This window comes from Berghia stephanieae, chromosome 6, assembly GCF_034508935.2.
Source record: "Berghia stephanieae isolate SIO BIC M18660-M18661 chromosome 6, UCSD_Bste_1.3, whole genome shotgun sequence".
NCBI lineage: Eukaryota > Metazoa > Mollusca > Gastropoda > Nudibranchia > Aeolidiidae > Berghia > Berghia stephanieae.
In genome coordinates this window covers 31910930-31983018 of record NC_088365.1, presented here as the reverse complement: position 1 = coordinate 31983018, position 72089 = coordinate 31910930, and the positions used below count along the sequence as shown (strand labels likewise).

The 72089-nt window shown below is 35.8% G+C and overlaps 3 protein-coding genes across 8 annotated transcripts in view; 2 read left to right on the top strand and 1 right to left on the bottom strand.

Annotated features, from left to right (window-relative positions):
• Positions 1 to 8277, top strand: part of LOC144974864 (cysteine-rich with EGF-like domain protein 2) — a 24006-nt gene extending 15729 nt beyond the window's left edge. For 2 of the 3 annotated variants that reach the window (XM_078918239.1, XM_078918241.1), the window contains exon 11: positions 7059 to 8277. In XM_078918239.1, coding sequence (XP_078774365.1) covers positions 7059 to 7126 — 68 coding nt within the window. In that variant the 3' untranslated portion in view covers positions 7127 to 8277. Of the gene's footprint in view, positions 1811 to 7058 lie in introns of those variants that run through there. The other variant, XM_078918238.1, reaches the window with a different exon arrangement.
• A 12232-nt stretch (positions 8278 to 20509) lies between these two features.
• Positions 20510 to 35728, bottom strand: LOC144974863 (uncharacterized). Of its 4 annotated transcripts, none has more exons than XR_013645825.1 (10): positions 35607 to 35716; positions 35429 to 35513; positions 30703 to 30873; positions 30365 to 30458; positions 28069 to 28106; positions 27329 to 27536; positions 26997 to 27119; positions 25258 to 25420; positions 21046 to 24214; positions 20510 to 21005 (listed from the first exon to the last, which is right to left on the bottom strand). XR_013645825.1 is itself a non-coding variant. In XM_078918237.1 (9 exons), exons 1-9 carry the CDS (start codon positions 35641 to 35643, stop codon positions 22677 to 22679), a joined length of 2457 nt encoding a protein of 818 aa, XP_078774363.1. In that variant the 5' UTR covers positions 35644 to 35728; the 3' UTR covers positions 20510 to 22676. The 4 variants fall into 4 exon arrangements, 2 of the variants coding, with proteins under 2 accessions (XP_078774363.1, XP_078774362.1); XR_013645824.1 differs by having other exon boundaries at positions 26997 to 27155; positions 35607 to 35706; XM_078918237.1 differs by having other exon boundaries at positions 20510 to 24214; positions 35607 to 35728.
• A 4829-nt stretch (positions 35729 to 40557) lies between these two features.
• On the top strand, positions 40558 to 71321 carry LOC144974862 (MAP kinase-activated protein kinase 2-like). Its single transcript, XM_078918235.1, has 9 exons — positions 40558 to 40826; positions 55004 to 55146; positions 56842 to 56906; positions 58026 to 58105; positions 58428 to 58554; positions 59891 to 59966; positions 60620 to 60744; positions 66302 to 66468; positions 68696 to 71321. The coding sequence occupies exons 1-9, from the start codon at positions 40674 to 40676 to the stop codon at positions 68831 to 68833; spliced, it is 1074 nt and encodes a 357-aa protein (XP_078774361.1). The 5' UTR covers positions 40558 to 40673; the 3' UTR covers positions 68834 to 71321.
• The last annotated feature ends 768 nt before the right edge of the window (positions 71322 to 72089 follow it).

Genomic DNA, 72089 nt, shown 5'->3' with positions numbered 1-72089 from the left:
TGTCAGTGGCATGCTTTTGATTCCAATATTGGTTCTTTAAAATATTTATAAAGTTTTTTTCTTTATCTAGCCAGAATGTGAACCATTTACCTTTATATAAGAATATTTCGAGAGAAAAAAGGCAATGATTAACAAATAGAAATTTTGATTTTTAAAAATGCAGTACTGTCAAGAGTAATATTAGATTAAAGAGTAGACAGTCAGGAGGAAAGACTGTCTCCGGTGTATCATATTCAATGGAATATTTTTATCATGAACCATTCTCTGCTTATTGTATTGTTTTGTTGTTTGAAGTAGTCCCTCAGAGCCATTAGGCTGATGGAGCTGGAGTTTATCCTGGAATCAAAAGTGTGAAATGGACAATAGCAATTGTTTGAACTTGCTACCCTTTGGATAGGATACTAATGTATATCAAAGTACTTTCCAGCAGATCTAACACACCTAGCTTCCCAAATTACTCCTGGGTGGGCAGGAGGTCAGAAAAAATCTGGACTTCGCCCGGGATTGATCTGAGTCCCTTTATGTGTGAAGCAAGTGGTCTACCAACTGAACTGTCAGGACCCCCTTTGTTGTATGATGAGTATGTTATTGTCATATTCATCGGTAACCAATCAGAAGTCTACTGTTGTTCATTTTCTGGAACATGTTTTGTTCTTTCTATTCCTATTTCATTCAATAAATTTTCCAAGCTATCAATATTGACTAAAATGTTTGTGCATTAAGCGCCTTGAGGTTTCAACAAAAGGCGCTATAGAAATATGCTTATTATTATTATGTGCATAAGCACGATATGCGTGTATGGATGGATGTGTGTGAGTGTGAGTGTGTGTGTGCATGTGTGCTTGAATGATTATGTATTTATTGTGTGATAGCCTTACTCAAATTCATGCCAAATTTTTGATTTGTATCATTATTCCTGATGTTTAAAACATAGTCACTATAACTCATACTCATTGGTTTCAAAATGGAGTGAAAATACAGAGAGAAATGATTGAAAGGAATTGAAAGCAATAGCAATAGGAAGAGTGCATGATGCTATTCTCATTATTCTAATTATCTTGTTCACTTTTTTTTCTAACGACTCTACAGCTTTATCATCTTATTGTGATAAATTAGGGAGCAGGCTGTGTAAGATAAAGATCTGAATCAGTGCCAGACAAAGCAGAGAAAAATACAAGTAAAAAACTATCCTAAAAAAATATGTCTGCCTCGACCTGGGGGTTAAATCTCAGACCTCCTGATTGTCCCAACCGTCGTCGTGTAACCTTTATTGTGTAATGTGGTAGCATGTCTGACCTGTAAACAGGACATCTGAGGTTCGATCCCCAATCCAGGCAGGCTGATTTTTTTTTCTTGTATTTTCATTTTGCCTTGTTTGGTACTGTTTCATGCACACTTTTTTCAGATCTTTATCCATTAGTGGTGTGACACCTAGCTTGTGACCCGTAGGTCACACTGTGGGTGAGACGAATATGAGTCCATTAGAAGAAAAGTCTCTTTACTGACATTTCCTCACCAGAAACTGGTGTAAAATAAGTATCTAGCCAGTAAGAAAAAAAATTGTTATAACACCTTATATGCAATCATGTTTTCTGTCGAAGATGTAAAGTGTTACTGTTGGCTTAGAACCCCTTGTTAACTGCTCAGAGCACATTTAGTGGATGTTGTGCTATAATGGCCTCACATATTTTTTTGAACCTCAGCTTACACTGCCATTTTACCTTTATTTACATGGGTATTGATGTTATCTTTAGTATTACTAGTTTATTCTCATGTTCAGCAATAAGTTTCCTACTATGTTGATATTAAATGTCTTTATGACTTGAATTTATTTGAAAATTGTCGTTTATGACAATGGCTCTCCCGCTCTCTATCTCTCTCTCTCTCTCTCTCTCTCTCTCTCTCTCTCTCTCTCTCTCTCTCTCTCTCTTTCTCTCTCTTCCCCCCACTCTCTCTCTCTCTCTCTTCCCCCCACTCTCTCTCTCTCTCTCTCTCTTTCTCTCTCTCTCTCTCTCTCTTTCTTTCTCTCTCTCTCTCTCTCTCTCTCTCTCTCTCTCTCTCTCTCTCTCTCTCTCTCTCTCTCTGGGTGGGGTCTTTGGGCAGGAGGTCACTTGCTATGCCTTCTATCCCCTTTTTCAGTTTTTGGTGTTGCTCTCTTTCTTTGTCTTAGAATGGGATAACTTTTGTCATGGCCCTTGCCGGAGTCCTTGACTGAGAGGGAAACAGTCAAATGTATAGTGTTAGTTTTGTGAGATGATATATTTTTCCTTGTAAATCATCTCTCTGTTATGTACTTTTATATTTGTTGGTTTAAATATGATTTGTATGCACTTGAGTGTATGCCTTTCATTGGGATCATGTGCTTGTGTCTTGATGAGAGTCATAGGTGATCTCAAAATAATAATACTGATAATTTGCTCTTGGAATCTACATCTGTTCCCTATTTGAACCAATCCCCTTTGTCTTATTTTTCCTCATGTGATTTCAATTTCAAATCTATAATCTCATTTTCTTCCCTTTTACCGGTGCTGAAATTATCTAAAAGTGTCAAAAGAGCTATAAAACCCTTAAAACAAACGAATATCCCTCACTTTCTCTACTAATAAATGATTTTGAATTGATAAAATGTTCCCAAAGTATTTTTTTATAATTTTTTTTTTGTATTTCTTTTTTTTTTTTAATCTATAAAATATTCTCTAAAGTACTGGGGTTTTTTTTTTGTTTTGTTTTTTCTCTTTTATTATAAGCATTATCGCCATTCTAATTACCGACTTTGGTGGGTGGAATTCCTTAGGGTGGGAAAGTGTTGGTGAATTCTTCGATTACCCGCCCACAGCCTTGCTATCTCTTCTATCCCCGTATATCATTTGTCCTTCTTGTGTGGCTTTGTGTCCTTGTTCTGGAATGAGACCATTTTGGTTTTCCAGGATCTGTCTAGTCTTTCTTTTTTTTGAGAGGGAGACAGTCAAGATGGATTTTGTGTGTGTGTGTGTGTTTGTGTAAAAAATCTCTGCATAATATATTTTGTCACTCTTCGGGTCTTTGATATACTTTGTCATAGTGTAACCATTAGAGTGTATTCCTTTTGGTGGAGATCTTGTGGCAATGTCAGTGTTTCACTTCATGGTGGATTCAGACTAGCTACAAGGATATATTGCTCCCTGTTGAACTCAACCCCTTTGTCTAAATCTTTTGGCTATTCTATATCTTCCATTTTCATGATCCTTACACTTACATGATCTAATAGTTTTGCAAGCACTGTAAAACCCCTTAAATCAAACAAATAACCAATTGTGACTCGTTATTACCGTCACAATCCTCCTCTATCATCTTCATTAATTTGTAATTATTATGATAAATCATATTTCATTTTTCTTCTTCCGGCATTGCAATACTAAAAAATATATATTCATTATTCCGAAACTTTAAAAAACGTTTACAGTTTTGGTTTTACAATTTTTTCAATTCATCTCCTAAATTATTTAAAAGAGGATCAATAGCCATATGTTCTTAGTTAGGAAGCTGATTGTTGCAGATATCTATCAATTAGGGATACTCATAGCAGTAATTTGGTATTTTCATCGCTCTAAAATTAATAAAGTTTGGATTAGCGTTCGTTTTATTTTTCTGATATTTAGAAAAGCGAACATTATTGGTTACTGTTATGGTGGTGGTGGTGAATACTATATTAAGTCCATATATCCAAGTAATGTATGTGTCGAAAAGTTTGTTATCATTCATTGACTGAATAATGCTGTTTTTTAATGTTTGTTTGTTTTTATAAATTAATAAATGTTTCTACAATGTTTGACATGGAGTAATTTTAAACCAGACGTAACAGGAGTTTTTTTTTTAGAGCAATAAGGCCCATGTTAAGTTAGATACATCATAACCTGAGTGGGGTCATTTGACCTCCCATGGTGGGCAGAAGGTCACTTGCTGTGTTTTCTAACCCCCTATATCTGAGTTGCTTTCTGTCTTTGTCTTGGAATGGGATTTCTAGGTTTTGTTCTGGCCTGGGCTGGAGTCCTTGTCTGGAAGGGAAACAGTCAAATGTAGCAATGACTATGAAAATGTTTGTTTACTATTTTTGTAGGAAATACTACTCTTAAATCAAAGCCATATCTCCACTGAGTAAAAATCTTTTTGAATTTTGAAAATCCATTAATATATAACAAAGTTATGCAGTTTCAAAGGTGTCATTTATTTGGATGACTCACAAAGAGAAAAATATACGGAAAATATGGGACGCTTTTTCTGCGTTTTATTCTGGTTTGTGGCTTTATCTCGTTTAATACGTGGAATTAGATATCAAAACTTGGCAATTTTATGACAAAATTATCAGAAAATATGATGAAGACATCAGAAGAGTTCTAACTTGTATAGTTTTAGAGCTGTATGGCTTGGGTCAACTATAATTTTGTTTTAAAATATACATAATATTGATCATTTGGAACTTTTCCGAAGTGTAATTTTGTATCTACAACCCATACAAATGACACGAAAAATGCCTGCTAAATTATTATCAATCAGTCCCGCGAGACCATGGCTTATGTTATTTCTAGTATTTATTTGAGAGAGAGAGAGAGAGAGAGAGTGTGTGTGTGTGTGTGTGTGTGTGTGTGTGTGTGTGTGTGTGTGTTAATCTACTATCCCTATGACATAACAATGAAACAATAGGCTACCTTCATTTTTAAAAAGCGCGCGAGGATTTGTGTCATCCGTCGTCGCGAACAAGGTTGCCAGATGGCCACGTGTGTGGCCAAATATATAATTTTGTTTCTTTTATTAAATTTTATTCATCCCTTTTTGTCCGTGACATTTATCCTAGTCTATTCACTTTTCTGTTTGTTAAAATTTAGTTCATTTTAAGTGGGCCAGTCTTAATAGTGAAAGCCATGTGATTTTCTATTTAGTCACTTTTGAAGTCGAATTTGGTCAGGTTAAAGTCTAGCCATCTGGCAGCCTTGCCTCGCTCACGTCATTTTCGTGCCACGCGATGAGGGAGCATAATGGCCGTCTCCATATTTTCACTCATTGAAATGCAAATTGGGTTGATCTTTTGTGAGAATACGGGAAAAGTGCTTATCATAATCGAATGAAATTTGAAATATAAATAGAAGAAATGTGCATATATAACCTTGTGAGCGACAAAATCTCTCCTCTTTGTAGTTTTAGAAATATTGTACTCCAAAGACTAAAAATCTATTTTTAACGGTCTTCTGGTAATCGCACAAGTTTTGTCGCTTGACATAATCTAAAATGACCTCTTTTCGAACTGTGTGCCCACTTTCAGTCATATTCATCGATAAACAGCGTCGTAATTAATTTTTTTAAAATAGCATGTACCGAACGGCTTCGTCCCATATTTTGTCGCGAATTTGGGCGCTTTGTGAGCGAAAAAGAGGCCCAAAGATTTGTGCGGGTTAGTCATTGCTAGTCAAATGTCTAGCTCTTGTTTTGGGGAGGTGTTTTTTTTTTTCTTATACTTATAGATCATCTCTCTGTTATGTAGGTTTTGTTTTTGTAAACATTTTAGTGTATTCCTCGTAGTGGGGTCCTGTGCTGGGTCCAATTTTATGTAAGCGGACTAGATTTAGTTATTTACTAGTCTTAAGCCTAAGCGAAGTAAGAAACTAAAAAAAATCGAATTTTATGAACGTTTTCTAGTCTCTGACAAGCTTGGCTCTTGCCTAAAGTGGGCGTTGTGAGGAGGGTAACTAATTCTGATATATTTTGCTGGTAACATCAAGCTCTCTACTACACGATGACAGGTAAGATACCAGCCTTCATACTTCCAACGCAAAAGATTTCCAAAGAGGAAATTAGCAACACATCCTGTATAGATGATTTTTCATTCCGTTTCATATTTGAACTTACTTTTGCCATGATGAATCAAATCACGTGATATTGACTGTCGACTGATCAGACTACAATCATGTCCATGGTCAACTGTCAAATCTATATTTAGACCAATGAAAATGTCATTACAAATTGAAGAAAAAAACAAACAAACAATCAAAACAGAAAGTGTGTTCTGATGAATCACAGTATTTCAGTCAGTTACAATGCCAGCAGAATAACTTTTATCTCCACTATACTTTTTAATTGTTTTTTGTTTGTTTTTTTGTTGTTGTTATTTATTGAAGAAACCCTTAGTTATGGAGTCTCTGTTCACTCGCAGCTCGCGAGCCCGTAGAATCGGGTTTGTTTTTAGTTTTTACTCACAAAAATGTGTATTTTCGACGATCTTTACTTATCTTACATTTTTTAAAAGCCAGTGTCAATAGCAATAGGACACTTTTTGCCTCTGTTATTCATAACCGACGTATTTTCCTTCCAAATCGAAGCGCTGTCAACGTAAAAATAGCTGTTATCTTGTCAGTACTATGATGTATCCAAGTAACTAGGCTCAGACTGAGCTTGAAGTCCGGTCTCAGCAAATGACTAAAATTTAGCCAAACTTAGTCCGAAGGTGCCGTGATTTTAATCTTGGACTTGCTTGGTCAGCTCACATAAAATACAATTTTTCAAGTCCTTCAAACACTAGTCCCCGGTCCCCGTTCATAAAATGGGCCCTAATGTTTTAATGAGACATTAAGGTAATCTCAAACTAAGTATATTGATTATATGTTCTTGGAATCTACTTCTTTTCACTATTTGAACCAAGTCCTCTTTGTCTTACTTTTTCTTTGGTGCTTAATTTGTAATTCTAGAACTTTTTGACTATCCCATTTTCCCCCTTTTTTACTGGCGCTGATATGACCTAAATGTGTTGCAAGTGCTATAAAACTTAAAAACAAAGATCATAACAATTGTTTGCTACTCTTTAGATATAATGCTGGTCTTTTTCTAAGTACTTTCTACCAGATCTGTCAGACCCAGTTAACCATTCACTTTTTAGTGGACAATAAATGGTTCAGAATTAAAAAATAACCGAACCTGAGGTTTGTTTGCTTTGGAGATGAGACGATATAAGACAAGTTATGGGGACTGCCAAGCAGTGGAAAATGTAAATTGATTTGTTCATGATATCTTATATATATTTTCCTCTACAGAAGGAGAGGATTCTTTACAAGGTGACAAAAAGGATGACCCATTACCAAAAGACAAAGAGGAACTTTGACGTTTGATGCCACGTCAATCATTTTCTTGTTTTTGTTGATTAAAATTATGTTGTCAAGTGTTCCAATGTTTTATGATAATTTTTGTCAATTATATGAGTCAAAGAAAATAATTTTATTTTGATTTATTATTATTTTTATTATTGTGGTATTATTATTCATTTAGATGAGATGATAAGGAACAATTTTTGTTATAAGTTGAAAGTTGTAAGTTTGTTTTGGTCCGATGTATATTTTTTGATTTGATGTAAACTCATAAACCAGGAGACAACAACAACTGAAATAAAATAAAATTGGTAGATCCAAAAACGATTCTATTTTATTTTTTTTTTAATCTCGTCTTTATAAACAAACTCTTAATATCTGGAAAGTAAATGAGTAATTATCTCCATACCACTACTAACCTGAAAAAAATGTCTCTCATTTATTGTAAATGGCGAAAAGCAGTTTTTATGTCTTATGGTCAAGCTGTGTGGCTTTGTTTTAAGAAATGCTATATTTTGAGTTTATGACATTGCAAAGGCAACTTGAAATGTACGACTATCACACAAAATGTGAGTAACATCCCTTGATTTCATAATGATTTTCAAAAGCGATTGCTTTGGTTTAATTGGTACATCATTTCTGGTTCGTTTGGTTTTTTTTATTTAGGGAGGGGGTGTACCCGAATTGTGTTACCATGTGCATGTTTGAATCCTTCAATAGTTACGGGACGGTATGTTTGTTGATTAAATCGAGTAATTGGTAGTGTATGTGTGTGTTTGAAAGTGTTTGAAAGGTACCAGCAATGGTAAGCCAGTGACTTTCAAATCATGACATTTGTAAGAATTTTATTTTTGCAGATTGAATTAAGAATACGTTCTTTTCAATCGTGTTAACCTCCATTTATGGAACTAGTCTATCGTACAATATAATGAAGCCCACACAGGTTGAGTATGTAAATCACAAAAGTATTTTTCATTAACATAATTCAGCGTCTCAGTTGTGAAAATTGAAAAGAAATATCTTTTTTTAAAATGGAAATTGAATTGGAGGATGATTTGGCAAAATATTTAAGTCAATAATTTTATTCTTGTAATGACAAATATTTATTTATTCTTAAAATTATTGATGCCCTCTTAAAATTGAAATAAAATAAAAACTTCACATTAAATGACAATATTACATGAAGTTTTATTTTTCATGTCATTGTTGTTCTTTTTTTTTTCCAATTATTTGTTGTGTTTTTTTGTTTTTTTTTTTATGGGGATCTATGATCACATTCTGGATGGGGTTCCTGACCTCCATAGTGGACGGGGTTCTTACTTTGTCTTCTATCCCCCAAAATCTGTTTTCCAACTTGCTTTCTGTCTTTGTCTTGGAAGATTACTTGGGTTTGTCCTGGCCCCGGCCAGATACTTGGGCGGAGTTCCTGGCCTCCCATAGTGGGCAGGGTGGCACTTACTGTATCTTCTATCCCCCTATATCTGTTTTCCAATTTGCTTCCTGTCTTTGTCTTGGAATGAGATTACTTGGTTTTGCCCTGGCCCTGGCCGTAGTACTTGGCTGGGAGGGAAACGGTCAAATGCATAGTTATTGTTTTGGGAGATGATGTTTTTTTCATTGTAAATCATCTCTCTGTATATGTATTTTAATATTTGTTATTTTGAATGTATAATGTAAACATTTGAGTGTATTCCTCTTTGTGGGATCTTGTGCTGGTGTCTGGGTGAGACATTGAAGTGATCTCAAACTAAGTACACACTGTACATTGATAGTGTGCTCTTGGAATCTGCATCTGTTCCCTATTTGAACCAATTCCCCTTTGTCTTACCTTTTCTGGGGTGCACTTAAATTGAAATCCTAGAACTTTTTACTATCCCATATTCTTCCTTTTGACCGGCGCTGATATGACCTAAATGTGATGCAAGCGCTATAAACCCTTAAAATTAAAAACAAAAAACAACATATGATCACATTAATTTGGCAAGAGGTTAGGGTCATGTCTTGTGTGAGGGTGTTTTTTTTTTTTACCTGTAGATAGTATGCGCTTGGCTGAGAAGCTCACAACATTGCCGTCCGGAAGTATAACGGACCAACACACAATACGATGTGTAACCGTGAACGTTTATATTCCGGTCAATACAGTTTTGTGAGAATTATAAACGCGGATGACAAAAAGCAATAACAAAGACCCGAGTGACGTCAACTTCATTCTATCTATGGTGGGCAGGATGTCACTTGCTGTGTCTTCTGTCCCCCTTTATCTGTTTTCTGACTTCGCTTTCTGCGTTTGTCTTGGAATGGGCTTACTTGGTTTTGTCCTGGCCCTAGCCAGAATCCTTTGCAGACAGATGCGAGAGAAACAGTCAAATGGATACGTAGTTATGATTTTGGGAGATGAAATTATTGTCCCTGTAAATCATCTCTCTACATTTTTTGTTTTAAATATTATAATGGTTTGTAAACACTAGAGTGTATTCCTCTTAGTGGGATCCTTAGCTTATGTCAGGATGAGACTTTTAGGTCTTCAATGACTTGTATTTGCATAAGGCCCCACAGGCCCATTGCTGCAAATGTTCAGTTACAGTAAGGTCCAATCAAAACAGGGAACAGTCACAGATTACTTTGACGAGCTAGTGCATTCAAATTCAAAGCTGTTTTGAAAGTTTCCAAGCACTCAGCGTCCGTCATGTCCGATGGCAGGGCATTCCAGTCATTTATTATTGGTGGGAAAAAGCTGTGTATGTTCTTGTAAATGGTTATATGTATTTGTCTACGTGTAGTCTATCTATCTGATTTGCTGTTTATGTAGTTTGGGGTGATGATTGGTGTGTTTGGGTCGTTGATGGTTTTGTATAAGGTATAAGGTTTTGTATACAGGATACCTTGCGTCAGTTATTCAATGGTTTCCATTCAAGTGACTGGAGGTAGGGCGTGACACAACCCGGGTCTCTGGATTTGCATCTGTTTGCAAATCTTGCAGCTGCTCTTTGCACTTTTTCAATGTTGTCTATGTCCTTTTTTGTGTAGGTCCCACACTCTCTTCTCTCTCTTAATCCTCTTCGGGCCTTGAAGCACATAGGGCATCCACCTGACATCTCCATTTTTTGCGATCGGCTGATTTTGCGGTGGCTGTATTCCAGGGCAGGCCTGCCTCCTTTAATTCTTTCTCCATGGTCCTTCGCCAGGTCTTCCCGCTTTCTCTTCCCATCTGCTGTCCAGTACAAGGCTGTCTTGGGAAGTGACCCTTTTTCCATTCTGGCCACATGACCCAGCCAACGCCATCTTCTTCTTTTTATTTGGCTTTCAATGCTAGTGCAGTCAGCTTTCTTTAATAGATCCACTGTTTTTATTTTTGTAGGCAAAAATAAATAAAAAATTCTTTTTAAACACTTGTTCTGAAAGGCTTCTAGTTTCTGTATTAAGGAGGATGTCATTTTCCAGCTTTCACTTCCATAAAGCAGTACACTTAAAACATTGCTCTTGTATATTTTCAGCTTTGTCTTTCTCATAATTTGCTTTGATTTCCAAAAGTTTTTCAGCATGGTTTGCCATTTGAATTCTGTGCTTGATATCGTGTTCTGCATTTCCGTCGTCTGTTATTTTGGATCCGAGGTAGGAGAACTCTGTTACCTCTTCAATTATATGTTCATCTATTCTAATTTCACTGTCATGTTTTGGATTCACCCTAATGTACACAGTCTTATCGAAATTTATTTTCAGCCCAATTTTCGAGGCGTTCTTGTGTAGTACGTTTAGTTTCTCTGAGGCATCTGTGTGTACTGGAAACTAACGCGATATCATCTGCCAGGTCTATATCTTCCAGAAAGGATGTCAGTGTCCAGCGAATGCCTCGCTTCTTACCATCAATTGTATTTTTCATGAGCCAGTCTAGAGTCAGGATGAACAGAAGCGGGGAGAGTATGCAGCCTTGTTTTACACCAATTGTTACATTAAAGCTGTCTGTTAAATTGTTACCACAGTCACTTGGCATTGGTAGTTGCTGTACATTGCTTTTATTAAGTTGACTATCTTCATCGGTATACCATAATGGCGGAGTATTTTCCACAGGGACTCTCTGTGTAAGCTGTCAAAGGCTTTTTCAAAATCGACAAAAATGGTGTAGAGGGGGCTGTTCCATTCAATGCTTTGCTCCAGGATTTGTCTCAGGGTAAATACGAGTATGTCGTCACTACATGACTTCCCTTTTCTTTTTTTTTATTTCTTTTTTTCCCTTTTCTGAACCCTGCCTGCTCTTTTCTAAGTAGGTCCCCCACACAGCGCTGGCATATTCTAGTATTGGCCTGATAAGCAATGTGTATGCCTAGGCTTTAATTGGTGATCTCAAATTAAGAACACCGATAGTGCACTCGTGGAATCTACATCTGTTCCTATTTAAACCATTCCCCCTTGTATTACTTTTCAATATGTGCTGTCAATAGCAGATAATTCTATAATTTTTTGACTACCCTTTCTTCCTTTTTACTGGCTCTGAAATGACCTTAATGAGTCAACAGCAACATAAAACCCAACAGCATGTCTCTCGCCTTGCCGACAATCAGTTGGCTACTGACTAACTACCAGGAAATAAAGTGTGATCCACTAACCAAACTTGATCATCACCCGTTGTACTCGACTTAAAATAGCATTGTATCTGTTGACAGTGTTAATAATCAATGGAGTAACAGTGCTTGCTGGATTATATATCAATATGGCACACTCATGCTGGGCGACTGTTTAAAAAAAATAATAATAATCAATTGTACACTTTGTCAACGCGTCGCGTCGTGTCATAAAAACCCAAATTGGTTCTATTAAATACATGGTAATATATTTTTTTAAAGTCAAGCTACTCAGTCACAAGATATCAAGACATTGTGTCCTTATCTGCAAAGGGGGGGGGGGGGGGGGGGGGTTGAGTGGATCATGACGTTAACACTAGTGACATTACAAATGATTTATTATGGCAAAACATTGGGTTGTCTTTACCAACAGCGCCATTCACTGGCTTAGAAGCGTCAACATTTGATTTATGTGCAGGTTTTCTTCGTTTTTTGTTTTGTTTTTAAGGTTTTACGGCGCTTGCAATACATTAAGGTCATATCAGCGCCAGTAAAAAAGAAGAAAATGAGATAGTAAAAAGTTCTAGAATTACAATAAAGCATCCAAGAAAAGGGAAGACAAAGGGGAATTGGTTCAAATAATAAACAGGTGTAGATTCCAAAAGCACTCTATCAAAGTACTTAGTTTGAGATCGCTAAAAGTCTCATCCCGACACAAGCACAGGTCCCCGCTAAGAGAAACACACTCAAATGTTTTACAAATCATATATACTAGTGATCAAAAGAAAGTATACACTGGTTTTACCTACAGAATTGGTATGAAATATTGTTCTGGTTTTTCAAAAACCTATGTGTAATCATAGTACTATCATTTATCTTTCATTTTGTTAGAATTTGTAACGTTTATGGTTGATCTTGTATGCAACATAGACTTTTTAAAACATGACCTTCAAAAAGGGAAGTAACAAGTCAAAACACACAATATGATTTTGACAAACAATGGCATCTTAATAAAATTAGTTGCGTTCATTTCATCTGAAGTGAAGGTGAATCTATTCAATCAGTAACGAGTATGTACCCCGTTCGCTCCAATCACAGCATTGCATTTCCTACGCATGGAATTGGTAATGTGGTCAGCTGGTGTTGAGGAATGTTATCCCAAACTGTTCTTATGGCGTGGAACAGTTGTTGTTCATTTGGCGGGTCTAATGAACGAACTTGGTGGCCGATTATGTTCCAAATATGTTCTATCGGAGTTAGATCGGGGGATATTGCAGGCCACAGGCTGATAATGTTCACATTGTTTGCTGCTATAAAATCCCTTGTTACAATAGCTCGGTGGGATGGTGCATTGTCGTGTTGAAGTGAAAATTTAGGATGTTCATGTAAAAATGGAATAACATGGGGTTGTAAAGTGTGCTGGATGTACCTTGCACAGGTTAGGGATACATTTACTTGAACTAGAGGTGTCGTACAGTCTCTGCTTATTCCATCCCACACAATCACTTGTCCATATCCTGTTTGGGGATTCCAAGACACAAGAATCGTGAAATCACTCGTGTGATCTTCGGTAACAATGCAATCTACCGTCATTTCTTCCAATCACAAAGCGTGATTCATCTGAGAAGAGAACAAATGACCACGCATGCATTGTCCAGCGCAGATTGAGCAAGGGCTTATTGTGTTATTTCAAATCGATCCACTAAGGAATATACAGTTCTCTTTGTGATATTAAACATTCTTGCGACATTGGTCACATACTATCCAGCTTGGAGATGACCAATGGCACGTGAACGTTGTTCTAAACTAAGTCGTGGCATCGCGTAGATTAATGGATGGTATTTTGTATTGTGTTTTCCTGACTTGAAAATAGTTCAAGAAGACACAGATGACAAAAAAATTAATCTACACACTTCCTGTCCACAGTAAGGGGCTAAAAGATTATTTTAGCACGTGCGGGACGTGGTGAGCGAATTTCAGGTCAAAGACAAAAACATCGACTATCGGTACACAGAAAGGCTAATAATAAACAATTCATTGGAAAATCATTAGCCTACGCCAACGGATAAAAAAGTAACGACGCCAACGGATAAAAAAGTAACGACGATTTTAAATGTGTATACTTTCTTTTGATCGCAAGTATATAATATAAAGAAAGCATAATACAGTGCATAACAGAGAGATGATTTACAATGAAAAAAAATCATCTCCCAAAACTAATTATACATTCGACTGTTTCCCTCTCAGCCAGGGCATCTGGCCAGGACCATGACAAAACCAAGTAATCTCATTCCAAGACAAAGACAGAAAGCATGTTGGGATAGAAGACACAGTATGTACCCCCCCCCCCCCCCTGCCCACTATGGGAGGTCAGGAACCCCACCCAGCAGGTTTTCTTCGATTGGTAATTTGCGACACAATATACAGACGTATAAAGAGAGAAAAACTACAAAGACAAATCAGCAGGCCTAAATGATTAGGGTATGTTATTGATATATAATATCAAACCAAGGCAAACAGTGGTTGCTTTGTTTGCAACTACTCGCCACTGGTTTTAATGTACTTGCAGCACTTTAAGTCATAAAAAAAAACGCTAGTAAAAAGAAAGATGATCAGAGTTAAATTTAGTTACCAAGAGCCTGAAATCGTCGGAAACTAACCATTGTGAAAGTAAGAGGAAGGTATAATTACATAAAGTCACACCGCACAAGCTCAATTGCAGCAACAATGATGTTCCGAAGACTATAATCCAATCCTTTCAGAATTCTACCTCCCAGCAGAAGATCATAATTGGTCAAAAAATATATGAACATCCACTTGGTCACCAAGGTTTCTCAATAGGCTAGTAATAATATGAATTAAAACTAAAGAAAACTCAAGTGACTCTGTACACTGAAAATGGGTACAATCTTGGGGGAAATGCGTACAAGCGTACAATCGCTGAAAATGCGTACAATTCCGTATTTTTTGCAGTAGGTTGTTTTTGTTTGTTTTTAAGGGTTTTACGGGGCTTGCAACACATTAAGGTCATATCAGCGCCAGTAAAAAGGAAGAAAATGGGATAGTAAAAAGTTCTAGAATTACAATTAAAGCACAAAAGAAAAGTTAAGACAAAGGGGAATTGGTTCAAATAGGGAACAGTAACAGATGTAGATTCCAAGAGTACACCGTCAAAGTACTTAATTTGAGATACCTAAAAGTCTCATCCAGACACAAGCACAGGTCCCAACTAAGAGGAATACACTCAAATGTTTACCAATCATATAATATAATATGTAAACTAAACATAATACAATCCATAACAGAGAGATGATTTACAAGGAAAAAAATATCATCTCCCAAAACTACAACTATACATTTGACTGTTTCCCTCTCAGTAAGGCCAACATGCCGGGGCCAGGACAAAACTAAGTAATCTCATTCCAAGACAACGACAGGAAACAATTGGAAAACGGGTATGGGGGGATAGAAGACACAGCATGTACCTCCCTGCCCACTATGGGAGGTCAGGATCCCCACCCAGACAGAAGGTTGGCAGCTCTGAAAAGACTGCAAACGAGATTAATATAGATCATGTTTTTAACACTCTTAGCCCATTTTAGCAAGTTTTAAAATGACATGGCAGGGGGGGGGTAGAGAGAGAGAGAGAGAGAGAGAGAGAGAGAGAGAGAGAGAGAGAGAGAGAGAGAGAGAGAGAGAGAGAGTCAATAGATGATAGACTTTTTTTTCGGATCGGATGCAATCAAAAGCACCACAAAGTCATAAGTTCTAATTCAAACAATGATAAAAGTTGATCCAGGAGCAATCTGTCTGCTGTGCATTTCATCTGAAACCATGTAAATGTCTCATCCCAGACCCAAATACAGGATTCCACCAAGAGTAGATTTAATCAAATAATTACAAAACGAATTATACATTTGTAGATAGATCATAGAATTAAACGAATGAGAATACGTACGAAGCCTAAAAAGTGTCCACCAGGGTTGCCAGTTTGGCATTTTAAATGCCAGATTCCAAAAATCTGGCATTTTTGAAAACCGTTTGGCATTAGAAAAATCATTTGGCATTTGGCATTTTCATTTGGCATTTTCTTTTCTTGTATATTATACTTCAAATGACACCTTTTCTTAATTATTTCTAAACGCGTAAAAACAAACATCTTCACATTTCTTTTTCATTCTTAAAATCCAACCGTGGTGTAGTGGTTTAGCACTCCACTTAGTAGTCAGTAGGTAAATAATTACCCCAACAGGAAATTTAGTATAATTCAAAAAAAAAAAAACAAAAAAAAAAAAAAATAATAAAAGAAAAAGAAAAGAAAACACGCAAGCCACCAGGATATGATAGTAAATTGTCTATCAAAAGTGAGTAGTTTTCTTAGTGGGGGTGGGAGTCAACAGACTTTGGCATCTTTTTAAGTGTTTTGGCATTTTTTGAGTCTTCCCCTGGCATTTTGTTGAAAAATAATCTGGCAACCCTGGTGTCCACCAATGAAAGCATTCAGCGCCATTTTGTTGTTGGCTGAGAATGTAGTAATTACCATTCATTCGGTATCTATGTCAACATAACGACACAAGAAAAACAACAAACAATATCAAAATCCACAATAAAATGTTTCAGAACTGTTGCGTATATTTATGGCACAACGAAGCTGTCAAAAAATGAAGTTAGAGAATGTGTGTAATCATGTATTATAATAACCTGTAATGTGTTTTCCAACCACCACATCATCTACTACTACAACCACCACCACAATATCATCACTAACACTACTACTACAACCACCAGCCCCACATCATTATCACTACCACTACTACTACACCACCACCAGCACATCATCATCACTACCACTACTACAATCACCACAACCACATCGTCATCACTACCACTACTACTGCAACCACCACCACCATATCATCATCATTACCACTACTACCACAACCACCACCACCACTACTACTACAACCACCACCACATCACTACCTCAACTACTACAACCACCACCACAATAGCATCACTACCACTACAACCACCACCACAATAGCATCACTACCACTACAACCACCACAACCACATCGTCATCACGACCACTACTACTACAACCACCACCATATCATTACCATTACCACTACTACTACAACCACCACTACCACCATATCATTACCATTACCACTACTACTACAACCACCACAACCACATCGTCATCACTACCACTACTACTGCAACCACCACTACCACCATATCATCACCATTACAACTACTACTACAACCACCACAACCACATCATCATCACTACCACTACTACTACAACCACCACCACATCATCATCACTATCACTACTACTACAACTACAACCACCACCACATTATCATCACTACCACTACTACTACTGCAACCACCACCACCATATCATCATCATTGAAATATTTTTTTTAAAATTGAGCTTTATATAGTGCAATATCTACTAAATGTGCTCAAAGCGCTTTACAAGGGGTCCCTGGTCAACATTTAACATGTAGGACGGGACATGACGCCTGTTAGGCGATATTACAATTTTTCGGACAAAGACAACTCTGTTAACGGCCAGGTACTCATTTTACACCTGAGTACGGTGAGAGAATGTGAGTAAAGAGCCTTTTCCAAGGACTCAACTATGCGCCGAGCGCGAGGCTCGAACCCAGGACCTTCCGATCCGGAAGCGAGTGTCATACTACTAGACCACATAGCCGCATCATTACCACTACTACTGCAAACACCACCACCACATCATCATCACGACCACTACTACTACAACCACCACCACCACCATATCATTACCATTACCACTACTACTACAACCACCACCACATCATCATCACTACCACTACTACTACAACTACAATCATCACCACCACCACATCATCATCACTATTACTACTACAACTACAACCACCACCAACACCACATCACCTCACTAACACTCAGTACTACAATCACTACCATTAGGTTTTGGAGCTTTACTTCATTTGAAATAAGGAAACTTCGGAATTGTATTTGGCATTGTGTTTATATATCATAATATAATTCTAATCAGTTATCTATTTAGAACTAGATACTATACAATATGTATGCCAAATACCACCCCAATTCCCCTTTCTTGTGTGCGGGAATTCCTCTTTCGGCATTGAAATTGAGTGTGAGAGAGTCATCACTACACACATAAACAACAGAAACAATTTAAAAACAAGACTATGACACGCAACCACTCACACACGAGGCTATACTATTTATCCTTTTCTCTATATAGAATAGGACAAGACAAACAATAGCTTGACTCTCGCTACACTTCGCATTGATGTTTGTCGTCTCACGAGTTCAACTCTCGGTCGACCTGTCAATATTCCTTTTTGCCTCGGACGTAATCATTAATAGAATGTTGTGTGGTTTTGACCGTGAAGAAAACCTTAAGAAGTCACATTTATATCATTTTAGAGAGATCGTTTTGAATAATTTTGAGTTAAACGAGCGAGCAGCAACTTGTTTTCATGAACGGCCGATCAGCGCTTGTTTACTATAGTAACGCGATTCCCAGCCAACATCAAAATGGCGGATATTTTTCTCATCGAGGCCGCTGGTTGGTTAGCCAATAAGAGCACCGTACGGTTTCCATTGGGTAAATTCCTTGGTAAATATAGTAAGGTAATTCACAGGGGAGAAAAATATCTTTCAAAAATAAAATAAATGATCAATTTATCAGTTTCCCTCTCAATAAAGGGGGAGAGAAGGCACTAAGGGAGGACAGAAGGCCCCACCCAGCACATGGATCATTGCCAAAAGTTTCAACGTTTCTGTTTCTCCTTGTGAGAAGTGGGCCTTGGTTTTATTTTTTTAGGGGTGTGTAACCTTTGTGACACTTGAAGTGCGGGTAAAAAATATGATTGGGTGAAAGTTGTAGATCTGAAGTTAAAAGCACCAAAGAACAAGTAAGGCAAAGTGGACTGTTTGTTTTCGTTTTTAAGGGTTTTACGGCGCTTGCAAAACACATTTAGGTCATATCAGCGCCAGTAAAAATGGAGAATAGGGGATAGCAAAAAGTTCTAGAATTAAAATTAAAGCACCCAAGAAAAGGTAAGACAAAGGGGAATGGTACAAATTTGGAATGGGTGTAGATTCCAAGAGCATACCATCAATGTACGAGGGCTGTCCCAGAAATAAGGTAAGTAGAGCCATATCTCCTGAACCAATGATGATATTCGAAATCTGTAAACCGTAGATTAAAGATAATGTTGTTGTGCATCAGTGCTGAACGTTTCAGCACTATTGATGAACAAGATTCTGATCTGCATAAAAACAAAGATGGCTACTCCCATAACTGAGTGGTCCAAAGAAGAAGTTCCGAGTTGTAATAAGGTTTTTTGCTGCAAAAGGCAATTGTCCTGAAATCCATCCAGAATTGGTGAGCGTGTATGGAGAATCTGTGATGAGCTTCAAACAAGTAGTTTTCTGGTTCAATGAGTTTCAACAAGGTTGATCAAATGTTTGTTTTGTATGTTTTTAAGGGTTTTACGGCGCTTGCAACACATTTAGGTTATATCAACGCCAGTATAAAGGAAGAAAATGGGATAGTAAAAAGTTCTAGAATTACAATTAAAGCACCCAAGAAAAAGTAAGACTTAGGGGAACTGGGAACAAATAGGGATCAGATGTAGATTCCAAGAGCATACATACCACCAATGCATCTAGTTTGAGATCACCTATAAGTCTCATCCAGACACAAGCACAAAATCCAACAAAGAGGAATACACTCAAATGCCTACATTATACATTAAAAATAACAAAAAAATACATTACAGAGAGATGATTTACAAGGAAAAAATTATCATCTCCCAAAACAATAACTATGCATTTGACTGTTTCCCTCCCAACTAGGACTCCGGCCAGGGCCAGGACAAAACCAAGTAATCTCATGCCAAGACAAAGACAGAAAGCATGTTGGAAAACAGATATAAGGGGATGGAAGACACAGTATGTACCCCCCCTGCCCACTATGGGAGGTCATTGTTTTTTGTTTTTGTTTTTGAGGGTTTTACGGCGCTTGCAACACATTAAGGTCATATCAGCGCCAGTAAAAAGGAAGAAATGGGATAGTAAAAAGTTATAGAATTCAATTAAAGCACCCAAGAAAAGGTAAGACAAAGGGGAATTTGTTCAAATAGGAAACAGATGTAGATTCCAAGAGCACACCATCAAAGTACTTAGGTTGAGATCACCTAAAAGTCTCATCCAGACACAAGCACAGGTCCCCACTAAGAGGAATACACTCAAATGTTAACAAATCAAATATAACATGTAAATAAAACATAATACAGTACATAACATAGAGATGATTTACAAGGAAAAAAATATCATCTCCCAAAGCAATAACTATACATTCGACTGTTTCCCTCTCAACCAAAGACTCCGACCAAGGTTAGGACAAACAAAGCAATCTCACTCCAAGACAAAGACAGAAAGCAAGTTGGAAAACAGATATAAGGGGATAGAAGACACAGTATGTACCTCCCTGCCCGCTATGGGAGGTCAGGATCCCCACCCAGTATGGGAGGTCAGGATCCCCACCCAGGTCGATCAAATGTGCGTGAAAAGCAACGCGCAGGACGATCTCTTTGGGCCCATTCACAACATAGTGTCCAACGTGATGAGACCCTGATTAAATATTATTCCAATCCTGTTGAAGGCATTTGATGTTTATATTGTCCTTGATCCATGATGGGAGGTCAAGCACAGCCCCCCCCCCCCCTCCATTTATCACAAAAATCTCTCCATACAACATTTCAAACAAAAGAAATTCTGAGCATGTCATTTAATGGTATCAATAACATTTATTTCATGTGTCTCAAATGCTTACAACAAAAGTAATAAATGAATTCATTTCACCACACAATCTAACATGAATGTAGGAGAAATTAAATATAAACTGAATGAGAATAAATGTGTTGCGTCATTGAAAAAGCAGAGCATTCCATCTCACTGGACATGACATAAAGTAACTAGACTTCATTTACTTACAGGAGAACAGACGCCTACCTTCATATTTATTTTAAAACCTATTTTGATCCGGTTTGTTTTCAGAGGTTTTATGGCTCTTGCAACACTAATGCCAATAAAGGCAGAGGAAATAGTCCAAGAGGAATCTATGCTTAGAAGCACCTAACAAAAAGTAAGACAAGGAAGACTTGTTCAAACAGTTCCAAGAACATGTATAGTCTGAGAATATTTAAAAGTCCCCCTCAGACACAAGCGCAGAACCCCTGTAAAAAAGGATGCGCTAAAATGGTTACAAAATACATTTCAAAAACTAAATGCGCTCAATAGTTTACAAAACACATTTCAAAAACCAACGATTATCAATATAAATATAAAATATCTATTTACAAAAAAACATGTTTTACCCCAAAAAAAAAAAACAACGGATATAATCTCCCACCGAAACGTGCATCTAAATGGCTCCCTCTTGCAGAAATATTCAAGCAAGGACCTGTGAAAAAGTAAATGAACTCATTCCTGAACAAAGATAGCCACATAGAATAAACCAACGAATATTGGGAGAAAGAAAAGACAATCAATAACAGTAATTGGGAGTTGATACCCACAATCCATGAGAGAAGGCTAAGAATCGCCATCCACCTTTTCCAACTTGTTCTAAAAAAAATTTTAAAAAAAGAAACTGGTCATTAGAACTTTTAAAAAAAGGAAGCCTGTCAAAATATTTTATGTTGTGGCTTCAATTATAATTATTTGTTGTTTTAAGGGCTTTAGGGCGCTTGCGACACGTTTACGTCATATCAATGCCAGCTAAAAGGAAGAAAATGGGATCGTCCAAAAATCCTAGAATCACATATAAAGTCACTCAAAAAAAAGTAAGATAAAGAGGACTCGCTCAAACGGGGAACAGAAGTAGACTCCAGAAGTACTATCAATGTTTGAGATCACCAAAAAGTCTCATCAAGACACCAGCACAGTATCCCACCAAGAGGAATACACTCAAATGTTTACAGAATATATCCAAAACAGAAAACATAAGTAACAAAATATAACAGAGATGACTTACAAGGAAGAAAAAATCATCTCCCAAAACTAATACTAAACATTTAACTTGTTTCCCCTCAGCCAAGGACTCTAGCAAGGGCCAGGACAAAATCAAGCGATCCCATTCCAAGACAAAGACAGAAAGCAACTCTTCAAACAGGTATAAGGGGATAGAAGACACAGCAAGTGACCTCCTGCCCACCATGGGAGGTCAAAGGTCATTTATTATAAGTATTAGGAAATCCTAAAAAGTCTAGTCCAGTTAAGATACCTAATCATTGAATATAATAAAAATACATCGTGACATTGAGACCATGACAACATGACAATCGTGAATCAAGATTATTATTGGAATATGAAGACTAGTCCTGCTGCCTATCAAAAGAAACATACATTTACTGCTCATTAGCTTTAGAAGCATTATCTCTTACTTTTCTCTTTTAATCTTACTTTAAATAATTCTTTTAAAAATATCACGAAAATTAGAAATTTCAATTGAATATTTCCTGATGATGGAAAACATTAACAGAATCATTAATATTTTCCTTTATCACATAAAGAAATGCCAAACAACATTCAACACTCTAAAAATAAAGTAATATTGTTTCAGTGTAGCTACAAAAATAGTATGAATATAAATAAAAACTAATCTTTTCTCTTTCCTTTGCTCAGTTTAAAAAAATAAACACAAGAACATTGTCCATTGAAGACTCTATGATCACGTGTCTTTTTATACAAATTTTATGTCAATTAATCATAATGAGACTTTTTTTTGTACCCAAAAAAATTATTTTTAATTTATAATATAAACATAATTTCTTTCCTTCCTCTTAAAAATAAAATCAATTTACACTATACAAATTTTTACTCAGCAATCAGTCACTGCTTAAAAAAAAAAAAAGAAGATGAAAAAGAAAAAGAGATAAAGGAAAGAAAAGTTTTACTCTGTATCTTCTATTTGTGGGGAAGGATTTTTGTTATCACTTTCTGTTGTTGACACAGTAGACATCTCAGTATTAGAATTGTCATCTTTTGGATCCATATCACTAACATCATCAGACCTATTGATATGGTTGTCATCATCAATACTACCGCCTGCCAAGTCCATTTCAACACAATCCTCCTTATTTTCCTCATCCTCAGCGGATGCTGAACCAGTTGTTACATCTCCCTCCCCTACTTCCATTTGAATATCCTCTTCTGACCTTTCCCTCAATTGAAACCCAGCTTCAATAGAAGAGGAATCAACTGGGCCTGAATCTTCTCCTTCTCGCTGCTGCTGCTCCTCCGTTGAACGCTGGCTCTGGTCACTACATGAGTCACTAGATGTGGAAATGCAATCTTTCTCCGTGCTATCTTCATCTAGTGACAGACGTAGACGCTTGGTGACAGGCTCTCCATCCTCTACAGGACAAGAACTTTGGGAGGATGACAGGGAGGTATGACAACTGGAATCCATTGATGCCTGAGAGGATTCCGGAAGGGAAGAGGTGGTTACTACAGAGGAATTATTTTGGCTGGTGGTGGTTGTCATAGATGATGATGAAGATGATGATGATGGACAAAAAGTCGTGGAGGATGAGGATGATGACGAGGCTGATGATAGAGAGGATGACAAAGATTGTTCCACAGAGCCAACAAGTCTTTCAAGACCTGCCACACTGTCGCATGCTGGGACAGGCTCTATGGTCGAGTCATAAGGAGAAATGTGCTGAATTGATGTTGGGGATAATGAAGATGACGACATTTTGTCTGTGGTGGAAGAAGCAACAACCTGGGCGTAAGTGGGAGGTTGAGGAACTACTGCACTGTTACTAGTACTCACTGATGATGAGGTGTGGACGTCTGAGGAGGTAGTATTACTGCTGTTGTCTGTGGTGGTTGTGGTGGTGGGTATAAGTGAACTAGTAGACGAAGAAATCAGTTTATCAGTAGTTGTTGCTGTAGTTGCTTTTATCACATCAGTGACTTCAGAGGAGGTAGTGGGGTCAAACCCAAAACTTTGATTATTGTCAGCAGTGTGTGACTCGTCAGAAGACGCCTGCTGCCAATTTGACTGATCAGAGGAGGAAGTGGTTGTTGTTTGTTGATTGGTTATACAAGAAATATGATTTTCTTCCTCTTGTTCTCCCTCGACCTTGGGAGAAACTGTTGAAGAAGTAGAGGATAAAGAGGGTTGTGTCTCTGATGATTCAGACGATGATGAAGAGGATGAGAACAGTGATGAAGAAGAAGATGCATCTGCTGTTACAGTGTTATGTGGTGATGAAGATGATACCCCTGACTGATTCTCTTCCACCACAGGTTGGTTGGAAGAGGAGGATAAAGAGATAGAGCCAGTGCCCAGGTCATCTTGCTGCTGTTTCATGTCTTGAGCAAAAGCTGCCCATGGTCTGTTCTCTTCCACGGCTGTTGAATTTTCATTCAAAGTGGGCATCATACCCAAAGGTGAAGTGGAGCATCTCAAGTTGTTCTCAACTGGTAAAGAAATGACAATAGACATTAGCAATTAGGAGGGGAGGGGGTGGGTGGAGTATAACGACATCAAAGGTTCTTCATACAGTATTTGCATAGCAAATACATTTTCTTTAATTAATATGTTCACAAAATGTTATTATTAATATTTAATTTATTTCATACATATTTTTGTCAACAATAAGATCACTTATCATTTTTAAGAATAAAAAAATATCTAATGATTCCAAACCTATTTAATAAAAGGCAAAGTGTTCTCAACTCAATTTGTTGGTAACTCAATATTAGTATATAGTGAGTGGTCCTTAAATGCATGAGTTCATTGCAATTTGAATGGTGCAAGTGCAAGAACTACATTGTTGCAAAACACTTTCTTCCTATTCAAGTCTAAATTGACAGTGGTCTTTTAAAACTGTCATCGCTTTGAATTCTTATTTGTACTTAATTGATATGAAATGAAGTTTTTCATATCCAATTCATGATATTTAAAAGTTTTGTCATCATCTGAAAGTCAAAACTAGATTCAGATGAGCTACACATACCTGCCAACTCAAACCGAAAAAAAATAGGGGTCAACCTAAAATAAAAGGAGTCTGTGAAAAACAAAAGAGGTAAACTTAAAAGGTTATACGCCAGTTTCTTCCCTCTTATGTAAAAAGCACCTCCTACAGTACACTTTTGATGATATTGTGAGGGGTATAATATGATCAATCAAATACTCTTTTTAAATATTTCATAACAGTATTCCAGAAAACAGAAAAAAAAAATTTTTAATAGAGTTACTCGGTTTCCAATGAAGTGCTCTCATTGAAAGAAAAATTAAGAGTAAAATCCAATTTTAGCAGGGGTACTTGGCAGGTATGGCTACATCAAACTTATCACTAATAAACAAATAGGAGTAGAAAATAAAAAAAGCAGGGCAAGGGCTGAAAATGTTGTAAACAGCAACCATAATAATTGAATAGAAATTTACAAGTTGAAGTGGCAAAAACATTTCTGTTAAAGAATAAAGAAGAAAAGAAAAAAAGATCAGATTGTTATCTTACTGGAATCAGATGAGGTAGAGAGTTCCTCTGAGGATGAAGAAGAAGATGATGAAAATGAGGAAGCATCCCTGTCATCTCCCAGTTCTCCTTCCATATCCCTGTCAGCCAAGGACTCCCCTCCGTCTGTCACCACAGAGCTAACCTCACCAGTATCCATGGTTACCTGATGGGTAGATAAAAACCAATATAATTTATCCAACATTAGAGTATTGCTTTTTCTTTTTTGGTCATTCAATTAGTCTCTCTTTCTGCAAAACGAAATATTTTCACAATGAGATCACATTGTGCTTAACAGCCAGCTGCACTGGAGATACAGAACTGATGTCAAGAGTAGAGCAAATCGAACCCTGCCTAGCGTATGGTGTCCAGAGAAATCAAGATTCAAGAGATCGTGACTTATCTCTGAAACATCAACCTGTCTCCACCCAATACAAATTTCATTTTTACTCTTTAATGACAAGGTAGAAATAATGATGATGATGATGATACTAGTGATAATGATGATGCATTGGTGGTGGTAGTAGTATTGATGATTTGAAAGGAGTGCAAGTGATGTTGTTATGGTCATTGTGGTAAGATTATAATATATGGTGGTGGCAGTCAGTGACGGCACAAAGGGCTCATCAAAAAATCTAAAAAATACAAATTGTCATCAATAATAATACATGGTTGATGATGGGTGGTGATGGTTGTAGTGGTAACGGTAGTGTGACAATGGTGGTAGTGGTATAGTAAGTATTGGTGGTAGATGATGTGGTGGTTGTTCCAGCATAGGTGGTAGTGGTTGTAGTAATGGTGATAGTGATAGTGATTATGATAATGTGGTGGTTGTTGAGGCAGTAAAGATGATGCAGTGGTGGGACTGTGGATGGTGGGGCCTTTCCTTGCACCCATAAGAATAAGACCTCACTGGAATTTGACCGAATTTCCTGTAACCCGGAATATTTTGCTCCAGACCGGAATTTTTTCCGATGAGACCTGAGTTTTTGGCATCTTTGAATAAATCATACATTTTGATAGATTGAAACTCTAAAAAAAAAAGTGATAGAGCCATGAATCTTCAGCCTTTCAGCCTCATCCCTAATGACATCCTAGGTGGTAGTGATGATAATCGTGGTATGCTTCAAATGTAGAAATCAGATTTTAGTTAGTGGTGGTAATTATGAAAAGGATATTGGGTGATGGCAATGAGGATGCTGTAAAAGTTGTGGTAGAGAAGATGATAATGAGATTGGTGGTGGTAGTAGTGATGATGCTGTCATGTTGATAGCAGGTGTGAATAATAATACTGTAATAAGCCTGATGATGATAATGAGCTGAACCAAAATGTTAGATGGTACAGTTGTTGACCTTCTATTTAATATTTAGACAAGGTTAAGTATCAAGCTGTATGCTTCTCTCATAGATTGCTAGTTTCAGATTTTTATAATGTTTTTCTTTTTCTTTCTTAAAATTTGACCACTGATTTATTTCTCCGATCAAATGCCAACCTGGTATGTACATTTTGCATTTTACTTGACATATTGGAGAGAACAATTAAATTCAGAGGTCCCCCACATGTAAAGATTGTCTCAGAAAAAAAATATGCGAGCACCTACCAGGATGCATATCTTGTCCTGTGTCTCAGATGTACTCTTCCATCATTTTTTTTACATGAAACATGACATTTAAAATGGAGAAGAGCTATAATAGTGTATTTCCCATCCTCTCTTTTTTTCCTCTTTACTTCTAATACTCACCACTGTCTCCTCAACCACCTCCTCAGACTGCACAGCCAGAGGATCCCCCTGGTCAGAAAAGACTTGTGTACCAGATACAGCCAGACTGTTGGAGACCATACCATCGGAATCCTTACCAAGTGCCTGTGAGAATAATGGATTCATTGCGATAAAGAAACACTACCACACAAGAGTCTGGTCATTACTGATTCAATTGGATCATAACTAATTTGTTTTGTCTCGGACAAGAGAACAAAACAAGCTAGTGATTGTTATTTTTATGTACTACAAAATAAATGAGTAAAAAAAAGTTTTTACCTTTCTAAAATAAATACTAGTTTGTTGTGACTCACATCTAGACTATTCCCACTGCCTGTCTTGTTGATGGCATCAACAGCAGATGCTCCTGTTGCCATGGTCCTGTTGGCTGCTGCTGTATTAACCCAGCCAGGAACAGGGGGAAGAGGAACACTGAGGGCTGTGTCTCTAGGTGGATAGGATCCATTGATGTCCAGGATGCCATTCAACACAGGTTTACTGCCCAACTCTGATACCACTTTTCTAAAGATGACAATGAAATACAATGAAAAACTTATCTCGATGACAGAGATAATTGAAAGTTTTATGTTCTGTCTTGTTTAAGCATATTTACCAATTCAATTGGACAAATTTAAGAACAAGTTGGAGAACCCAAAATTTACTCTCTTCTTCTCACTTTTTATAAATGCTCATGACAAGTTTTGATCAGCACTTGTTTTGTATAAAGCTTTTCAATCTCTGGGGAAAAAAAATAGTAAAAAGTCCTGTCAAAGTAACTTTGGGAAAACATTTTTAAATTGTGGGGAAGCCCATATGTCCTTAACACTGAACAATTCCTTCATAGTCAGGGCAATACATATTTGATTAACCGTCGGAAAATAAATTAAAATGTCTAAATTAAAATAAGTCTGAGTGCAGCATCAATAATATTCTCTCATTCTGAATTCTATACAAAACAAATCAAATATAATTGAATGAAATAATAGATACTGAACACTTTAAATTTTGCCATCATAAACCAATGACAGATTGACCATTTAAGCTTGTTTCTCACCTTCCAAATGGGTCAACTGTGCTTACGACGAGTACATTCTGGGGATGGTACAGAAATAAATGATTCAAGGTTCTACAAAAAAAAATAAGACCTAAACTTGATTAACACCATCACATTATTATTTCTTATTAAAATTGAGGGAAGAGAAATTACAGATCGGTACTCTAAGCAAGTTGGAGTCCTATTTCTGGCATTCAATTTTCTTTCAGTAATTCAACCCTCTACACTTTAGGTGCAGCACTACAGCTGGTGCATGGGACATGTTACCCAAAACGATCAAAATTTCCTCATTGGGGAAATACACTGAAAAACAGCTAAACTGAAAACAGCTAAACCAACAATCAATATGTTGGGTAAATCTCTTTCTTGTAGTTAAGGAACTTAATACAATATTGAAACTCCATATTGGCAAACCTTAAAAAAAATAAAGGGATTTACATTCCGTTAAATGTCACACACAGAATCTAATAAAAGCATTTCTATGGAGCCTTTTGTCAAATTCTGTCAAAGCTATTAGGTAGTCAATACTGAGCAAAATATGGCAATCGACAGGTTGATGATGAAAATTGATTAGAATTAACAAAGTCATCTCTCTCTTTAAAATTATTTTTTAAAGTTACGATAAATCAAAAGCCTAATTCTTTTACAGCAAACAAATTACTTACTTTTTTAAAATTTATCATAATGAGAGTTGATGTCATGTGATCATAATGATTTTGGCTGGTTTACGACTTGCAACCAGCTAATCTTCAAAAAATCACCAATCAGTTTTCAAATCATTGACACTCCCGCAAAGCAAATAATAAATCATTCTTCTAGGTCGGCTTGAAAAGACGCGTTTCTTTGTGGATTTTAAAATTCATTGTCTTTATGTATTCAAAAATTAAATTTGAATAATTTTTAACTTTTTGGTTTTAGATTTGACTTTATCAATCTTTTTAATATATACTACGACAGATTACCATTAAAAAAAAAAATCATCTCTAATCTACATTGCATAATATTTGTGCAACGACTTGGAATTACTTAATTACACGTGTCAAAACAAAACTAAAACTCAGCTACCAGCTGTGGTTGTACAGCCCTGATGGTCTGAAATTCCAACTTGTTTTGTACAGCCTTCAAGGTATGAGGATAAGTTTTGAAATGGATTAATTTGGGTACAATATCAAAAAAATTCAATCTCAAAACTTCTCTACCTCAATCGTAGTCCCATCCAGTTTCCAGTTTTTAATCTAAAACAAGATGGTGATCACTTCAAAATGGTTGACTACGTTGCTGACAACAAAACAGTACAGGTTGCATTCTAATTGGAAAATTGGCCAAATTTAAAAAGTTCTTGTGAGACAATCTACAATCTAGTGAAATATCTTGAAAACATCCTTCTAATGAAGAATATTCTCAATGTACTTAAATTTTTTTTTAATATATACAAATTTTGCTTATTCCATGCCTTTTTATTTCCACCCAGTTTTGAGTGTTTTTAGAAACCCTAGTAACATTCTAATTCGTGAAATATCTCTTTTAAAATTGTTTTCAAATAATACAGCTCAAATTTATCTTTCATTTGAAGGAAGTATTATACTCATGGTCTGTAATGAGCAGTCAAAATTGGTCAGATTTTGATATATTATCATCTACCTTGTGAGAGAAAAAAGCAAAACAAAAACAAAAAAAATCTTTTTTTTTCCAGTTTCTGATCGAAAATTAATTCTGTCTGATTAGGCTTGTAAAAAATGAGCTTTTATACTACCTAGTCAATTTATTTCCTTCTCTTTTTATAAATGAACCTACTACCCTAATTTTGTTTTCAAAATGGATTGATCTATTGTAAGACGTCATTTTTGTGCCTTTGTAACAACAGAAGATCAGTATTGACTACCTAGTTATGACAAAGAATCATAGTAGTACTCAGAAAGCATGAAACAAAAATATGGTTTTAAAAATACAATTCCATTTCAAACTTGCCACGAAGTTAAATATCAAAATGTGAAAAAAGCTAAAAATAAATTTACAATTTGTGTAAACCATTTAGCAATGTGTAACTGTCACAGTTCCATTGTTTATTTAAAAGTATGGTAACTAAATAAATCATATCCCCCCAAAAAAATTTTGAATAATAATAATTAAGAAAACAGTCAGAAATTCAGGGTTCTTTTCTTGTTTTGTTTTTTTTTTCATTAAAAGTCAAGCATATTATCTAATCAGAGGGAAATTCTAGGGCTTGATTGATTCATGTCTATCATAAATGGGTTGTCGCCTTCGTATCAATATCTAACTTATAATATAACAATACCTTTTCTAATCCTCTCATGAATTTATCACTTCTTTTATAATGTCTTTTTGGATCAATAAGCAGTTCACATAGTCTCTGAATTGTGAAGGGAGCACTGAGGAAAAGGAGTGAAAAAAAATTGAATTTATAAATTTGAGATAAAATCACCAAAACTATCTGATTTCAAGGTTTCAAGATTTCAATTTTTCCCCCTTTAATTAATCACTGGAAACGACAATGAAATATTAAAAAAATTTGGAGTGATTAAAAAAAACCCCAACTAGGTATCTAAAATAAAATGGGAATCAAAATAGAGAAAGAATTAAAAAATGACATTTTTAAAAAATGCAAAAACTCACCCATTAAATTTATGAAGCGAGTCAATGATACGAGCATGAATAACATCAAATCGGACATTTTCTACATTAGGTCTAGTCGGAATATTTTCTGAAGCAAGATTCCTTCGTAATTCCAAGATGACCAGCTCCATCTTTCTGAGAATCAAGGGTTTTAACTGGGACCAGGGGAAGCTAAAAACAAATATATAAATATTAATAACATATATAATTTCCTTTAGACGAGCTGAAACCCAAAGTAACCAGACACCAGACCATAAATGTGAAACACTTTGTAATTCCTTAAAAATCGGAACAAATAATATAGACAAACCCATTAAGATATCAAAACAAGTGACCATGAGAAAAAATTTAAAGCATGATGAAAAACAGAAAACTAGGGCAAGAGCACTCATATGTCCAAAAAAAAAAAGGGGGGGGGGGGGGGGGGGGAGGAGAGAAGGAGAGAGAGAGGAGAGAGAGGAGAGAGAGAGAGAGAGAGAGAGAGAGAGAGAGAGAGAGAGAGAGAGAGAGAGAGAGAGAGAGGAGAGAGGAGAGAGAGAGGAGAGAGAGAGAGAGGAGAGAGGAGAGGAGGAGAGGGGGGGGGGGGGGGGGGACTGATGTTTAACTTGGGGGGTAGGTACCAGGAGTTAACCGGTGGAATTTCTATGATGGAATAAAGTTGCATAAAAGATGCAGATTTTTTAAGAGTGCTGATGACAGAGTGGATTGAAGGAACAAATTCTCTGATGTCCACATTAAACCTGGGATTTTGGTTGATTAAACAATTATCTACGATATATATATATATAAATACTATATGAACAGCACATTACATTATTAATAGGTACTTCGGTAAAAAATTCAAATTGGATAGAACTCAATACGGCCCGCTCAATGAATCATTTATCATTATAAAGCGCTTTTCAACAGGATTCTAAATGTTCCAAAATTTTGAATATCAGATTAGGTGTTGAAAAGTTATATTATTTTCAAAGCTGAAAAATGTACTCCTATTTGCCTTGGTTATTTATGGACGGACTTTGTGACCTGAAACTATTGCATTTCCAGTAGTTGCTTTATTTGTTGCTTTAGGTCTCTTCCAACACAATTGAGGTTATATGAGAGATCGCTGAAACAAAAAAACAAGCAATCTAACAAAGATAGTACAAATGTAAATCAAAATCATAACCTAAAGATATCATAAGCTAAATTATAAATAACCAAGAACAAACAGGCAGAAGATTTACAGAAAAAAAAATATCCCCTGTCAAAAATACAATCACAAACCAAAGAAGCAGGATAGGCTAGTAAAGAGAAGAAGAAACGACATCACTATCGGATCGTACACCCATGCGAACATCATAGGTATACGATTCAAGGGTGATGCTCCCATCCAACCACCCGCCATTTCCAGTAGTGACCACCATTTGGATTTCAAAACTGACATAAAATGGCCGCTGACATTTGAGTTTGGATTTTGCTGGAATGAGATCAGGGATGTGGGTTATAACTTTGTCATGAATTTGATTTTATTAAAAAGTCAATATGTTAAATTACCTGCCGTAACAGGAATTTTGACTTACCAATTTCTAATTTTTTAATTATCCAAAGCTAATTAATATCCTATTTTATCCATGATCAAAAGAGATACTAAATTGGCATTGATTTAAACATAAACAGCGCCAAATGATAGGATAATTCCTCCTGAAGAAAATACGACATAAATCATTAAAATCCATCCATAAACAAAAAATCTATGGAATTTTTTATGAGTCTCATCACTCAAAAGTCCTAAAAATCAGGTTACAGCCACTAAGACCATAAAAAATTATCAGCTCACTGCTGGAGTGCCAAATGGACGTTTACCAAAGTACCTATTACAGGCCTGTAAATGGCTGGTGAAAAAAGTTTCTGAACTTTTTGAATTCGCGAAAATAGACCAACAGGACAAAAAATATGGATTAACAAACACAGAGATGACATGTAATTGACTAGTCAAATCATGTCATTCCTCCCCCCCCCCCCCCCCCCCCTTCCAAACTCATTATAATATAACCAGATACAGAGAAAGTGTAGGAACGGAGATTGCCAACCAGAAAAATGTTTGTGTCAGTAGCAGAAATGGCCCGGTCCAAAACACATGCACGCTGTCAGCTAGGAATCAGCAACCGACAGTACATGGGCAGCAAAGTAAGCAATAGCAGTGAACGCGTGTGGGTGGTGCCATGCCCAGTGGAGTGTGTAGGTGGTGATAATTGACAAGATGGAATTAACTGACTAGTTTGTGTCTTTTCTTTAAGTCGGCGCTCGAAACGGAATAAACATTTTTTTTTTTCCAGGCACGAAATAAAACTCTTTTATTTTATTTTTGTTGGTTCTTCTTTTGACGTTACAAATTTTATTTTTACTTTAATTCTCATCTTTTTTTAATGTCTGCACTTAACAGAATTTATCTAGCAAAATCGTACTGTTGGAAATCTGACAATTGTCGGAAGATATACAGGCCTGCTATAATTAAGAGGTCAAAGATTCACTAGAAATACATTGAAATCAATTTTAGTTCCAAATTCTCACCATCTTAAAAAAAGTAAATATACTTGAGCCTACCAGTCGCGCAATGGTCTCTTCTTAGAAAGACAAGGAGGAAAGCAGTGATGATAATGGCAATTTGTCAGAAAGGAGGAAGATGTATTGGCTCATCGGGCAAACAAATCCGAAAGGCAAAAATTACATATACAATATTATAGTTACATAACATTATATAATATACTTCTTTTGTAAATATCTAATGAATTGTCCTTTCCCAAAAACAATTTTAAAGTCTCACAATATTAATTAAACTGCTATCCACATCAAGAGATGATAATTTTTTGGCCCAAAGGCTATGTTACTGCAACCTAGTGGTTATGCAGTTTATACATTAGACTCATGAACATCTAACAACTTGCAAAACAGTCTATCTACACAAAGGAAAAATAGTAAATTAAAAATAATTTGAACAATTGCTTTCCAGTCGATCACCCTTGGTTATTGAATTGTAATAAATATTTTATCTTTCTATGACAAGATGACTTCTAAAAATATAAAATGAGGATAGAAGAGAGTAGAGAGAGAGAGAGAAAGAGAGAGAGAGAGAGAGAGGGGGGGGGGAGGGAGGGAGAGAGAGAGATGGAGGAGAGAGAGGGATATATAATATATATTATTATATTATATATATATATATATATATATATATATATATATATGAATAATATTTTGATATAAATGGGAGAGAAGATAGATAGAATATATATATATATATAATATATAATATATATATATAATATATATATAGATATATATATATATATAATATATATATATATATATATATATATATATATATATATATATTATATAATATATATATATATATTATATATATATATATATATATATATATATATATATGAGAGAGAGAGAGAGAGAGAGAGAGAGAGAGAGAGAGAGAGAGAGAGAGAGAGAGAGAGAGAGAGAGAGAGAGAGAGAGAGAGAGAGCCAGATGTGAATTGATTTTCTATCATTTTTTTTCCAAACCCTACCTAACATCTATCCATCCACGGAGGCCACTTGCCTTGTGTCACTTTTGACATCTTGTGCCACCCTGTCTAGGCTGACGTCATAAAATGCGAGAGTCACCAGAATTTATGCAACTGAGCACAGGTGTCAAAATTTGACACAAGACTTGATGGTGATTTTTTCATCCATCTATCGTGGAGCGTGAGGAGCTTTTCATAGAAAAATGTTTGACATTGCAAAAACAGTGGAACATTTCAAAGAAAATCACAAAATATCGGAATTCCACGGAAGATTATCGTCACTGGGAAAAGGGAGAGAAGAAAGTATAGAGAGGGGAGGAGAGATGAAGTATGCATATCAAGTATGTAAAAGCTGGATGTTTTTTGTTGTTGTTTTTTTTTTATTACTATAAATATAAATCAAAAACTATTCTCATTCTTTTTTGTATATCAAAATCAAACTTGATACGACTAGAAACTAGAGCCTATACCACACTACCCCTTTCCTCGTTAAATTAAACATTAATTCAGTTCAAGCACACTGGCACTTTAACTATAACTCAAACAACTACTACAAACAACAACTGCAATAACGACAAGACTTTTTTCCCCTTTCAAATTCCATTTAAATTTAAATTTTATCACATTATCCCTAATTAATGCCATTAATCATAAATTATGAGCATGAGTATGATACGCAGTAGACAGGAGAGAGTGTCTGACGATTTTCATTTCGAAAGTAAAAGATCTAATTCTATTGACTACTGACTACTGACATACTGACTAGGAGAGTAGAGAGGCGCTAACTTAACTTTCACTTTCTACTTAAAAAACTCAGGTGGTAGGCTAGCTAGACCCAGTGTTTAAAAAAAAAAATCATCTTCCAAAGCTTAACTTGTTGTGATGTAATTATCGGCTTAACTTCAAAAACAATGATTTAATATAAATAAAAAATGATTTGTTTACACACACTGTCACTGACTGCTGACTGAACTGAACAGCACACACACGAATTGCGACTTGACTACGACTGGACGCCCTCCTTTCACTTTCTCGCAAGATTGACGGTCTATATAAATTGCTATATTATATTGGTGGCTTGTCAACATAGAAAGGACTTCACATCCATCAGTCAATTGTCAGAACGCCAGGACTAACATAATAAAAGCTAAAAGGGATTTTGAACTTACAGTGTTTCTCCATTTTTAGCTACGGAGTTCAAATATTGCTCCAGAACTGAGGGGATCTCTTGAGGATTTGGATTCTTGCCAAATGCTGTGAATTCAAAAATGACAAGATATTATATACATTTCCATCGCTTAATATGTAGATTATTTACTAATAAATCTTGTTCAGACAAATTCTTACCGGTCAGTGCATCTAAAATTTCCTCATGATTGTCCATTGTGGAACCAGACAGTAACACACACACACATAAAGAAGAAGGTCGAGTTGATGGCGACTAGGAAGTGACGTACAAAAACAGGAATGGCGATTGCTGACTACCTCATTTTTTCTCAGGGGGGTAATGGTTTTAATTTCAAACAAGTTATGATATGACATATTAGAATGTGTTTTTTTTATTTTATCCCGTCTCATTCTGTTAATATTTTTACATATATATCATTATTTTTTTATTGACGAAACATGTTTCTGGATCCGTATTTTGGTCTAATATGTAAGCCATTTTCCCTTATAAGTTAACTCTTCTAAATTGTAAACGAGACATAACATCAGGTACGATCAAAGTAAAATAAAATTAATTAAACTAAGAATGATCTTGATTTTCTCGAGGAGTTTGTTGTTTTCCTTACAGTAATATGATAGGTGTCAAGTTTGGGGAACACCTTAAATGTTTGCAAACGCAATTTCAGTTCAGCGTCAATGCAATAAATAATCCTAACTATATATATAATAAGTCAACAGCGAAGTATCTCCCTCACCCGCCAACTTTTTTTCAGGTTCTTTTATATGGAATATTGTTATTATGTTTTATTTGTTGTAAAATTTAAAATAAAACTTAACCAGACCTTTATTAGTAACTCATATTATCGGCTGAAATGTTTAAAAGCACACCAAACACTCACCAGAGAATCATTACAATATGTACCGTAAGTAAAGTCTGCATGTTTTAGTGCCTTTTCACAACTTAATCAATCTTTCTACCTCACATTTCTAGCATTCCCTGCCCATGCGATAAGTAAAAAAGCAACAATGCTCTGCCAAATCGAACTATATATTTAAAAATCGTACAGAATACAGAGGGCCTCGTTAATTCCGAATAAACCTACATTCCTTTATTTGATAAGGTACAATTAATCGGCGTGTACGTTAATTATAATCCAAAACTTGCTCAATATAATATATATATATATATATATATATATATATATATATATATATATATATATATATATATATATATATATAATATTTGTACTTTGAATGAATTTTTTTCTTAAAGTTGAAGCATTATGTTCAAGAGTCCATTCTGATATTATAATACCTACCGCGTTGAGATGGTTGGTCACACATTAGATTCAGTGAACGAGGATTAATGATTAAATTAAGAAGGAAACAAAATGGCGACTTGCAGCAAAGGTACAAAAATGCATAATAATATTATTATTATCATATATCTATCATATTACTTCGACATTATTTGATATGCGCACGTAGGGTCTAGTAGTTCAAATGGCCCTGACTACTCTTTGACCGGCATGTACTTTGACAATAATATGAGCATTTTGCAGTCTACAAAATTTTTTTTTTTAAATGGTAGATTGTCCATGTCCATATCAATAAGCAAGTATATAAACAGCTACTCATCAAAAGAAAACCATATACTTAGAATATCCCATCAACAATGTGTCATTAAAAAAAAAAATAATGCATTAAAAAATATTTCTCGGAATTTCAATCCACTTCGATTCTTTTATTGTCATTAGAACACAGGAATGAGGGAATCCTGATAACTCATTTGGTAGAACACTCGCTTCACAAGCAAAGGGGCCGAGATTGATCCCGGGTACAGTCGATCGGCCTTTTTTTTTTCTCTTCTGCGCCCCCCCCCCCCCCTTCCCTCTGTCCACTATGAGAGGTCTATGAGATCTGGCCGAAAGTAATTTGAGATAGAAATCGAGATGAACTCCGGATCCATGGGCATCTTATGGTCTTAAGGACTCCTTCTAATGTTAATATCGGGATATTTTTAAAAAATCACTTAATATTGTGCGGCTATGTGGTCTTGTGGTATGACACTCGCTTTAGGTAAAGGCTCTTTACTCACATTCTCTCACTGTACTCAGCTGTAAAATTAGTATCCCGCCGTTAACAGCGTTGTTTCTGTCCGAAAAAAATATAATATCGCCTCACAGGCGTCATGTTAAATGATAAATGTTAAATGTTGCTGTTGGACAGGGACCCATTGTAAAGCGCTTTGAGCAAGTTTAGTGGATATTGCGCTATATAAAAGCTCAATTTAATATCAATGTCGTGTACATTATGTCTATCTTTCTAATTGAGCGAATGAACAATGCCCAACCACAATGGAGGTTTAATAACTATGATGACTGATTAATTTTGTGGGTATAATAAATAACAAGTAGTTTCTGGTATGAATCTAATTGCTTGTCTCATACTCTTCATTGTTTAAGGCCTTGGTTTCCCATGTCCCTTCATTCGAGAGCAAATATGACCAAAGGGGAGAGCTAGCTAGTGGTTGAATATATAACAACAAATATGTATATGAAACTTGGGTAGCCTATAACTTATATTCGTTATGATCATCATCCATCGTGGCTTGTGCTCTTGAGCACGTTGCCGGGCGGTCAGCTGTCTCCGCGAATCACGATCCTCTGCGGTGTGCATGAAATCGGTGTCGCTTTTAAATCACATTTGGCCATTGTTACGTTATTTATGTCATTCTTTGCCGTCCTGTAGCTCTCTTTCCTTCGATCTTCCCAGATGTTACCAACTTTTCTATTCCGACTCTTCTCCACACATATCCCAGAAACCGTAACTGCGATCAACTTCTTCCCTTTCTCACTTTCTCCAACCTTCCTCGTTCGTTTACCTGTCTGTCCACGATTGCCTCAACATTCTTCGATAGGTACATCGACATCTCAAATGTCTCTAACCTCCTCGTACATTCTTTGTCAAGCGTCCACGTTTCACAACCGTATAAAAGGGTACTTATAACCTATGTTTCTACGACTTTAATGCTGGTCTTCAACTCTAGGTTGTTGTTGACACAACTGGTCGCATTTTCTGGAACACGTTTTTTGCTATTGCTATTCTTTGTTTTATATCCTCTATGTCACGTGCGTCATGGGTAATGACAATGCCTAAATATTTTAATTTATTTACGTGTTTGATGGTCTCTCCTTTGCTTGACAAGTAGAAGGTCGTGTTGTTGTCATTCTTTGAGACCACCATGCATTCGGTTTTCTTAACATTTAGTTTCAGGCCCATCTCTTCACTTTTGCACACCGGTATATCTAAAATTTTCTGTACATTTTTTGGAGAGTATACCATCAGAGTACTATCGTCTGAGTATCTTATGCTATTCATATTCTGCCCCCCAACGACGACGCCTTTCATTTCTTCAATTGCTTTGAATATTATTTCACTATATATGTTAAAAAGGTCCGGTGATAAGATATTTCATTATCAAGTTTGACACACGCTGTTTGATTCCAGTATAAGTTTTTCACAAGTCGAAGGTCTTTACTGTCTACACCGTTCTTTTCTAAGATTTGGAAGAGCGTTTCGTGTTGTACTGAATCAAAAGCTTTGGAATAATCAATGAAGCATAGATAACGTGATTTTTGTTTTTCGATTGACCGTTGCATTATTGTTTTCAATGTAAAGATTACCGTACCCTTTTCTTTAACAAAACCAAACTACTCGACACTTATCTCTGGAGAGATCTTGCTCCTCATTCTTTTAATAAGTATTCTTAATATAATTTTTGTGGCCTGGCTCATTATGATGATTGTTCTGTGTTGGTCACAGTCAATAATTCCTTGTATTATGGGCATGGTCATGAATACCGATTGTCATATTCATATACCATTTAGATAATCTCGCGTTGCAGACATTTCTCAAAAACATCTTTCTTTATTGTTCTCTGTTTGCTGACAGTTGCATTTTTTAATTACACATTGGTGCCATTCTTAGAAGGCAAGAAACCAATGTTGCTCAATTTACTCCTGTTAACTGCGATTGACGCTTAAGTTAGTCGATCCCTAAAGACGGATTTCTCAACGGGATGAGCACAATATATTTAATTTTATCTTTATATCAAGGAGGGCTTTAGATGTCATTGCCTTATAATATGTATCTTACACAGAATGTTTTGTTCTTTAGTGTTCAGTGTCCATCCCATTGTATGCTATGCATGAAAGGATGATGTTATGGACTATGAAGGCCTATCATAACATGAATCTTATCTTCAATCCGTCAAATTGAAAACACACACACACGCACACACACACACACATACACACACACACACACGCGCGCGCACGCGCGACACATACATAGATTTATATATATTATGTGTATATATATAATATATATATATATATATATATATATATATATATATATATATATAAAATATATATATATATATATAACATTTATAACATATCAACTTGATTGTAGTAGATACTATATTATAATAATATAATATAGAACAGTAAAGTTTGCTGCCCCAAACGTAAACAAAGGTCGAGAAGCACATGGCAAACCACATGTTCCTGTCTTGACAGCTCACGTTCCAATGTAAATAATAGAAAGAAAATAACCTTTACAATTTGGCTGTTAGGTGGCAAAAGAAACACATATTCATAAATACTCGATCATGCATCAAATAATGTCTAGATATGGATATTTTATGGAACAAAAGTTAAAATTTATCAAAAGTTACGTCTATCTATTTTTAGACCAGAGCAAATTATTGCGCTGGTATGAACAAAACGAGAATTATTCGGAGCCTGACTTTTAGAATAATTTAGTCTTATATTATTATTTCTGCAACTGTTAGATTTTATGTAAACATATTTTCAATACTGAAAGTGTATTGCCTACAACTCAAACTACAAAATTGGGAGACCTATATTGTGCGTAAATTATTCCGGTCCCTAACGGAAATCACTAGCAACTTGTTATTGTTTACGTTTGGGGCAGCAAACTTTACTGTTCTATAAAGAGCCATGAATGTCCTTCTAGTGTAACATTAAGACAATTTCGGCCGGTGTTACCAAAGTCACGAGAAGAATCACATATATGTAAATCTATTTTTAGTTTCATTTGTCACTTCCGCAAGTTGAAGTTGATTCCGTCCGGTTTGGACGCAATACTTGTGACAACCAGAAGAAAGTTTTTATTTTGGCTTTTTTATTTCGCAAATTTCATTATTTACCCAATATGATGGGACAAGGCTACACAATGATATTGCAGCCAAAGAAGCATCCGATTTCAGACGACTATCGGCTGACGGGTAGTGTGTTAGGATTAGGTGTAAATGGGAAAGTACATGAGTGTTATTCACGAGCAACACAACAAAAATACGCCCTAAAGGTAAGAGTTCGAATTATGTTGAGGAAGACTTTTTTTGTTTGTTTGTTTTGTTATATATTTAAATATAAATTTGGGTCGTGGATTATTTCGTTCAATTTCTCAGATATTAGGGATACACTTGTCGGAAGGAAAGAGAGAGAGAGAGAGAGTTTTGAGTTCGAGTTGTGATGAATGAGAATGAGAACAACCTCCTAGGCCTAGACTCTTCTTAAGACTTACATTCAACATCAGACAAGGAATGACAAACATAAAGCAGTCGTAATCGTAAAGGGCCAGTTTAAGTTTTATTAATATTATGAGTTTTGAATCGACATCGAGTTCTAGTCAAAACCATCATCATTAATCAACAGTCAACATCTCAATAAAATTCAATATCATAATCATAATCATCATAATCTTAATCATAATCAAAATGACCATGATCAACCCCATTCCCGTGATATTAATATAAAAAAATAATAACATTATTAATCATGTAATTGTAATTCATTCATTGGCATTGACTTTTGACATGAGAATGATGGATACGAAACAAGTAATAAATAAGGCTGTCCACTGTCATTCTCCGCCGGGCGGAAAATAGTCCTTTTTATTTTCCGCCGGGCGGAGAATAACAAATTTGCTTATTTTCCGCCGGGTTTTTCAAGTTGATCTTTGAGACTTAGCGGACTCCCATATTCTGACCTTCGTGGTGTAGTGTAAATAATCTGGTCGTTATTTGCCCCCCCCCCCCCCCCCCCCCGCCCCTCCCTCGTTATTATTAGGGAATCAGTCGGTGATAGCGGTGGCGGTAGACGGTAGGAAATCAGTGGGTGATAGCGGTGGCGGTGGACGGTAGAGAATCAGTGGGTAATAAACCAGTAGATTTGAGACACACTTCAAGTTCAAGCTTGCCGGACTAAAATAATTTGGAGAATGAAGGGAGTTGACTTAACTCTGCTCTTTCTCACCGCTAGTTGTGTGATTAGTTCTCACTAGTGTTGCTCAATCAGACTACAAACGTTTGTGGGGAAGATTTTTTGTCACTGATTATTGTGATAAGTTTATGTTGTTGTTGTTGTAAGTGTTTTGTTATGGTATGACTGTCGTGTCTCGATCAGGCTGTTGTGAGTAATCTTCATGTTGTGTTTGTTCACTGTCTCCCGCATAAACGTGATGTCATCGTGTCTATCCTATAAAAGCTTGTGACACCCTTCATTCTTTTCTCTTTGACGCCAAGCCTAATTCTAGATCTACTATTTTGCCTATCGTTTGTATCTGACAGATCCGATCCGCCATACTACAGTGGAACCTCCCGATAACGACATGCCACGGGACTGAGTTTTTATGTCGTTATCTGGAGGTGTCGTTATTTAGAGGTTTCCAAGATGGCGGACAAATTGGGCGTGGTAAGGCCCGCGCGACCAGTTTTTATTAACATTGACAAAACAAACAAAACATTGTAGTGTATTCCTCTTAGAGGGTTCTTGTGCGTGTGTCTGGATGAGACTCTTAGGTGATCTGAACTATTTCTGAACTGAGTACACTGATAGTGTGCTGGAATCTACATCTGTTCCCTATTTAAACCATTCCCCTTTGTCTTACTTTTTCTTATGTCATTTCAATTGTAAATCTAGAATGTTTTTTACTATCCAATTTTCTTCCTTTTTACTGGCGCTGATATGACATAGATGTGTCACAAGCGCTGTAAAACCCTTTAAAACAAACAAAAACAGGTTATTCGGACGCTGCGAGTTAGATAAAATTCCTCCTCCTCCTCCCACAAAAACACTACTACTACTTACTATACTACTACTACTACTACTTACTATACTACTACTACTACTTACTATACTACTACTACTACTTACTATACTACTACTACTACTACTACTACTACTACTACTCACTATACTACTACTACTACTTCCTATACTACTACTACTATCACCACATAATATCACATTTTCCAAGATTTTGTGTTTACTTGCTTACAATAACATTTATACCTTGGTTTTTATTAATGCATAACAGCCAAGATTCGTCAAAAAAAAAAGCTGCGTTCTCATTGGTTCAAGCAGGAATCGTTTTTATAAACTTACTCATACTCTGTATTTTTAGTATCAGATATCTACGAAAACTGCCGAAAATCGCCAAAATGATGTAGTTATTCGGAGGTTTTATCAAAAAGTGCGTCGTTATTTGGAGAGTTTTTTTTACTGATCTTAAATAGAAAAAAAATCGGGACCAGGGGTCAATGTCGTTATCAGGAGGTTGTCGCTATTCAGAGGTGTCGTAATCGGGAGGTTCCACTGTATGTTTTAAAATTAGACTGTACCGGGACGATTCCCGATGTGCTTTTAGAGCATTTTTAACCGCCCATATATGTCCTCTACATATATGGAGAACGCCCACTTCGGTGGAGACTTTTTCTGAACTTTTTCCTTATTTTACATATCGTGGACGAGATTGGGAAATCCGTTCACCACATGTTAAAGGTTACACATCGTCTGTACTGTGATGGGAACAAATAACCACTATGTGTCTATAGCGCTGGTGGTAGGGCCTCAGTGGGTACTCTACTGTGTGTCAAATACCCCCCCCCCCCCCCCATCATGGTAAGGATGCAGTGGCCTTTAGTAATAGAGCAGGCGGTAGGGACTCAGTGGCTAATATTATTGATAGGATGGTGGCTAATAGAACTGGTGGTAGTAGAGACTCATTGGCTAATACTAATAGAGCTGATGGTAAGGTCTCAGTGGACAATAGAGCTGGTAACTGGGACTCAGTGGCTAATTGGGCTGGTGGTAAGGACTCAGTCGCTAATAGAGCTGGTAGTAGGGACTCAGTGGACAATAGGGCTGGTGGTAGGGACTCAGTGGCTAATAGAGCTGGCGGTAGTGACTCAGTGGCTAATAGTAATAGAGCTGATGGTAGGTAAATAACTAAGTATTTGTTGCAATTCAATATTCTTTATTGATAAACAATACAGAAACAGGCTTAACTTAATATAGTACCTGTAAATAAACCCAAATATAATAGAACAGTTAGAATATCCTCTAGTAGGGACTCATTGGCAAATAGAGCTGATGATAAGGATCCAGTGGCTAATAGGGCTGGTGGCTGTAGGGGCTCAGTGGACAATACCTGTGGTGTGGACCAGTCGCAGTGACTAATACTGTCATGGCAGTTTTTTTGCATCGCTTGCGGCCGCGTTGCTGGCCGCAAAAAAAAAAAATGGCAAAAAAAATCCCTGATTTGCATTGCGGCCGCAAACTTTGCAATGTTTTGCACAAAAAAACAACAACAAAAAACTAAAATAAAATAAATAAATAAATTTTAAAATATTTAGTGGGGACCAGTGATGACAATCTGGGATTTTAGGATTTCTTCATAAATGTTCCGTTGTTTTTGTCATGTCAAACATTTTCCGCTAAGTGGTAGTTCAGGGGAAAAAAAACAATATGCCTTCTATCATTTTTGACACCTCTGCCCAGTTGCATGAATTTTGGCGACACTCCCTTATTTATGACGTTAGTCTAGACACACTGGCGTCAAATGTAAAAAGTAGCACAAGACACATGGTGGCCATAGATGAGAAGATGATCGAAAGGGAAAGGGATGGAGCAAATGGGTGTAGTGTAAATATTTGTGTACTTTTTAGCTGTAGCATGATAGTACATTTGACGATTTTTATAAGCGTCTTTTTAAAAATTTTCTTCTTTTTAATTTTGTTTTCGTTTGATTGTTCTGAATTTGTTAATAGAATTCATTACAACTTGTGTCTAATTATAACACAATTTAAAAAATAAAATAAAAAATCAATTCACAAAGTAATTTTGCATTCTCTCTCTCTCTTTCTCATGTCCATATTTGTCTCTCGGCCACCCTTCCTCTATCTTCATATTGTGTTTATAGATATTTGGTAATAGAGAGATAATATGTACATAATAGTAAGTTAGGCTGATCGATTTAAGAAATGATTGTTTAAATTTATAGGCTAATTTAAATTTGCTCTGTAGAGATGGAATATGTTTTGCAATTGATTAAAGATTCTTATATCATCACAAGGTTGCAATAATACAGACACAAGTCGGGTTTGTTATGTAAAAACAAATACCTCCTTGTCTTTTGGCCAAAAATTTCCGCAATTTTTAAAATTAATGTTCCATTGTTATTGTCATGTCAAACCTTTTCTGCTAAGTGGTAGTTCATGAAAAAAAATATGCCTTCTATCATTTTTTGACACCTCTACTCAGTTGCATGAATTTTGGTGACACTCCTTTATTTATGACGTTAGTCTAGACACACTGGCGCCAAATGTCAAAATCAAAAGTAGCACAAGACACATGGTGGTCATGGATGAGAAGATGATCGAAAGGAAAGGGGATGGAGCAAATGGGTGTAAATATTTATGTACCTTTTAGCTGTAACATGATAGTACATTTGGCGATTTTATAAGTTTTATAAGCCTGTCCTTTTTTTTTCTTCCTTTTTCATTTTTTTGTTTGATTGTTCTGAATTTGTTAATAGTATTCATTCAATACAACTTGTGTCTAATTATAAAACAATTTTTAAAAAATAAATTCATCAATTCTCCCTCTCTCTTTCATATCCATATTTCTCTCTCAGTCAGCCACCCTTCTATCTTCATTTTATGTTTATAGATATCATTTGGTAATAGAGAGATAATAAGTTAGGCTGATCGATTTAAGAAATGATTGTTTAAAGGCTAATTTAAATTTGATTTGTTGATGGAATATGTTTTGCAATTAATTAAAGATTCTTATTTATATGCTGCATCATCACAAGGTTGCAATAATACAGACACTGACCGGGTTTGTTATGTACAAATACCTCCTGGTCTTTTGGCCAAAAGTTTATCATAATAACAATAACTTGATATGGAGGGCGACATTATAGGCCTCTAAAATGTTTAATTGGAAATGACAATTCATTAAATTATATTTGCAAAAGGTCAGGATGTGTCTAATGATCAGAAGTGCTTTAGGACTAATAATATATTAAATAACTATGAATAGCTATGTTATATTTGCATTAGATTTGGGCTTGACTGACGGGCCGGTAGATTTTCCTCCTTTTTGACAAATTTTCATTATCATCACTGGGGGACCTGTGCTTGTGTCAGGATGAAACATTTAGATAATCTCAAAATAAGTACACTGATAACGTGTTCTTCCTTTTTCTTGGGTAATTTAATTGTAATTCTAGAACTTTTTACTAGATCCCATTTTCTTCCTTTTTACTGGCGCTGATATGACCTTACATTTGTTGCAAGCACCGTGAAACCCTTTCATGAACGAATTATGTGTTTTTAGGAAAATTAATCGCAACTTTTAGCAAAATTTTTGCAAATTTTGCTGGGTTTTTTAGCTTGCAAAATTTTGGATTTTTTTTTGCAAAAAACCGCCATGTCAGATATAGGGCTGGTGGTAGGGACTCAGTGACTAATAGGGCTGGGCTGGTGGTATGGACTCAGTGGCTAGCACGTCAGTGGGAGGGACTCAGTGGCTAACAGGGCTAGAGGTAGGACTCAGTGGCTTACACTAACAGGGCTAGTGGTAGGACTTAGTGGCTAACACAGACTAGGAGTCCTGTATTCTCTATGGTGGCTAACAGTACAGGGCTAGTGGTATGGATTCAGTGGCTAACAGGACTGTGGTAAGGAATCAGTGGCGAGTGGTATTGGTATGGACTCAAAGGCCAATAGGGCTGGTGGTGAGGGCTCAGTAGCCAATAGGGCTAGAGGTAGGGACTCAGTGGCTAACAGTAGTGGTATGAACCCAGTGACTCACAGGACTGGTGGTAGGGACTCAATGACTAATAGCGCTGGTGGTAGGGACTCAGTGTGTAATAGGCCTGATGATAGGTACTCAAGTATGTAATAGCACTGGAGATCAGAACTAAGCAGTCAACCTATATGTCACAACTGGCAGTGAATACATTTTATTATGAAAAAAAAAAATTATCTCCCGTTGGAACGCACTACAGTCCGCTTAAAACAAACCCTCATCTGAGCTAGGAAATATTTCACCTTAAAGGAGAACCTGTAGTCAAAACTCCATTTTTTATCGCAGTGCCAATATTGGTATCCCCTGTTATTTCAGGTGGTAGGAGGTCTAATTTGATGATTAACACACATACACACACAAAAAAAAAGAAAAAACCTAAAAACAAATGTGTGGCTATGTGGTCTTATGGTATGACAGACGCTTTCGGATCGGAAGGTCCTGGATTCGAACCTCACTCGGCGCATAGTTGAGTCCTTGGAAAAAGGCTCTTTACTCACATTCTCTCAACATACTCAGGTGTAAAAGGAGTACCCAGCTGTTAACAGTATTGTCTTTGTCCAAAAAAATTGTAATATCGCATAACAAGCGTTGCTGTTGACCAGGGCCCCCTTGTAAAGCACTTTGAGCACATTTAGTGGATATTGCGCTATATAAAAAGCTCAATATATTTAAATGTCTTCAATGACACAGACAATATACCGACACTGATGCACCGAAAACCAACGAAATCTTCCAAATTTACACACAATGTTCCCTACAAGAGCTACATCACGATGGAAAGGCTTAGCAAGTCTTGGAAAATATATTTAAAGAATTGTTTTTCGATTACGATTGAAAATTTGGCATGGAACGACAAGAAAAAATCCAATTTCAAAATTCATAAAACTACTAAATTTTAGTTTAGCCCAAAACCAAATCCATCATGATGCAATACCCATCATACGAAAGATTCTGACCAAATTTGGTATACAATCTGATGGGAAACAATCCAGCTATGAATGTCAGAAAATCGAAAATGATATTTTGATAAAAAAAACAAAATGTCTTTATTAATTTGATAAACAAGCTAATTTTGCAGACAACGTCCATCAAAATTTCAAAGTACAATCAATATGGAACAAGAGAATAGTCAAATTTTGTAAATTGATCAATTTCTGAAAAAAAAAAAAAAAATTGTCTAGAACGAAATGCTGTACAATATTTTTAAATTTCGGCTGAAATTGTGGTGCCGATCGACAGGAAAAAAATTAATTTTTAAAATTAAAAAAACTTCTAATTTTAATTTACCCCAAAATGTTTCCATCATGATGCAAAAGACATCATAAAAAAGATTCTGAATAAATTTGAAAATAATCTAAAGGAAAATGACATATATGGTTCTTAGAAAATCAGAAAATGACACAAAACGGAAATTTGAGAAAACACTTACAGTGGAACCTCCCGATAACGACATGCCACGGGACTGAGTTTTTATGTCGTTATCCGGAGGTGTCGTTATTTAGAGGTTTCCAAGATGGCGGACAAAGTGGGCGTGGTAAGGCCAGTGGACCAGTTTTTATTAACATTGACAAAACAAACAAAACATTGTAGTGTATTCCTCTTAGAGGGTTCTTGTGCGTGTGTCTGGATGAGACTTTTAGGTGATCTGAACTGAGTACACTGATAGTGTGCTCCTAGAATCTACTTCTGTTCCCTATTTAAACCATTCCCCTTTGTCTCACTTTTTCTTATGTCATTTCAATTGTAAATGTTGAGAATGTTTTTTACTCTCCAATTTTCTTCCTTTTTCCTGGCGTTGATATGACATAAATGTGTCACCAGCGCTGTAAAACCCTTTAAAACAAACAAAAACAAGTAATTCGGACGCTGTGAGTTAGATAAAATTCCTCATCCTCCTCCCCCTCCTCCCACAAAAACACTACTACTACTACTACTACTACTACTACTATTACTACTACTAATACTACTACTGCTGCTGCTACTACTACTACTACTACTACTACTACTTCTATTACTACTACTACTACTACTACTACTACTACTACTACTACTACTACTACTGCTGCTGCTGCTGCTGCTACTACTAATACTACTACTACTAATACTACTACTACTATACTATACTACTACTACTACTACTACTACTACTAACTACTTATTATTATTATTATATTATTATTATTATTATTATTATTATTATTATTATTATTATATTATTATTATTATTATTATTATTATTATTATTATTATATACTACTATACTACTATCTATACTACTACTACTACTACTATATATTATTATTATTATTATTATTTTATTATTATTATTATTTATTATTATTATTATTATTATTATTATTATATTATTATTATTTTATATATACTACTACTACTATACTACTACTACTACTACTACTACTACTACTACTACTACTACTACTACTACTACTACTACTACTACTACTACTATCACCACATAATATCACATTTTCCAAGATTTTGTGTTTACTTGCTTACGCTTACATTTATACCTTGGTTTTTATTAATGCATATCAGCCAAGATTCGTCATAAAAAAAAAGCTGCGTTCTCATTGGTTTCAAAAGCTGCGTTCTCATTGGTTTAAGCAGGAATCGTTTTTATAAACTTTGAGTACTCATACTCGGTATTTTTAGTATCAGATATCTACGAAAACTGCCGAAAATCGCCAAAATGATGTCGTTATTCAGAGGTTTTATCAAAAAAGTGCGTCGTTATTTGGAGTTTTTTTTTACTGATCTTAAATAGAAAAAAAAAATCGGGACCACGGGTCAATGTCGTTATCAGGAGGTTGTCGCTATTCAGAGGTGTCGTAATCGGGAGGTTCCACTGTATTTGACATAAGCTGATCCATAAAATTTTCAAAATAATGACTATCATAGGACAAGAAAACACGAAAATTGTGTAGATTGATCTGTCTAAAAATGTATAAATGATTCGCTGACCCATTCCCTAAGAAAATAAATGCTGAAAAGTTTAAACACTATTGTGGTCAAATATGATTTATATCTCACGAATTCATCACTGTAATCACAAAAACTAATATGATATGACGCACTACCCTCATGTTTTTATTTTTTAAAATGCTGCTTGTGAGATAAGTATCTAATCAATTTGAACTACAAAATCAAATCTATTTGAGACAAAAAAACCCCAGGTAAATGGCGAAAATAGATTTAGCTCCAAATCAAACGCAATTTACTTTCGCAAACTCTCAGAAATTTTTTTTTCTTTCGGCTCAATACAGGAAAATTCAACACCACTCGTTTGCAACCACTTTGTCTGATGTTCCACAAAGATGGTTGATCTTGCTCTGGTTTGAAAAATGGAAATAGAAAAGAGGCATTTCCTTAGCAATTTTTGGAAAGGTCTATATAATCAAAATCATTGTCATAAATTGAATTTGTCAAAGACATACCAATTTTTTTAAAATGGCCATCATTCTCACCATCACCAACACAGTTGAAATTTCATTGGCTTTTCCATACAGGACAAAACTCTTGACAACAAACTATCATTTAGATTAACGAGCATTTATACTCGAGCATGCAAATCTCGAAATCACGGAAATCTCAAACTTGGTACAATTCCCAGTTTTAATCCCTTTATTTCGTTCATATAGTGGACACTCCCTTGCGATCTGTTGAATTATTTTCCCCACTAATTGATTGTGTTGAACTGACAGAGAAAAGGAAATTGCAGTCTCACTATCGACTCTCTACAGAGTTTATAATAATGGAGAGTTAACATTATAATTATAATACGAATTTTATCAAGACCACCCACATTTACCTCCCTCAAATCCTGTGTAAAATACTCAAATTGGAAAACTCAAAAACACGGAAATCTCGAACAAACAGGCATGGTCCCGACTTGTTCGAAATTCCCATGCTCGAGCGTACTGTATTGATCACCAATAACAGAGATGCCAACCTAGCCTTTTGAAAACCCATATTTTCAAGACCAAAAACCTGTATTTTAGGACAAAAACCTGTATTTACTGCGCCGTGCAGAAATCAATATCAACCCGTAAAGGTCGAATCGGACTTCGTTAACTCGTACTCGAAAAAGGGCAGTGAATTACTTATAGTTATATAGCAGTAGGCTGGGCAAGATTCGCAAAATTCAGTATCGATAATGAAAGCTCTTCTTCGTAATTTCGTGGATTTTTCACTTCAACCAAATCCCGTATTTTTCATGATAAAACCGTATGCCCGTACTTCGGAAGAAAAACCGTACAGAACACGGGAAACCTGTACTGGTTGGCATCTCTGCAATAAAAATGTAAGGCTCTATATGAAGATTTCAAAACATTACTAACCAGTTTCAAAAAGTGCATGCAGATACTCTGCTCTGCTGGCACAGATGATGGTTTGCTGATTAATAAGATTGCCACAACACATCTTGAGCCAGCTATCTTTCTTGATTGTCAGGACACCAGTACCGTCAACTGGACTCTTTCATGTTAGTGTTAGCTGTCAATGAAAAAAAAAAAAAATTAAATTCACTGCAGTGAAAATGGCACATACCAATGTCATTGTTTAAGTTAATAATAATAATAATAATAATAATAATAATAATAATAATAATAATAATAATAATAATAATAATAATAATAATAATAATAATAATAATAATAAATAAATAAATACATTTGTTAAAAAAGTAATGGTTAAAATGATATCGTTTTTCATTACAGTACTGTATATCTTATATATCATTGTCATTATCATCATCATGAGGCATCTCAATTTCATTCCAAAGTTCTAAAAATTGTGTCACCGCTTCCACTGCTGCTGAAAACTGCCCAGTTGTTACAGTTACAATGCACACAGTTACACAGTATTAGAAGTAAAATCAACGAAGGATTAATCCATAAAGATCACATTGGAATGCAGAACACATGGCACACGTGACAGTCGGCAATGCGTGTTGTTATTACAATACAATTACATTCTCATTCATTCATCTATCTCCTCATACTTATATCGCCATCGGCATTGCTCGATATACACTTCACTGTCCTGAGTCCGAGCCTTGTTAAAAACAAAAACAAAAAGAAGAAAAGTCAAATTCTTACCTCTACAGAATCCTGACGAATAAAAATGGTATCAGTCTCAGTCTGCAATTGGTTAACTGCATTTTTGCAATTGTTGATAAGATGAAAAAGTGCTTGGAAATCAAGAGTCACAATCATTGACAATCAAACAAAACAATCATGGCTTCGCAGTTGGCGCCACGGTCGACCGGATGTGACCTTTGACACGACCGGGGGTCACAAGACCCTAGGATAAGCCCGGCGGAGAATAAGATAAAAGGGTTATTTTCCGCCCGGCTACTTCACTTTGTGCAACATTATCTAGATAAGTATTAGTCCCTCACCTCAAAAAAGCTAACGAATATCGTTGATCTGCTTTAACCATAACTAACTTGCCATAGCCATAACAAACTTACTTTTAAACTTAAATCCTAAACTTAAATTGAAAGGTGCATCTCTGTTTTCTCCAAAGAAGCATTCCTAACTTGGTAATCCTGAATGAATTTCAAAAGTTATGTGTGAAATAATTTGTAACATTAAAATTTTCATTTTTAGAATTTTCTTCATTCTCATATCTGTTCCAAAATAGATCCCAAAACAACCAAATTATTTAATTTTATTTATACAAAAAGAGCTCAGACTCAAGAGGAATTTGATAAAAAATATGCAAATTATTTCCTTGATTGATATTTTCAGAATACTTTTACTTTAACACTCACTGTAACTTACAGTGTAAGGGAGACCTTCCATTCCGAAAGCTCCTAGCGCTAGCATTTATTTCAATTTGTATTTTCACCACGGACCTTTTGTCAGACGTTTATTTATTCAATTTGTCATCATAAAAACTCTAGAACAAACTTTCCTAATTTTCCATTGTTTTGATTCTCGGCCGCCATTTTAATTTGTGAAAGGTAGTGCAAAGCACTTCTAGCTTTTTTTTTTTTCTTTTAGGGTTAGCTCGAGATTGGAGGATTTTTTTCTATTAGTGTTATAATTCTCAGTAAAGGTGCTAGGGTGTTTGTTTTTCCTATTAGGGTTAGTTAAAGGTACTAGGTTATATTTTTCTTAGGGTTAGTTGAGGGAATATTTGAGTTGTTTCCCTGAGCACTAGGAACTTTCAGAAGACCTCCCCACTGTAATCTGATTGACTGACTTCATTTGAAAATGTCAGGACGAGTCTCTAATTGTCTATTGCTACTTGTAATTTTAATATATAGGGGTGGTTAGGTCAACTCTCGATATATTTTGTCATAATAGTAATAATCTGTAAGGAACTTTTCTTTTTTAAGGTTCATGTGAATAAAAACATGATTATCATATGAAACCCAAATGCGATGGCTAAAATTTATCAAGAAAATTGGCAGCAACTGTGACTTTTATGTTCATGTAGAGATGCCAAAACTCTATAGAAAAAAAATTGGTGTGGGGCAAAAAATTCTGGGTTGTGGGCAACTTCCGTCAAATTCCAGTGAGGCCATAAATGGTTCCTAGGATAGCCTCTACCATTTCAAGTGTCATCACAATTATCTTCACTGCCAAAACTCCCACTAACTTCATCATCGTCATCACTACCACCACCACTGCAACGACCACCACATCATTGTTATCATCACTACCACCACTACTACAATGATCAACATATTATCATCACCACAATCACCACCATTATGTCATCACCTCGAATACACCCACCACATAATATCACTACCACTGCTATTACAACCACTAACACCACATCAACATCATTACCACTATTACCACTACTACTATTACCAGCACCACCACATAATCCTTATTAGCATCATTGCTGCAACTACCACCATCACCATATCGTCACCATTACTACGATAACTACTACCATCACATAATCATCACGTTAACAACAACTACTTACTAATACCACCACCACCACATCATCTTCACTAATACTACTACTGCAACCACCACTACCACATCGTCATCTCTACCACAACTGCAACCAGTACCACACCATCATCGCTGATATAACCTAAATGTGTTGCAAGCGCCGTAAAACCCTTAAAAACAAAAAAAAAACAATCATCACTACCACAACTAATACAACCGCCACCATCACATCATCATCGCCACAATTACTGCAACCACCACCACATTATCACAACCACAACGACTTTTACCACCATCACCACATCATCATCACTACTTCCTACTACAACGACCATCAAATCATCATCACTGCCACTACTACAACCATGACCACCACCACCCCATCATCATCATCACTCTACCACTACAACAACCATCACCACCAAATCATCATCACCACTATTGCAACTACTGCAACCACCAGGGCAACATCATTACAACCACTATTACTACCACAACCGCCACATCATCATCATCACCATCATCATTCCCACTTTTATCTAGTCTTTAAACTTAAAGACTCTAGAGAAGAGTGTCTAGAATAAATTCAAAAGGGAGTAGAACCTGAGAAAGATGTGTATGAAACAGTGCAGGATATCGCAGAACAAAGAAAACATTAAAATACATAGACCTGTAAATTCTCAGTTAATTAACTGAAATCAGGTAATTCGTCAAATTCAAATATTTTAAAAAAGGAAAGAAAGAAATGAAAGAAAATTCATGAATCATAGTCGAATGACCGTAAAGTAATTAGGAATGTTCCACAGCGCTACGCATAGCTCATGGGCCGTTTATATTAACGATAGATATAGGATTGCCAAGGCTAAGCGACACTTTTTAGAATTGCAGTGTCTGAACACATCCTAGTGTATTTTCACACAGCCTTCGTAAAATTATTTTTTCACTTTCCTAGCCTGTCGTGATCCCAATGGTAGCCAATTTTAACTGAGCCGCTCAGCAATAAATTTCACTGTTTCGTCTAAGCCAAAATTGACCACATGTAACTAGATGGAAGTAAAAGTATGAAAAAAGTAAAATGCGAAAGCCGGAAGTGCGTTATGTAGACACCTTCAAATCGAAAGTTAGGGATTGCTACAGTAAATCTCGATTGCCTCACATTGTAAACAAACTGGTTGACCGTTTCTAGTTCACTGATTGGGTACCTAACTATAAGGAACAATGTTAAGTAGCCTAATTAATTCCCGCGCAGATTAGTTTTCTGCCATTGTTTTTCTCAAGGGAGCTTGTTGTTTACCTTTCATTTAGATTCTTCTTTGGATTTTTCCGCTACGACGAATTACGAAGAGTTTCAGTCAATTTTTATAGAGCTCATTTTACAGGTCTAAATACAAGATAAAAACCATTGTTTATTTCATTTTATACGGTATTATTTCATCCTCTTAAGGTGTTGAAAGATGTGCCCAAGGCCAGAAGGGAGGTTGAACTACATGTGAGGGCATGTCAGGGCTGTGAGCATATTGTCAAAATCCATGATATATATGAAAACAACTATTCTGGTCAGAAATGCCTATTGGTCGTCATGGAATGGTCAGTATCAATTCTGTATAAGATAAAAAATGTTTTTAAAGTAAATACCAGACTGTCTATTAAGCAAAAAGTATTTATAAAAAAATGAATACCCAAAGAAAAATAATCTGTAATCAAAGTAAACCCCCCCCCCCCCCCCCCCCCCTTGCCAAAAAAAATCCCAACCCCTAACAAGCTTTTTAATGCATTATTTTCAATTTTCTATTTTAGATATTTAGATTGTATTTACAAGGACATAGATGCTACAGTGCAACACGCATTCGACAAATACAAAGGTTCGACAAACAAGGACAGAATTCCCAAATTATGTCCTTCTTTACCTTGGTTATTTTTTCACGGTATCCATGAATGGTTTCGCGGTTTTGACGAACTAAACTGATCAAAGAGAGAAAAGAAAGCAGAGAAAGTTGTGTTGCGCTGTGAAAAAAAGGTGAAGATTAAAGTAAAGGATCGACCAATTTCAATTAAAACCGGAAACCCCGAAAAAATCATCTTCAACATCATTATTAACCAATAAATAAGACTTGAAACAAAGTATTTGGTGCTTTGTGATAAGATGATAAAACCAAAGTAGATCCTAAGTGGATGGCTAAAGCAGAGACATCGGTCACTAAAGAGAGGTTCCCGGATTCTTCCCTTCCTTCATTCTCTTCTTCAACAAGGCATTGTTGGATTGTTGCAGGTTTTAATGGTTAGGGCTTGGTCATAATCCACTCTCATCGTTGCCAATACATTTGTCATTTCCTCCTGAAAGTATCAAATTTAAGGACGAAGTTAAACCAGAAGATGGTGCATTCGTTAAATTGATAGAGCACTCTACACACATTTAAGTAGACCTGGTTTGACCTCAAAAATGTTTGTTTATTTTTCTGAGTTGTTACACTTTGTCCACCAGGTAGTTATTGGGATTTCAGTTTGATCTAGAAGCAATTGGTTGCTATCCTTCGAATAAGACGCTAGTCTATTGCAAAGTACTTTCTGCCAGATCTCACAGACCGAGCTACCCATTCACTACTGGGTAGACAGGAGATCAGGAAAAAAATATCGACTGCTCCCGGGATCAATCTCGTCCCTTTGTGTGTGAAGCGAGTGCTCTACCAACTGAGCTGTCGGGACCCCTGAAATTCATGAAAGATAAACAAATTATTTAGACGGGACATGTGTCAAGACATACGTGACTGATTGTCTCAAAACAGCATTATATCAGGGTGAACCTTATGCTTATAAATTCAATGCTTAGCATAACGTGTAAAGATTTGGTTAAATTAAAATTAATTAAAGTCTTTCTTAAACTTCAAAAAGCTGAAATTTACTGATTCTGGTCATTTTGACTAAATTTTAATTTTATCTAATTCATTCCGATATAATACCAGATTGATGCGGTGGGTCATGCATAAAAATGGCTCATCAACTGACACTTCAATTCTTTTTTCTTTCATTCTGGCATGTCCCACTAAACTTAGATATGAGCAATTTCACATGTTGGTATATGTTAAAATAATTTCTCACAGTTTCACTGTTGATGTAAGTTTGTGAGAAATAGTAAATCATTTGAAATAGATACTTAGCAATTTGTTTTAATCATTAAATCAGCCATTACTTTTAGTTCTCCTTATGATTTTAAGTTCAAAGAGCTTTTCTGTTTTATTTTTATGTGATCATAAAACAATTCATTCATTCATTTTTTTTTTCCAGTATGGAGGGAGGAGAACTTTTTACGCGAATTCAGGAAAGAGCAGATTCAGCATTTACAGAAAGAGGTGTGGAATTTTTGTTGTAATAAATTTAATTTTAATAAGAAAGTAATATAACTACACTGATGTCACTGAGGCTTTAGTGACATTTGGCTTCATTGATGTAGATAAATATTATCATGTAAATAAATAGATTATTTAATACTTTTACAGGCATTGCTCTTTTTAAGATTAATCTAAAAATATGATCCTTTGCAGATCTTTTCTCATTCAGATTCAGACCCATCTCATCCCATTCCTTATTGTTTGAAAAGATATGTTGAAATGTTTTCATTGCTTTTAAAACTGATTAATCATCAATACTCTACATCTGTTGTGGAGAGGAGACGAGCGCTCTTTTGAGTTGTCAAGTTTAAAAGCTGCAAGACTTGTTATAAAAAAAAAAGGAAAATAGAAGTGTTGTGTCTAAAAAAAATTGTTTTGTTGAGATTTGGTCAACTTGTGGGCCAGGGCCATGCACTACTATCAATCATCAGATTGGTTAATGGACTTCATGCTGAAGGACTTTGAGAGATCACTGATATTTTTCGAACCATTTTCTGGATTTACATGAAATTATTAATGCTAGCATATTTTTGTTGTAGATTTTTATAGATCATATTTATACTTGCATTAATGATTTTATTCATAATGCCCAGTTTGTGGTTTTGTAAAATGGTCTTGATTATGATTTCTTTCGTGGTTTTGGCTTCAATTTAATCAGGTTTTTTTTTTGTCTTTTCTTTCTTGTCTCTTTTTACCTTATGACAGATCTGATCAGTAGAAGGTAAAAGAAAATAAAGTTGATACCATTGTCTTTATTGCTTGTTGTTTTTTTTTTTTTTCTTTCTTTTCTTTTTAAAAAAGTTTTCTGTTTTGTTTTCGTTAACATTGCTGTTGCAAATCAGCCAAGAGTCCAAGAAAATAGATATTTTTTATTTCTATTTTGCTGTTTCAGACTTCAGACAACTACATTTGTTCTATTTGATATAAGATTTAAATCAAAGGGGTCATAATCTAATATTTTCTCAGAATTTTAAAGTCTTTGATTCTACCTGACTTATAACCAGATTTAGGTGGTCTGGGTCACATGGTACATATTTCTATAAGTTTAACTGATTTTTATTGTTTTTTGAATAATTTCAGAGGCAGCTTCCATTATTCGTGACATAGCAAAAGCAATATACCATCTCCATTCCATGAACATGGCACACAGGGACTTGAAGGTAGGTCAGAAGGCAGGGTCGTGTGGCTTATGGACTTCATACTTCATAAATTCAAACCTGGCTCTTATAAGAATAAAATTGTGATACACTCTTTTTAAAGGTGAAATTCTGAGTTATTCCTCTATGTTCTATTTAACCAAATTTAAATAGCAAAATTGATAATGTGGCAAACAAAACAATAAAACCCATCAAAATTATCTCTCCCTCTCTTTCTTCCATTTTCCCTGTTTCATACTCGCATACACTCACACACACATCGGTTGCTCTTTCTTTTCCTTAATATTCCTTTCGAATTGATATAGAATTTCTCTTTTTTTTTCAGCCGGAAAATTTGTTATACACCAACAAATCAGAGGGAGCTGTTTTAAAATTGACAGATTTTGGTTTTGCCAAGGAAATTGGAATACACAAAACTCTTCAGACACCTTGTTACACGCCATACTATGTTGGTAGGTAAATTGAATACTAAGCTGCTATAAGATGTGGATTGTCAAAAGTAGGGAATAAAAATTAGCTTAAAAAAAAGAACAAAATAGTCACAAAACTTTTTCCAAAAATCAAAAATGATAACACAGTGCAGCCTGCATAAAGACATCCATTGTAATGATAATAGTGACATGGTGCCCAAGTACCAATTTTTCCCCTTTACATCATTATGTTATCTAAAACTAATCATATTGACATGCATTGTATTCAAGACCCTGTATAGCGACGTGGAAAAAACAAAAACTAGAGGTGCCTGAATGAGCCAATAAGATGGAGAGAAAGATAAAGGGAGTAAATGTGACTCATATGTTTTGTTTTGTGTTGTTCCCTTATATATGTGTCACATTTACTCTCTTTATCTTTCTCTCCATAGCCACGTGGATATGGCAGTAATTATCAAATTCAAATTGGCAGTTGAGAGGAAAATTTTGGCTCAATTAGATCGCTTGCTTTTCCACCAATGAAACCCTGCAGTCATAGCCAATGAAAACTGTTGATTTGTCGACCAATGGTATTCAGTTTAAAAGAAAGAAAATTGCTGGCTATTGATGTTAAGTTTCAGCTTCTTGCTGAAGAAGGACATTACTGCTAAGTTAACGATTCTCCATAATAGCTTTTTCATGATCATCAAAAAGATGAGAAAGTCAAACAGCATGTGTTTGAACCACAGAGAAATTATCAGCAACTGCAAATGAATGCTGGTCTTCAAGTAAGATTGATGATTTCAGTGGTCCACACCTCATACCGTTGCATTCTTGATATTTTATTCTTCACCCCCCCCTCCCTTATTTAGTTGCTCCGTTGTAATGACAACTCTCTATAACAAACATTTTTTCTAGTCCCAACCATGTCATTGTAGAGCAGTTGTACTGGTAAAATCCCAAGAGGAAAGATGTGTCTCTTTATATTTTACATGAAGTAATAATTTTTATTGTTCGTAGTATGATTTTGTTTGAGTTTGTCTGATGGACCGATGCAGTTTCCTCCTTTTTGACAAATTGCCATTATATTATCATCACTGATTTTAGGCCTGTATATTGGCAACAGATATGTATGTACCTTTCCTTTGAAATATTGTTCTCTTTACTCTATATATAATTTAGACAATTCAGTTCTAATAAACTCATATGGTCCTCATGAATGATCAATATGCTTTGGTTGTCTTCTAGTTTTCAGACCAAATACCAAAATGCCCAAACTAAATTTAGATATCAATTTTATTAAATTTCAGATAAAATTTTTTAAAATCGTGTTTCGTAGTACTTGAGATTTCTAATTTTTATCATTATATTTCCACAGCCCCAGAAGTTTTGGGTCCTGAAAAATACGATAAATCTTGTGATATGTGGTCCCTAGGAGTCATTATGTATATCTTGTGAGTTTGTTTATCCTTTTTAAAAAAAATTATACTCCTCTTTATATTTTGTTCTTGCTCATTTTCTTGTGCTTTTTTTTTTACCTTTCAGTTTTTTTGCCCTGCCCCACCCCCCTGTCCTTTCTGTGGGTAATTGTTAGAAATAATAAAATGAGGCTTTTATTTTTCTGTTTAAAGTTTTATGTAAAAATAAACAATTGCATCTTTTACAACAATGAAGAAATTACACTCACTAACAATAAAGTCAATTCATTCCATATGACAATAAAAATTTGCATTGTCATAATGATCAACATTTCATGAACATGGGGGAAGTTTCAAAAAGAGTATCTCGGAGATGATGTTAATGAAGATGAAATACACTTAATGTCTCACATCAGTCAAATAGGTGGCAAACTCCACCTCATTTATTCTAAGATAGTTAACTTTGCACAAATGTTTGAGAAATGATTATACTTATTTGTTATTGTTGTGCCAGCCACAATTGGTGAACATCAAACTCTATATGTTCAATTATAATGAATGTCTGATTTGAATCCAAGTTGTACTATTGTAGAGTTGTTTGTATCTACCATTAACTTCCTTATTTCTTCCTGAAAGACTGTTCTTTGGTCGTGTTCATGATGATTTAATCCTTTTTTCCCCCCACCCAGATTGTGTGGTTATCCTCCCTTTTACAGCAATCACGGTGCAGCCATCTCACCCGGTATGAAGAAAAGAATACGCAATGGACAGTATGACTTTCCCAATGCCGACTGGGGTGTTGTCAGTCCTGAAGGTAGGAAGACATTTTTATGTTCTTGAGTAAGTTCACTGTCACTCTTACAGAATAATTTGTTGTTCAATGGTCCCTGTATAATAACTAGCCTCTAATATCCTGCACTGGAATCAGAGACAAATAACAAACAGCATTCATAGTTCAATGTCAATTAATTTAAAGGCAGAGACATGCTGTCCGGATGGACAACGATATTAAATCATTTTTTGTAGGGCGATCTGTATGAATGTTTATATACTACATTCGTAAGATATATTATCGTATTATTAGCATTGGGGTGTGTATCTGTAGAAGGTCTCCATTGTAAGACAATATGATTAAAGATAAAAGGTACTCATGTATAGTTAGAATAATAAGTGGAGTGTTAGAGGGGATGTATAGTTAGAATAATAAGTGGAGTATTAGAGGGGTGGTTTTAATGTAAAAAATTCTATATACGAGAGCAATCAATTGTCACATGCAGTTGGCTATTACAAGGTGGAGTAATATTTGGTGAACTTTGAATTCAGATTTAACTTATATTTATATATTTTTTCCTTTTTTTAATGCCTGAATTTGGACTTTTCCCCACCTCTTTCAAATTTATTTACCAGTCTTTATGAGGAAAATGACAAATGTCTCTGTTTTTAACATCTATTTGTATTCTTGAAATTTAGATTTTAACAAAGACAATGTCAACATGATACTAAGCTATTAGAAACTGTGGACTGTAACAAGTAATCAACAAAAATGAATATAATAGCTTTGAAAATGAACAAATATAAAATACCAAACACGGAATGTTTTAGAATCAAAAAACTTCCTCAGGCAATAACAAAAACAATAAAAACATTTAATGTATCACTTAAAATCTAGACAAACTGCCAAAAAGTTTTAGTATGTCATTTTGGCTACTTCAATCTTGCAATGTCCAAAAATATTTTGCCATCTGTCTGGATTTTAAGTAATGTTTTGATGTTTCTGTTGCTTTTGTTATTGGCTGGAGATGGGTTTTGAGCCAAAACTTTTCATATCTGGTATTTTGTTCTTTTTTTTTTGAAGCTGTTATATTCATTTTTGTTTTTAAAAAAATGCAGATTTTAGGTTTGTTAGTTGTGGATGAGGTTTAGTATCTTGAATCAAAAGTATATCCTGCTTTCCATGACTCAATTGTTAGAAAGGATTTTGAGAAGTGACTTAGATGTATTGCCAGAAGATTGTTGGGGAAAAATAAGAGTACATTGCTCTGTTTACATATATTTTATATGGTGGCATTTTTATGCACATCCGTTGGAGGTGTACAAAGACGCACCGTTTTTATGCACCTCCGTTGGCGGTGATGGTAAATTAATGAAAATGTTGCTGTTCCATGAGGTTTAAATAGTTTTAGATTGTAGTTTAGTACGCTGCTTAGTGATTACCATACATTTATACAATGATAATAAATTAAAGAATAATAACAAAATTTAAAAAGTAAAAAGAAACATGGCACACAAATATTGATCTCAAATAAATAAATAATTTTAGAAAATTAAAATCGAAGTTTTTTAAAATCATGATAAAAAGTTTTTGAAAAAAAAGAGAAAAAAAACAAACAAAAATGATGTCTTTCTCAATTAAAAAATTTTTTTTTTAAATGTCTACAATGGGAATCGAACCCAGTACTTTCAAGGTTAGAGTCTGACAGCTTGTCCACTGCGCTATGGAGCCACCTGACTTCATCACATTTAATAAGGTCTTTCTAAAACATTATTTTACCTTCAATGCAACTTCTATTTTCTGGTTTTATATTTCGCTTTTAAAAATTATTATTTTTATATAAATTTATTAACAAAAACATCCTACAGATGTCACAATATAACTTTCGCCATGTCCAAATACAGAAACACAATATCGCTGATGAAATTGGGCGGGATGCGCATGCGTGAGGGAAGTGTATAAAAACGATCCGTTAAGATACACCGTCAACTGAGGTGCATAAAAACACTACGATTTTATATCATCATCATCATCATTGCCTTTTTCACCCTGGGTCAGGGTATAGGCCACAGACAAACAGTTTCCATCCTTCTCTATCCTGAGCCAACTTTTTTATCTCATTCCAGGTCTTACCACTTCTCTGTATATCAGCTTCTTTAATTCTTCTCCATGTTCCTCGTGGCCTTCCCCTTGATCTTCTGCCCTGAGGGTTCCAGTCCAATACTTTCTTTGTTATAGTTGAGTCATTCTTTCTAAGCGTGTGTCCAATCCACCTCCATCGTCTTCTTCCTATATCCTCTCCCACTGGTTTCTGCTGTGTTCTTTTCCATACTTCTTCATTTTTTATTCTATCCATCCATTTTATTCTGAGTAGCTTACGCATGCACCTGTTTACGAAAATCTGTACCCTCCTTATACATGCCTGTGATGCGTTCCAAGTTTCACATCCATACAGTAGGACAGACTTCACGTTTGAGTTGAAAGGTCTTAGCTTTAGCTGAAGGGAGATATCTTTAGTTCTCCAAACTCTGTTCAAAGATGTGAATGCAGCCTGTGCCTTTCCTATTCGTGCTTTCACCTCTGCTTCCGTGCCTCCATCCTTGTCAATTATACTTCCGAGATAGCAGAAAGTGTCTATATCTTCGAGTTCCTGATCTTTTACTTTGATCTGCTCCCTTTGACGCGTACCTATCCTCAAGACCTTTGACTTTGCAGGGTGAATTCTTAGACCAATTGATTCCGAGAGGCTGTTTATAATTGTGGTTTTTGCTTGCATCTGGTCCTGGGTGTGGGACAAAAGAGCCAGATCATCTGCAAAATCCAGATCATCCAACTGTGTCCAGGGGGTCCACTGTATCCCATTTCTTCTCCCTTTGGAGGTTTCCTTCATTAGCCAATCAATGGCAAGGATGAACAGGAATGGTGAGAGCAAGCATCCCTGCTTGACACCAGTCTTAATTTCAAAGCTGTCAGTAAGCTGATCTTCATGTACAACCCTGCAACTTGATCCTTCATACATTTCCTTAATGAGGTTTACTATCTTTTCAGGGAGTCCATAATGTGCCAGAATTTTCCACAATGTTGCTCTGTCAATACTGTCGAAAGCCTTCTCGTAATCCAGAAAGTTGACAATAAGAGGAGAGTTCCATTCTATAGACTGTTCTACTATGACTCGCAGAGAGGCAATCTGGTCGGTGGTTGAACGGTTTTTCCGAAAACCTGCCTGTTCGTCCCGCAGTTTAGCATCTGTTGCATTCTTAATTCTCTCTAAAATAATACGGTTGAAAACCTTTCCTGGGATAGAAAGAAGAGTGATGCCTCGATAATTATTACAATTACTGAGGTCCCCTTTCTTTGGAAGCTTGATAAGATGTCCTTCCTTCCAATCCTTTGGGAATATCCCGTCATTCCAGATTCTCTCAAATAGTGGGTGCAGGGCCTCAGCATTTCTATTCGCATCAACTTTTAGAGCCTCCGGTGGAATCTGGTCTGGTCCAGCAGCTTTCCCCCTTTTCATCTTGTTGATGGCACCCACAATCTCTGCTATCGATGGTGGATCACAGCTAATTGGTAGCTCATTCCTTGCAGGCAAAATTTCTGGCTGGTTGTCTGGTGGTGGTCTGTTCAGAAGGCAGTTGAAATGTTCCCTCCATCGTTCAGATTGAGCCTCTTTTCCAAAAATAGTTTTCCCATCTTTGTCTTTGACTGGTACCTCTGGTTTCCCATATTTTCCAGCAAGTGTCTTGGTAGTTTGATAAAGGATCCTCATGTGTCCTCCAGTCGCTGCTGCTTCTGCTTTCTCTGCAAGTCTGTTCATGAATGCTTCCTTGTCTTTCTTCACAGATCTTTTGACTTCCTTAGCTATGGCTCGATACTGCTCTTGTGCATCCAGTCTTGAAGCCCTTGTTCGGCTTGCATTCACTTGTTCCTTCCTTGTTCTCCTCTTTTCAATAAGGTCCAAGGTGGTTGGACTTATCCATTCTTTATGTTCCGATTTCTTTACCCCCAATACCTCGTGGCAAGTTGTTATGTAGACTTCCTTGATCTTTGCCCAATGTGGCTCTACATCTATGTCCTCCTCGAGCTCAGTAAGACGTTGGAATCTATTACTCAATTGTAGTTTGAATTCCTCATTCTTTTCCCCATCAAGTGCATTCACCTCGAATTTTCTTCTTGTATGTGATCTGGCCCCGTGTTTTCTGAGTCGGAGCTTAAGCTTTGCCAATAGCAGGTGGTGGTCTGATCCAACATCTGCCCCTCTCCGTACTGTCACATCTTCCAATGAACGTCTGAATCTACGAGAGATACAAAAATGATCAATCTGATTCTCTGTCACACCATCTGGTGAGACCCAAGTTGCTTTGTGGATCCTCTTATGGGGGAACACTGATCCTCCAATCACCAAACTGTTGAATGCACAGAAATTTGCAAATCTCTCTCCATTATCATTCATTTCTCCCATGCCATGACGTCCCATGATACCTTCATAGCCTACGTTATCCTGTCCCACTTTTGCATTAGCATCTCCCATCAATATGTTGATGTCTTTCCTTGGCAACTTGTCAATGACTTGTTGTAGCAGACCATAAAATGTATCTTTGTCCTCATCTGTTGCATCATTTGTTGGGGCATAGATCTGTACAATGTTCATGCTGATCTTCTTACTCCGTGTTGTAAAGGACGCCATGATGATCCTTTCTCCGCATTGTTCCCATCCTCTCAGTGACTTCTGGGCAAACTTGCTTAGAATTATTCCTACTCCCTGTGTATGAATCCCGTCCCCTCTCCCTGAATATAAAATCTTCTCCCCAGACTTGAGGTGTTTCTGTCCGGATTGTATCCAGTGGGTTTCGCTTACTCCAAGTATATGCAGCCTGTATCTTCTCATCTCAGTCACAACTTGAGAGCTTTTTCCTGCTTCATACATGGTGCGAACGTTCCACGACGCAATTCGAAGCTGCTTGTTTGGCGAAGACGTCATCGGGTCAGCAGAGTCCTTTCGGCTTTGTCTGTTGTCCTTCATAAATTCTGTAATTCCAGAAACTCTTCGGTCGCCCAAGCTAAAAAAAGGATTTAGTTTGTCTGTCTGTGTTTCTGTAACAGTTTGAGTTTAACGGAAAGGGGTGTTAACCCTTTGCCACCCCCCAACCTGGAGGACCAGGTGACTCAAAGATGGGGGAATCACACACCATTAGTCGCCTTTTACGACACGCTGGCTTGGCGTTGGGCTATTCTTGACCCTCTCAGTTGAGGGGCCCCGGACACCACACGGGGTACGATTTTATATGCTTCTTCTCAAAAACCTGTCAAACAGATTTCACCTGACTTCTAGACATTTGCTCAATGTGACATTTTGTTCCTTTTTTTTTTTTTGTGGAGAGAGACATTTGATATTATATTGTGATCAGCTGTCTTATTGCTTAAATAAGACATAATTTTATCTGTGGATTACATCTAGTTTTTGCTGTTTGAAACTTGCCAAATCTTATGCATTGGGGGGAAAAATGCAAAAAGAAACAAATCTGTTGAATTAGACAAAAACTGAGAGTTCTCATATGGTGAAATTAATTTCCATAAACATCAATCATTTTTTTCTCAGCCAAAGACTTAATTCGAGGGTTGTTGAGGACGGACCCTGACAAGAGGTTGAATATCGCAGAGGTCATGCAGAACAAGTGGGTCTCTGACAACACCATGGTACCCCAGACACCTCTGATGTCAGCACAAGTCTTGAAGGAGGAAGAGGATGTTTGGATGGATGTTCAGGTTAGAATTTTGCCATGTCATAGCATTTATATAACAGCAATCCGGTCTTTGTTGTGTACCCAAAAGGTACCAAGTTTGATTCCCCAACTGTGCTGTGTAGCCTTGAATATGACACCTCACCCAGCTCTCCATGTGGTGCTGCTCTACCACTGGGATACCTTGGGATAGACCCTTAAAATAGATAAGATAATATATAAAAGGCTCTTTATAAAGATAAAGACAAGTTTATTTATTATCTTATTTATTTTTATCTCCAACATTTTCATAACTTCCCATTCCTTCCTTTGGTTTTCATTTAAAAACATTTTTTTTTTTTACTTTCTCATAATAGTTTTAATGCATTGATGTATACCACATGAAGAATGTCATAAAAACCCATTGAGACAAAGTTTTGCCAGTTTCTGTAGTGTCAAACTGACAGTAACAATTGCTTTTCTAACCTTTGTTTGAGGTGTTGGTCTATGGCAAAACGCTTTCTTCTAGATCAAACTGAAATCCCAATACAGTCGACTCCGGATAAGACGATGTCCAGGGGAACTGAAAATAAAATCGACTTAACCGAAAATCAACTTAACCGGAGTGTAACCAAATGAGCAAATAATATTAATGTGTGTAAATAAAACAAGCCCATCTAGAATAAGTATGACCCTTCATGTCGCGCTTTCCGCTGATGTTGCTTGGTCGCATCAAATTGACCATAGAAGTAGAGGTCCCTGTAGTGGTCATCACAGGCTCCTACCCGCAATAGCCCCAAAGAGAAATCAGAATACATAAAAAGCGGTATTTGAGATCAAAAAGTGGAATCAACTTACTGTTATTGACTATTGACATGCTTTAACAACAGAAAATGTAATAGACAATCCAAAAGTACACAAATGATACAATATAAAATGTGTAAAAATGTGCAGATTGTTTAAAGACTAAAAGGGGGTCAAATAATAATAGAGGACACAGGCCTTTGCAATCTCAGAGCAGAGCATTGAATGGGTGGATTTAATCTTGTCAGGACCCCCCCCTCCCAAACACACACTTAATTAAACAAACGCAAGTGCGACACACACACACATACACACAGAGATCGCTGGAGCACAAATACACAGGGCTAAAATTAAAAAGGGAAAGAACCTGACTGTACAAAAAAATACTACCGATTGGAGCCAACATATGATATTACCTAGGCTAGGTCATTGACCTCACATATTTGAGTCAACATAATAATAATACTTTGGTCAACCCCCTCACTAAATTATATTATTATTATTTGACATCAACTGCACACAATTTGAAGGGACTAATCAGACACACACAATGTGTGTTGATTGACCAAAGGAGATGCTGATGCCATAGCTCACTTTTTAAAATTTTTACTAGAGATTAAAAAATTTTTTTTTTAAATGTCCTGGATTGGTAAGCTGAAAAGTGGAATGTTTGCCTTGAATGGGGAATGTAGACCAACTAAGTGGAATTATTCCGCGAAAAGGGTAGGGGCCTCAAAGTTAAGATCATGCTTCTTGTAAATCGTCGAAACAGAAATGACTGGTATGCCAATTTCCTCAGACTTTTCAACTGCATTAATCAACTGGATCTTTCAGCGATAGGTTTGTCATTGTAGTTGTAGACTTGACTTGGAGTCTTGATAAAATTGATACTAATTAAGAGGGTCTTAGGGCCTGGGATTAGAACAAAATTTTTTTTTTTTAATCTTGAATTTGAAGTTGCGACGATGTAAAATGTGAGATGGATAAATCAAAGCTATTGGATGCTACTTATGTACATTGAGCACGGACACCAGGCAAAGCACCTAAATCACATCGGAGTGCGCCAATCGTTCGCGGATATTCTTAACCAATGAAAATTCTTACTTGCAACTTTTTTAACCAGTGGAAATATTTGTTTATTTGTGATTTTATTGTGGTTATGTGTGATAAGAACATCGACTCGAGTGACATCGACTTATGTGGATTTTTTTTTTTTTTTACACTAGTGTTATATAGGAAGAAGGGGGAGAGACCAAGAAAAAAAATTGACTTGGGTAAAAATTGACTTAAGCAAGGTCGACGTATCCAGAGTGCACTGTAACTACCTATTGGACAAAGTGTAACAACTCAGAAAAATAAAATTTTTTGCTGTCAAACCAGGTCTACTTAAATGTGTGTAGAGTGCTCTATCAATTTAACTAATGCACCATCTTCTGGTTTAACTTCATCCTTAAATTTTATATTTTCAGGAGGAAATGACAAATGCATTGGCAACGATGAGAGTGGATTATGACCAAGCCCTAACCATCAAAAACCTGCAACAATCCAACAATGCCTTGTTGAAAAAGAGAATGAAGGAAGGGAAGAATCCGGGAACCTCCCTTTAGTGACCGATGTCTCTGCTTTAGCCATCCACTTAGGATCTACTTTGGTTTTATCATCTTATCACAAAGCACCAAATACTTTGTTTTAAGTCTTATTTATTGGTTAATAATGATGTTGAAGATGATTTTTATAATTCTTATGGAATTTTTCGGGGGTTCCGGTTTTAATTGAAATTGGTCGATCCTTTACTTTAATCTTCACCTTTTTTTTTTCACTTATAGAGCAGTGATCATGAAGCGACTGACATTTATTTGAAGCTTACATTGCATTGCTGTTACTGCGCTTGATTTAAAAGAGGTTGGGTCCACAATTATCAACTGATTGGCAAAAATTATAAGTCACCCTGCACTAGCTCACTTTCACTGTGACTGGCACCTGGTTTATTCTAATTTTCTTAAAATGAATCCTAAAGAAAAATTTCCCCTTGGGGATGAATGAAGGGAATTTATTTATTTATTTTTGAATATACATTTATCAGGTTAGCTGGACTATCAGTTGAAATAACTTGTGGAACACGTTGACTGATATATAAGGGTCATCATATCAACCAATAGACTAGCATAGACCCTAACATTCTCCCCCTCCCCTCTATTTTCTTCTGTAGTTGGTTAGATCTGTTAACTCGGCATGCTTATTTTAGAGAGTATACGCTTGTTTTCACATAATATAACTTGGTATAAATAAGTTTTCATTTCAATAAAGAGAGTTGTTATCATCATCTCCATCATCACCATTATTGCCAGTTCCTTCATTGTCATTGTCAAGCCATTACTTACAGGGTTACTAGTATTCCTTTGATCTTTAGTATTGTTTTCATCATCCTGCCTATGACAAGTTGTCTTTTATCCCAAGGCAAGATTTGAGTTATTATAAACTATGCTAAATAAAACCAAGCCCAGTGATTTCAAATTAATTTTTTTTCTTTTCTGCTTTTTTATCAAACTATTTTTTTTTTTATTAAAAAATAAAATAATTAAAGATTGGTTATAGATGTATGAATTGTGTTAGATCGTTAATAAAAAGAAGATAAATCGGACGAAATAAACAGAAGCAAAAAAAAAAAACCGAACAAAAAACAAAACAAAACAAAAAATAAGCAAACTAAAACGAACATTAATAATGATGATATATTATATATATATATTAGGGCTATATAATCAGGGTTGCTATGACGAATGGCTCATAGTGTTTGGTTTATCTATTAGACCTTCTTTATGTTGAATCATAATATTTGATTTATCTATTAGATCTTCATGCTCGACCATATTTTTTATTTCATGCAAGTTCTTCACTGAAGAACCTTTAATCTGCTGCTGGAGTTGAAGCCATGATCAATTTGATACTACAAGATATAAAAGACAAAAAGAAATTATCATTTGAATAGAACATTAAATTCAAGTGAAAAAGAATCCACGTGTATAATAAAACGGTTCATTTCTTTCCACAGACGAAAAAAATCTATTATCTCTGAATTGTTTTTGTTCTGACTTGTTTTCTGTAATTTTATTTGCTTTCCTCAATCAGAAGTTAAAAAAAAACAAAAAAAAAAACAACTTTTAAAAAGTTGCTAGGTTTGTTCTCAGTGTTGGTATTCATGAACAAATGAGTATGAAAACAATGTTGCCTGTCTGAGCTAAAAGTTCAAAGTTACCCAATTTTACTTTATTGCGCCAAATCTTGAATTTTCAGACTTAAATCGAGATCCTTTAAATCCCAACTCAGCAACTGAAAACAATTAAAGCTAGCTTTATGTCATTGTAGTATCATAATATTGAGTGTGGAATTTATTCCATTCATCAGCTTCCATCATCATTGTCAAATTGTCATTTGCTGTTGTAGCTATTACATTTTATATCATCCTCTAAAATCATACAAAGCATATTGTGGAAGAAGTGGATTTGGGATGCCAGGAATATATACGAGTGTGTTAATGACAGATTGTACAATTACTTTTATATGTCAAGCACAATTTTTATAAATGAATATCATTTACCTTAGTATTATGTTGTACTCGTATGATTGTATAAAGAATGGTTGAAGCTAAGAATAGAAGAAACTGTATGTGTGTGCACGTGTATGTGTAACATTTCAGTACATTTTATTTGTACATACATAAACTTTTATAATCATTTTTAGGTTGTATAAGTCTGTATCATACTATGTGGAACATTCTTATTTAATTTTTTTTAAAGGTTTGTATATTATTTCTTTTTCTTTTGATAATTTTAAAAACTTTTAAGAATGACTGAAAAATTAAGCCATCGATAATTCCTAATATCAAGCTTTGTACACCAAAGCCTGAATAATGATATTTACACTCTCCTGCATTTGCTTGTATTTCTGAAGAGGAATAGGAAAGTGATTGCATGTGTTTGTGTGTGTGTGAATGAGAGAGAGAGAGAGAGAGAGAGAGAGAGAGAGAGAGAGAGAGAGAGAGAGAGAGAGAGAGAGAGAGAGAGAGAGAGAGAGAGGTAGATGGAGAAACACAAAGGAGTCATGCATACCATACTCATCCACCCATTGATTGCGTAAGACTTGTATTCCATCCCTGGAACTGTGTATTTCTCTTCTTCATCTGAGTCTATCGTAATAAATAAAAAATCTTGATTTCAATCAAACGTTTTAATCATTTATTTTCTGTTCAAGAAATGCATCTATGTGTATTTATTAAAATGGTTTTATTTTGGAAGAGACATATTCTGCATATTTTCTAAAACTTCATTTAATGAAACCTATGAGTTCAATCTTTGTATTGTCAAAGGTCGAATCTTCATGCACTTTAAAAACTGTATGCATTGATAGATGTGTGGTGAGCTGGGAAAACTGCTCATCTGAATTTTCCGGATAGTGGAAAATTTTCCTTGAAACCCTTTGTCTCCCGTTCTTGGTTTTAATATTAAAATATTTACAAAATATATTTTACAGTAACCAAGTAAAGAAAGACATTAAACAAAAGAAAAAACAAAAAAACACTGAAATATTTTGGAAGAATTGTGAAAGATCAGCATACAATCAATAATCTGTTGTTTCTTGACACATGTCCACTGTGTTTGCAACACATTAAGTGATCATTAAAATCTAGATCTGTGAAGAGGATGGGGGGGGGGGGGGGATATATTCTGTAAACATTTGAGTGTATTCCTCTTCTTAGTGGGATTTCAAACTAAGTACATTGATGGTGTGTTCTTGGAATCTAAATCTGTCCCCTATTCGACCTTTTGAATCAATTCCCCCTTTTCTTGGGTGTTTTTATTGTAA

Bases quoted from the DNA above. Each gene is read 5' to 3' on its own strand.
- LOC144974863 (XM_078918236.1), bottom strand. From the start codon at position 35,643: ATGGACAATCATGAGGAAATTTTAGATGCACTGACCG. The intron at 30,874-35,428 runs GTAAGTTCAAAA...ATTTGTTTTTAG, and splicing joins GCTAAAAATGGAGAAACACT to CTTCCCCTGGTCCCAGTTAA. The intron at 30,459-30,702 runs GTGAGTTTTTGC...CCTTTTCCTCAG, and splicing joins TCGCTTCATAAATTTAATGG to TGCTCCCTTCACAATTCAGA.
- LOC144974862 (XM_078918235.1), top strand. From the start codon at position 40,674: ATGATGGGACAAGGCTACACAATGATATTGCAGCCAAAGAAGCATCCG. The intron at 59,967-60,619 runs GTGAGTTTGTTT...CCCCCCACCCAG, and splicing joins GGAGTCATTATGTATATCTT to ATTGTGTGGTTATCCTCCCT. The intron at 60,745-66,301 runs GTAGGAAGACAT...TTTTTTTCTCAG, and splicing joins GGGTGTTGTCAGTCCTGAAG to CCAAAGACTTAATTCGAGGG.